A 64,179-nucleotide genomic window follows, 5' to 3' on the forward strand; every position below is an offset into this window, starting at 1 on the left:
ACATGTTACATCAAACATAAACTTGTATTTTAAGTGAAATAACTGTAAATCGTTTTTACTTGAATTTGCAGTTTTCTCGTCTCTACCCGTACGGAAATATCACCTTGCTAACAGCAAGCTCAACAAAATTCACCCGAATGAAATGGTTAATTTTTGTAATATAACTCAAACGATCTAGTGAAATACCCCTTACAACTAGTGTCAGATCTAAGCAAATACCACGTTAATGTCTAAATAGGCACATGAATACAGGCATTTAAACGAATTTGCTATTTTTTCATTGCATATACAGGGTGATCCGAGTCCGTTTTAAATATAAAAATAAAGAGTCAAATATCTGCTTAAATACAATACTAGGACTATTTTGAACAGTTTTTAATAACTATCAGCACAATATAGACAAGGATGGTAAAAGATTTTTGGACTTACCGATTTCACACAACTACATTAATTAATGGACAATTAATGGCGTCGGTTGAAGCGGTCACCGGAAGTTCCTGTCTTCTGAGCATGCGCAGAAGTAGTAGTTGACTCAGCTCAATTCCTTTTTGTAGTTTCAGAAAAAATTAGTTGAGCTCATTTAATTTCCCCTGGAATTAGTTTAGATTGATTTGAAATAACTGTGTATATCCCTTAAACTGATTCATTTTATTTGTTTCAATATACTTTATTTATTTTAATCAAACAACACACAGATTTCATTAGTTCAAACCCATGCCCACTTGGCCTATAAAAATTCTATGCAGGACCCATATGTGCATTCCCAGTTCAAACCCATGCCCACTTGGCCCATAAATATGTCATGCAAGACCCATATTTGTGTTCCCAGTTCAAACCCATGCCCACTTGGCCTATAAAAATTCTATGCAGGACCCATATGTGCATTCCCAGTTCAAACCCATGCCCACTTGGCCCATAAATATGTCATGCAAGACCCATATTTGTGTTCCCAGTTCAAACCCATGCCCACTTGGCCCATAAATATGTCATGCAAGACCCATATTTGTGTTCCCAGTTCAAACCCATGCCCACTTGGCCTATAAAAATTCTATGCAGGACCCATATGTGCATTCCCAGTTCAAACCCATGCCCACTTGGCCCATAAATATGTCATGCAAGACCCATATTTGTGTTCCCAGTTCAAACCCATGCCCACTTGGCCCATAAATATGTCATGCAAGACCCATATATGTGTTCCCAGATCAAACCCATGCCCACTTGGCCCATGCCTGTCCCTTATGGGGCCCATGTAATCAGCTCATATGGGCTTCCTATGTTGGACTCATACTACAAAACCTACATGGGACCCGCTGATTTCACCCAGCCAAAGCCCATGCCCACACAGTTCCCATGGAACCCGTAGTTAACCCATCTGGGCCCCACATGTCATTGCTGGCTGGGTGTGCTGTCACTGTTGTTTTTATCACGTTTTTTGTACTATTTGACAACAAAGAGAACAAAAAACACCTGCTTGTCATGTTTATTTACTTGTTTGTTTTTATATTTAAGAGAATAAAAACACTACTGTCACATTTTTGTTCATAAATATATAACCATACAGTATATAAATATAAAACATAAACAAATAAATAAAAAATATAAAAAATATATAAAAACACAATTTTCAACAAGATCCTACACAAGTATATAAACAAACTGATCACAGAGAGTGGAGCTGAAACAAATTAACAGCTGTGTCCCAGTTCACCCCTACTTGTATTGCCCTAAAAGTTGGCATATTTTTTTCAGGGTTTTTTTTTTTTTTTTTTAAGAAAAAATACAGTTGCTCTCTGTCCTCATGGAATGGTTATCCCACACATCCCTGAAAGCTTCAAAGCTGGTTTGTATGTGAGGTAAAAAAAAAACAAAAAAAACATAAGAAGTCCACAGTCCTCAAGACAATGTAAGATGTCATAGTACACTGCTGAGATTGAATGTGTGTCACCACAGAGGTGTTCGACCCTGATGAAACAGAGCCCATAATAATGACTAATACGGTGAAAAATTCACATGCTCAGTTAAAATGATGCTGAGTTTAACTATCACCCCAGTAAATCATGGCAAGTAAGGATGTTATCGTTTTACCTCTGATTGCACACTCTTGCCAGCAATGAAGCTTGCATTCTCTGTTCCTCATTCTGGAAAACACTTTTTTGAAAATAAATAAATAAATAAAAGAACAAAAGCATGCCAAGACATTTTTTATACAGTGACTGATATCCACCTAAAAGCAGGTTTAAATGCTGTACCTTTCTTGAATATCCATCCATACCCCCAAAGATGATGATGCTGTATCTAGGAGAAATTATCAAAGCGAAGGCATGTTGCATGACAAAAGGATAACAAAATGACTGAAACACTTGTCATCGTATTAGTTTTCCCTTTAAACTTAAAATGCATAGACAACCATAAAACCCACAAAGTGTATGTGTAAAAACTGTGACATTTTTTGGTAACTAAATGTAAATAATAATTGCACATACATAGATTTGACACAAAAATTCAGAAAAATTAAATTTACCTTATGAGCTTATGGTTTGTATCTATATGTACACAATACTTGGGTTATGGTACAGAGTAAGTTTGCTGAGCAACACAACCAAGCTGGGACATCCGTGAGAGAACACAGAGACCATCAATGCATCGATGCATTGATGCACGATTTCTGTCTCACTGTACTCTATGTCTTTTGGTAATGAGGGCTCTTGATGTCGGACACCAAAGAATAAATTTCTTTATCTGTGCAGCTATTTTAAAGGGATGTGACTGACAAATTACATACTCTCATTCATCGATGGAGAGTTGCACGAGAGACACCTAAAATTTTACTGATAGTTTCCTATGGTAATTAAAGCTTCAGAAAATAGATTAGTCTGGTTTCTGATATTTGTGTTCTTGGATGTCCACATTCATCTGGTCTTTCAATCTCTACTACAGTTGCCACCAGCTGGCCTTCCTTGTGCTGCTGAATAAGAGAATCCAAATCCATCCAACCTCTGACCAAGTCCTGTGAAATCCCAATGTTTGCTGACAAAGCAGTAATCAAAGTAATTTCTTAACGGCAAACAAACTGCAAGTATTCAATGTCAAGAGGCGGGTGTTCCAGAGCATCAGAGCTTCACTCTGGAAGGTAGTCTTTGGAGAACTTGTTGCCTCACTGTGTCCTATAATCCAATACCACATAAACACAGGATATTTAGTCAGTGCAATAAAATATTATTTTATTCTTATTCTCATCACAAACCAAGCATTTGGACACCGTCTCTTCAAATTGGGTCGACATATTTGGCCAATACATAATGTCTCTTCCTCTTGCTTTACACTTCACAATTCTGAGGTGAGACTCATGTATTTTGCTAACAGTTATTGTCTGAGCTGCTGTGCAACAATCAGCTTGTTGGCCTCTCTGAACATCCAGTAGGGTTGAATTGATCTTGATCTCTCTTTTGACCAAACATCTCTGACAGCATTCTTTAGTGTTTGCATCTCAGCACCATCTGCTGTGGCTTTCTTAAAAAGTTCCAGCTTTTCCTTTTGAACTGGGAAGTTGTGATGTCACCCAATTCACCTCTACTGTTCTCCCAATAGATCCTCTTTCTCCTCTTTCAGATAGGCATGGCTCAGAGCATCATCAATGTTATTCTTTACTAGGTATGTACATCACATTTAGATTGTATGCAAGCAGTGTTTTATATGCAAACATAATTTTAGCTTGCATATTTCTCTATTTAACACATTAATGATGCAAAGGAAAAACAGTATAATGTTAAATAACGATTTATTGAATGATTTGATAACTTTGCAATTTATTTTGCTTCCTCTGCTGAAAGCATAACTGAAAAAATATAATTGCATTAGTTATGATTATATTATTAATCAATATTACTGGGAAACTGGTCAAATGTTTCAAAGCATCAAATTAATTTTTTTTTAAGTGATTTGTGTACAGATCTTATATTCATAATATTTAAAAAAAAAAAGCTTGTGTACACTGGATAACAATTTTTTAGAGATATGAAAACAAAACAAAAAAAAAGCCTAATAAAAGCTAAATCTTAAGCAGTTTGTTCAATAGCAGGGGTTATGAGAAGAGCTCTTTTAATGGGACAGTTATTAATAACTTGATAATGAAGGTTCAAAACTGTAAGTTGTTTTTTTTTCAAAGATTTTCATACTTATTTGGAAAGTCACATATGTCCAAATCCAGCTGTCAGTCAATGATTTCAAAAAGACCATACAGTAAAAGTTATGTCAGTGCAGTAAGAACCATGAAATATTATAAAAATAGTGATAGCGTGCACTTACAACAATTGCTGAAACAGAGTTAATTCAACTAAAATTAATGGCTGTCACACGCACCGGATCACGTGAGGTCACGAGGTCCCGGAAGTAATCTCCGTGGCTATATAAACAGAAAGTAAAGGTTGGTTTGGCACCAGACATTGAGTTCATGTGGGACTCTTTTGAAGGTCGTCTCCTCACCCATCGTCTCTACTCACGTGAGTACCGCTCTCCGGAGCTTTTGTGTGTTTGTCTGTGTGCGTGTGAGAACGCGGATTTCCTGGTGGGAATCTCAACTCCTTTTTCGGAGCGTTCTCAGATAAACTGCGTGGTTAACCTGCTTGTTCGTGTACATCCGCGTTCGAGCTCTCCGCCACGCTACACAAGGACCTTTCCTCGATCTTTCATTTCCTGTCTTGCCTTCGTGACAGAATGTCTGGTCCCGAGATGGTCCCGGCGGATTTGGAACAGCTGGTGGGAGTGATCCGGCACAGCCTACTATGAGGGACTCTCCATCCGTCTCAAAGACGAATTGGCTGTGCGGGAGCTCCCTGACACCCTGGAGGGCATGATCCAGCTGGCCCTCCATGTGGATCAGCGGATGAGTCACTCCACTAAATCTGTTTTCCGTTCTTTTACAGGACCCCCCGGTTACCAGAGGACTCCAGAGCCATCTACCTCCCACGCTGTCGCTGCGTCTCCACCACCTCCACCAGTCGCCTTAGAGGCCCACTCGACCGGAGCCGGGGAACCCATGCAAATAGGGCACACCTCCCTGTCAGCGGCAGAGAGGGCCAGACGCTACCGCGAGGGCCTGTGTGCCTATTGCGCCTCCCCGGACCATCACCGAGCGATCTGCCCTCTTCGTCCGGGAAACGGACAGACCAGGTGAAGAGGGGGAGGTCTTCATCTGGTCCCACCACTGCGAAAACCTACCCTAAGTCCTTCATTTCCCGGTTGCTGCTATCAGGCTTATGCTGCCCAGTTTGGGGATTGTAAATGAGGCGTTATCCCAACCTTTGAATGTCACCGCCCTCGACGGTCGCCCCCTCAGCTTTAGCCCCATCACTCATCGCACTCAGGAATTAACACTGGTCATCGGCTCACACTCCGAGAACATTCACTTCTACGTCACCAAGCTTCCCGCACCACCGATCATCCTTGGACACCCCTGGCTCATCACTCACGACGCTCTCATTTCCTGGACTTCCAACTGGATCATTCACTGGGGTGCGACCCGTCAGGAACTCTGTCTCCGGGCCAAGGTTGGGACGTGTTCGGGGGGAGTCCGAGGCCCCCGATGTCGACCTCGAAGCTATCCCCGTCCAGTACCGCGACCTGGCCGAGGTCTTCAGCAAGCGTAGCGCGGCTCGGCTGCCTCCTCATCGCCCCTACGATCTTGCTATCGATCTCGTGCCGGGCGCGGTACCGCCCCCGCAGCCACCTGTACTCCCTGTCGGCCCAAGAACAACTGGTGATGGAGGAGTACGTGGCGGAGGGTCTTCGCTCAGGTACCATCTGATAGGGATGTGACGAAATCTCATGGGACGAGATCTCGCGAGATCTGATGTGTCTCGCGAGACCAGTTGGATCTCGCGAGATCTCGTGACAATATCTTTGCAAAACATTTTGCAGTGTTTACATTAGAGCTGCACTATTAATCCTTAAAATATGGAGGTGTCGATTCAAACACCCACGTAATCTTATTCCTGAATGACAACGATTTAGCTATGTCTATTAGGACTGTTTCACATCGCGAGTGTCAGTGGAGCGTGAGAAGCAGGTTTTGTGGCTGCCCATGTTAATGAATCAGAGGGTCGGGGTAAATGTGAACATAGAAAGAGTCTTTTTAACCACATTAGAATCATTATTTCTGTGTTACAGACATTTAAATAACAGAAGTACAGGGATAAAAGTTTATAGTTTGGGTATAAACACTTATTGTCTACAGTAGCGAAACGAAAGTATTTTAACACGTATATGCATTGTAGTGCTTCTCCTCTTCCGCCAGGAGGTGGCGACAACTGCCCGTTTAAAACATGTCATTGAATCATTCATTCAGGAGATTTTAATAGTCAAACAAGTCTTAGTGAAGTGAGACACTGACTCCTTCATTTAATGTTTTTTTTATTATTTTATTTTATTTAAATGAATATATGTTTTTAGCAAAGACTTAGCCGATGAACAATTTGTCAGAACCACTAGTAAATTACGTTATTTTGTTTAGTTTTCTAATCCTTTTTCTCCTGAATCGTGAAGCTCTTGTTTAAATGTTGTTTATTACTGCATATTATTCATTAAAATTGAAGTTTAATTTCATAAAGTTCAAAATGCACCTTCATTTTTTTGCATTTTGTCTTTTTCAGTTGAATAAAAGACTATTTTCCCTATATATTTCATCATTGAGGAAAAAAAAAAGCTTAAAAAAAGTTTAAAAATCTCATCTCGTCTCGTCTCGTTCTCGTGAACCCAGTCTCGTGTCTCGTCTCGTCTCGTGGGATAAGGGTCTCGTCACACCCCTACCATCCGACCCTCCAGCTCACCCGCGGCCGCGGGGTTCTTCTTCGTCAAAAAGAAGGACGGGGGTCTCCAACCGTGCGTTGACTATCGGGGGCTCAACCAGATCACCGTGAAGAACCGTCATCCACTCCCTCTTACCAACACTGCCCTGGACGCCCTCTCTGGTGCCCACTTCTTTACGAAGTTGGATTTACGGAGCGCTTACAACCTGGTACGCATCAGGGAGGGCGACGAGTGGAAGACGGCATTCATAACCCCCACCGGTCACTACGAGACCCTCGTCATGCCCTTTGGCCTCTGCAATAGTCCAGCTGCTTTTCAACACTTCATTAACGACGTTCTCCGGGACATGCTGGGTAGATGGTGTTATGCCTATTTGGATGATATCCTGATCTACTCCAAGACCCAAGAGGAGCACACCCAGCATGTCCGAGCAGTGCTACAGAGGTTGCTGGCCCACCAGTTGTTCTGTAAGTTGGAGAAATGTGCTTTCCACCAGCACACTACCACATTCCTTGGTTTTGTCATCTCAGCCCAGGGTGTGGCCATGGATCCCCAGAAGCTGGAGGCTGTGCGTGCGTGGCCCCTACCCACGTCACTTAAACAGCTACAGCGGTTTCTGGGGTTCGCCAATTTCTACAGGCGATTCATCCGGGGCTTCAGTTCCACTGCAGCGCCTCTCACTGCTCTTACTAAACCATCTCGCGGAGACTTTCACCTCACCCCGGAAGCCACCCAGGCATTCAAGTCACTCTGCCATCAGTTTACCACTGCACCTGTCCTCATTCATCCAGAACCGACCAAACACTTCGTTGTTGAGGTGGACGCTTCCGATGTGGGCGTAGGAGCTGTTCTCTCACAACGAGGTCCAGACGAGAAGCTACATCCCTGTAGCTTCTTCTCCAGAAAATTTAATCCCACTCAGCAGCGTTACGGGGTAGGGGATCGTGAGCTGTTGGCCATCAAGTGGGCTCTGGAGGAATGGCGTCACTGGCTCCAGGGCGGCAGTGACCCATTCACCATCTGGACGGATCATCAGAACCTCACCGTCATTCGCCAGACAAAGCAGCTGAACCCGAGTCAGGCGCGGTGGGCACTTTTCTTTGAGCACTTCAACTTCCACCTCTCATACCGTCCCGGATCCAAGAACACTAAAGCCGACGCACTCTCCCGTCAACACCAACGTGACACCATCACCTCCAAACCCGCGCCTGTCTTACCCCCCCAGATCATCATGGCTCCCCTCCGGTGGGGGTTAGAGGAGAGAGTACGCCAGGTGCACGGCCAACACCCACCACCACCGGACACGCCCGCTGGATGCCTCTTCGTCCCCAACATCCTTCGACAGGAGGTGCTCCAGTGGGGACACGACTCCACGTTGGCCGGACACCAGGGAGTCCAGAGAACCATCAATTTCATCGGCCGGGCCTTCTGGTGGAGTAGGTCCAGGCCTGCAACATCTGTGCCCGTTCTAAGAACTCCAACGCGCCCTCTACCGGGGAGTTGCAGCCCCTCCCTGTACCCAAACGCCCTTGGACCCACATCTCCCTCGATTTCGTCTCTGGACTCCCCGAATCCCAAGGAAAGAACACCATCCTCACCATCGTGCTAAAACCACCGCAGAATTAATCCTTGAACACGTAGTCCGCCTGCATGGGTTCCCCAAGGACATCGTCTCGGACAGAGGGCCCCAGTTCACGGCCAAGTTCTGGCAGGCCTTCTGCCGTCTGGTCGGTACCACCTCCAGTCTCTCGTCAGGTTTCCACCCTCAGACTAACGGCCAGACGGAGTGGGCCAACCAACAACTGGAGCGCTTCCTCCGATGTTTTGCCAGTGAACACCAGCGCTCCTGGGCCAGCTACCTTGTCTGGACCGAACTGTCTAACAACCTCCACACCTCCACCTCCACCGGCCTAAGCCCATTCGAGGTATGCTACGGGTTTCAACCTCCCATATTCGAACATCAGGAACCGGAGGTTGAAGTCCCGTCGGCCCAACAGTTGGTCCGCCGGTGTCGGCGGCTTTGGAACCACGCTCGGGCTGCCATCCTTAAGACCAACCGTCTCTACATCACGCAGCACCGCCGCCGACACCCTCCGGGACGATTGTTCCATGTAGGTGACAGGGTCTACCTCTCCACCCGGAACATCAACCTTCGCATGGACTCCAAAAAACTCACCTCTCGCTACATTAGCCCCTTCAAGATCACCCACCGTCTGAACCCTGTCACCTTCCGGCTCCAGCTGCCTGCTTCCCTCCGGATCCATCCCGTATTTCACCAATCCCAACTAAAACCTGTTTTCTTTTCTCCACTATCTCCCCAGGTCCCTGCTCCCCCCCCACCCCGGATCATTGACGGTGGTCCTGCTTACACCGTCCGGAGAATCCTCGACTCGCGACCCCGGGGCCGTGGCACCCAGTACCTGGTGGACTAGGAGGGCTACGGTCCGGAAGAGCGGTCTTGGGTCCCCGGGCGGTTCATCTTGGATCCAGCCCTCATCCAGGACTACCATCGTCGGGTATCCTCCTCCCCGGGTCCGTCTGGTGCCGGCCCTGGAGGGGGGGGTACTGTCACACGCACCGGATCACGTGAGGTCACGAGGTCCCGGAAGTAATCTCCGTGGCTATATAAACAGGAAGTAAAGGTTGGTTTGGCACCAGACATTGAGTTCATGTGGGACTCTTTTGAAGGTCGTCTCCTCACCCATCGTCTCTATTCACGTGAGTACCGCCCTCCTTTGTCGGAGCGTTCTCAGATAAACTGCGTGGTTAACCTGCTTGTTCGTGTACATCCGCGTTTGAGCTCTCCGCCACGCTACACAGGGACCTTTCCTCGATCTTTCATTTCCTGTCTTGCCTCCGTGACAATGGCCAAGTCCCCATCTAAAGGGAACACTAATCACCATAATGGTAAACCTTTGTACAGCAAACCTTTGTATATGTACTTTATAAAAAAAATAAAGCCAAACTGATTTGCAATAAGTGAATATGTTCATTCTGTTTTTGCAGTTGTTTAATCACCCAATGGTGAGATATTGATTTCATCTATGGCTGTGTAGCTGTAAGTAGTTGATAAGCAGTGTTTCTATTCACCTTTTCACTTTTTGTGTTCTTGCTGTTCATCTTTTCCTCAGCTGTTAATTGTAGGTGTCATCACTAATGCTCAGTCATCACTTGTAGAGTGAATCGACCTTATTTCACTAACTACAACACTGCACTTAAATGTGATATGTAAAACAACAAGTTTTGTTGTAGTGTTGCTGGGATCATACCAGCACCTAAGAGACAACATATGCCGCTCCACCAGCACACCTGCTTACTGTGCTGTGGACCAGCAACCAGCATCCCATATTGGTGGAATTTCTCGCTGCCATATACTATGGACAGGAGCTCTTTTCCTATTTGTGCATACAATATGTCCCCTATGAACTGCATATGTGAATATTATTTAGATCTGTTATTTAAATCAAATTTATGCTTTAAAAGTAAAGTAATCATAGCAGATTTCATCCATTATTCTGTCTGTTTAAACATCTCTGTTTATCCTAAAATCGTGACATCCAAAGGCACAATACATTTTTCTCTTTTCGATGGATTTTACCCATTTCTCTCCACTTGTTTCTAGTGTTTTTCTGCCACCACAATGTGTGCGCAGCTGCAAGTGACATAACTGTGACGTCTATCCCAAATTGGTCTATAGAAAGGGGGAAAGGAAGAACCATTTATTAACTGCTTTTTACAGATTAGACAATCAAGACTTCACAATGGTTATTTCAATAGCATGAAAAACAAAATGGTCGTTCAAACTGGAAAATGATCAAATAAAGAAAGCGAGCAAAGAATACCGAAGCTGCTCTTGTCTTCAATCTAATGTGATTCAATCACAAATGGGGCATAGCTCATTTTTTGTGCTGGTTTGGTGTTTGATATTAAACAATATTTTTTTGACCGTGTGAGGTCACTTTTCATGCCACGTTGCCCAAATCACTCCAAAACGGTGCAGTTTGTTTGTGCTCGATTTGTGCCCGTTTGTGCCATTGAAACAAACACTTTATCTGTTTTCCTTCCTTACATATAACCAAAATAGGGACTGTGACGTCACTCCACCTCAGTTCGTTTACATAACACAAAACTGGTGTCATTCGTTTGTGCTCGGTTTGTGCCGTTGAAATGAATGTCAAATATATTTCCCCTTCTTAGAAATAACAAAAACAATTCGGGGTAGTGACGTGATTCTCAACCCCATGCCTTCCAAATCTTTCCAAACCGGTGCCATTCATTTGTGCTCAATTTGTGCCCGTTTGTTATGGGATGATATTAGACTCAAAATGATTAATAGATGCACGCACAATTATCCATGTACTGCATAAAGTTTATGCATGTATCTTACAATCCACAAACGCCCCCGGCCAGAGGTACCTCTGGAGCCACTGGAGCTGCCCAAGGAATGGGCTGGACCCTCCCGTGGGGTACCACTCGTATCCTTTGGAGCTCCCCCCCGACAACGGATGTCAATCGCTGCATCGGAGGGTAAGCCAGACCTCTCCAGGGAAGACGATCCAGCTGCGCTGCTGCCCTGTGGACGGTCAGCAATCCCTAGTCATTCTGCGTTTGGGTCTTTTTCTAGTAGACTGCTGTGACAAAACCCTGACACCCAAAGCTTATCAGTCATTATTACCTCTTCATGGGTCGACATTTTATTCCTTAACGTCACACAGTTTTACATATCTATGATTTTGATGCTGTATTATGTCTGACGATTGTGTTAGATTACATGTGGAAGCATTTCGTTTTCTTCACTTGTGTTTTGGAAATTCTGTACAGAAGATATGCAATAGCATCCCTAGCGTATAACAATGAAAACACGGATTCTCAGAGCACAACACAGCGCAAATATGCTTAGACTTTTTCTAAGCATAAATCAAGTATACTTAAATGTAATGTTAAGCATATTTCTGAGAAGTACATGAAAAGTATACTGAAAGTATACTTTCCTATTTTAGTTTAAAAGAAGCATACTAATAGCATACTTGAATAAACTGCTTTTTCGTAAGGGGAGCTACTTTATAGAACACAGATATTTGGTCATTTCAATGAAACATAGGGATGATTATCGCTGATTATATAATTATTGCTTATTAGTCAGGTGGATAGATGTTTTCACACATTTCAGTTTGAAATTGTTCCTCCTTCACACTATTGTGAATCCATGAGTCTGTTCTGCCATGTTGATGTTGTTTACAAATAGTTTTTAATCAGTTTCAACATTGAAAAACTTAATGGTAAAATATTAAAGCGACAAATTTGTGAGAATATGTGATTTATAATATATCAAATCATTATTTATAATGACATTATGAACATTTAATTATTTACAAAAAACATTTTCAGATGACTTAAAACATTTATGGCATGCTAATCATTATCAAAACACAAAAATTACATAGAACTGACTTTTATGAATATATATAATATATTATATTAATATATAATATATAATATTTGTTCAAAACAGCATTTAGTCACTCAAGACCAAACTTGATAAGTTGTTTTTCTCCCTCCAAACAGGTTTGGCAAGCCTGGTGACAAAGTTAAAGTGAAAGCAGATTGTTTTATGTGCAGTGTTTACACCTGGTCATATTTTTTGTTGTTGTTTTCGTTTTGTTTTTTTCTGTTTTGAAAAAAACTGCAATTCTTATATCGTAATGTGGAAATTGATATGTACATAATGGCAGACCAAGGATATTTTAAGAACTTGTAACCAAAGTAGCCAAAGATTTTGATCAAAGCAAGTCTTCAGGTGTGGAGCACAAGGCACTTCCTAATTAATGTAAGTAAGCAGTAAATACTAACTCAATCATGACACACAAGAAACATGATTAAATATGGACATATAAGGATTACAAGATTGTAACATGTTTCACTGTAATGTTCTATAAACATTTTTTTCAAACCTTTATTATTAAAAACTGATATAACGATCAGTGTGAATGAAAGTAGTCTACTGTTGTTATAAATCTACCCCATAGTTTTTAAAGGTTATAAAAAGGTTGTGTTTTACTGTGAAAGTAGTATAAAATGAAATAAATGTATTTCAGTCATAGATATTATTCATGCATTGACTTATGTAAGGACAATATCTTAGCTTTATGTTCTTTGTGTAATCTTGAGCCAGAATCTCTTGATATCGTATATTTTACTGTTTTAGATTGTAACATTTTCTGTTGTTGACGACACTAAAGAATTGTTCATTTTCTAAGAAAATTTTAATTAGCAAAAAAACTAAAAAATAAAAAAGAAATTATATATTTAAAAATGTGTTTATGACTTGGTGATCAAAATGCCATGTAACATGAAGTGAGGACTATATCTCTTCTACTAAAAGACTTTAATATGGCAGTGTTATAGTTATGGTGTTGCCAATAGACAAGCACCAGGGGCTTCATAAAATATATATAAAGTAAATAAAATTACATGTCTACAAAGTTTTGCATAGATTTCATCCTTAAATTGTGTCTGTGCAGAACATGCAGATCGGCTTAAAGGGGTCATTGGATGCTAAGTTCACTTTTTCATGTTGTTTGAACATTAATATGTGTCGGCAGTGTATTTACAAATCTACCCTATAATGATAAAAAATCCATGCAGTGGTTTTTAATTAATCTGTAAAAATAATATCCCCTTTTTCAAATTGAGCCGTTCTCAGATGCCTGTTGGTGTGCCGCCACACCGACCGAGGCCGCTCCCACCATAGTTGACTGACATGAGCTCTTACCTTAGACCAGCTGTCACAGTCCAGTAACTTTCCATGTTTTGATGCCAGAGCAGGGATGTAAGTTAGACAAGAATATCTCAGATTGAGCGATTGAGGTGTTGTGTTGCTGGATGTAATAATAGACATAGTGGTCGTCGTTTACTCCTGACATCTGAGCCGCTGAAGATGCAGTAGATTACGTTTGTTTGTGAAGGGAATGCGCCTCCCGATCTACATGTATCCGTCTATCTTCGCGCGAATCATTCATGTTCCAGCTTCACTTACAGCAGAAGTGAGTATAAGCATTTTTTTATGAATCTTTGCGATCGCCTTTTCCTTACAACGTGGTAGATAGGAAGTTTAGCGGTTAAACGTGGCTAAATGTGGCTAATGTAAACAAGACCGTCTTTCCACATAGAGAAGAGAGCGGCGGGTTGAGCAGAGCTCATTTGCATTTAAAGGAACAACCCCTTAGAATGAGATGATTTTTGCAGAGCTCATTTTGACAAGGTAAAAAGGGTGTTGTTTTACAAAACCATAGAGAATTTTTAATCAAAGTATATTAGAGACTTTTCATTAAGACCTTAAAGAATCATATCAACTTGTGGAAAATGGGCATCCGATGACCCCTTTAAAAAATCCTGCAGAAGATTGGGTACATTCACCAACACCGCATCTCCTCCCAAAATAACCAGATATGGAGGTTACAACACCTAGTTTACTATGCACAACCTCGTTTGAATACAACTGCCATATGCATTTTTCCATCTGATACTTTAATGGTACAAGAAAATATGGGACACAAACTGTAAATTACATTGCATTTGCTAAAATCATTTAGTATCCTTGTGACTAGAATGGTATAAAAGTGAATGTAAATGTACAGAGTTGATGTTTAGCCATTTTAAACTGTCAGAATCAATTATTTACAGTACAGAATATATTTAAAGGTTGGAATGGAATTATTTACAACAGGCTGTTTAATTACTGTAGTTTTTGTGATTGCTTGTCACTTGTTTATCAGACTTGTTTATCAGTGGTGGAGATCAAACTGTTCAGATCCATCATGGATGAAACACAAACACCTGAAGAAGGTTTTTTTCCAGGATGCAGGTACTTTAAGTGAACACATTACATAACCTTTTATATAAAAAAGACAGAAAGAAAGAAAGAAAGTCAAGTCAAGTCAAGTCACCTTTATTTATATACCGCCTTTAACAATACAGAATTGTGACAAGGTGGCTGTACAGTATTAAATGAGGCCTTGAGACGAAGAACCATACAAGTCCATATTTTCAAATTTTGAGTAATAAGATTTTTTTCATTTGGATTGGGAACATTATATTATATATTTTTATTTTACTTGAAAATAGACAACAAAAGCTTCTCAATTCTAAGGAGATAACATTTTTCAGTGTCAGTATTAAAAATCAAAAGTTATTGTGATTTATATTTCTGAAATGTGGAAGAACGGTATATGTCCAGTTAGTGAGGAATAACAGTATAACTCCAGTTCATCATATCACTTTAAACCACTAAAGATCTGATTCCTTATCTTAGTTTTAATACAGTAACAGAAACTTCAGGTTAATATTAAGCATTTCTTTCTAGTTTATTATTATTATTATTATTATTATTATTATTATTATTATTTAAAAACAGAAAATACAGTATGAACAATGTATAATACATAGACATTCTTACAGTACAGGCAATAACAATGAATTATTAACAAAAAACAATAAATAAATAAATAAATAAAAACAATAAATACAATGCAGACATACATCATAGCTAAATATTATTCAACATATCATAAGGTATACAAGATATATCATAATTTTCTCAACTTTCATTTCAACCTATTCATGACTGATCTATAGTAGACGCCCAGTAGGCTAGGCTACACGCAAATATAACTGTAACAAGTTAGTCAGATATCAGGATATCTTTGATCACTTCTTGTATGTTTAGATAGCTCCAATAGTGCACCTTGTCGTTTATTTAGAAAAGCTGGCGCAGCGCACCTCCGCCATCTCACGATATAAATAAATATATAAACAAATAAACTCTGCTTGCCGTACTTTACACAGGACTGGCGGGAAATATGAAAGAATACAGCTTTATTATATATGGTATGTGGTTTATTTTGATAGGTTAACTGTTTATGCGGTGTTTAGCGCGTTCAGAGAGAGAGAGAGAGAGAGAGAGAGATCACATCACATATACGGTTCTTCCACTCAGCAGTTTGGGTGGATTTTTCCCTGGTTTTTGTTCTCCTCTTCGAGTCAAATATGGTTTTCCAGCATCCCTCAAAGCCTTCCTTACTCTGTCCTTCCATTTGGTCATGTCGGCTCTCTTTTTGCCGAGGTTTTGCCTTTTAATGTCCGAAGCGGACATGACAGCAAGCGGCATCTCCATGCTTTTTTGTGGACATAAACGGTTTTTCCGCGTGACGCTATTTTAATGTTTAAAATGCGGACTCTTGGTCGCGCGAAAATATCCCCAAACTGCTTCTGTATACAAAGTTCACACATACAATTAATGTCACATGGTTATCTCATTTTTTGTTTTTTTGGACTTATACGGTTGTTCGTCGCACACACTCAAATAGGAAACAGTACATCAACAATGCCAAAGGCAACATTAAACACTCACATTATAGGTAAAGGTAGTTAATCAAAAACAATAAAATAAAATGCAATATTGTGTTAAGAGAAAGTGTCCCCAACTAAGCAAGCCAGAGGCGACAGCGGCAAGGAACCAAAACTCCATCGGTGACAAATGGAGAAAAAAACCTTGGGAGAAACCAGACTCAGTCGGGGGGCCAGTTCTCCTCTGGCCAAAGTTCCCGTGGTCTTGTGCCGACAGCCGTCTAGGTGATGTGGTCTTTAATGTGGATCCGTCTCTGGGGCTCATCTAGTTGATGTGGACTCCGCTGACATTCAGGGCTGTAGAGGTCGTCTCTAGGTGCTGATCCACCATCTGGGCTGGGTACGGACTGGATCCGGGGGACTGCAGTGACCATCTGATCTGGATACGGACTGGATCTGGTGGTTAATGTGACCTCGGAATAAGAGAGAAACAGACTAATATTAGCGTAGATGCCATTCTTCTGACGATGCACCGAGTACATCGGGTGTTATGGGAAGTGTTCCCGGTTCCGGTTGACCTAATTAGTGCAGCCTAACAATCCTTTAACGGATTTGAATTATAAGAATGTGGATTTGTTATGTGTAAGCAAGGTTAAAGAGATGGGTCTTTAATCTAGATTTAAACTGACAGAGTGTGTCTGCGTCCCGAACATTGTAGGGTAGATTGTTCCAGAGTTTGGGTGCTAAATAAGAAAAAGATCTGCCACCCGCAGTTGATTTTGATATTCTAGGTATTATCAAATTGCCAGAGTTTTGAGAACGCAGCGGGCGTGAGGGACTATAATGCGATAAGAGCTCACTCAGGTACTGGGGAGCTAAACCATTCAGGGCTTTATAAGTAATTAGCAGGATTTTAAAATCTATACGATGTTTAATAGGGAGCCAGTGCAGTGTAGACAGAACCAGACTAATATGATCATACTTTTTGGTTCTAGTAAGAACTCTAGCTGCTGCATTTTGGACCAGCTGGAGTTTGTTTATTAAGCGAGCAGAACAACCACCCAATAAAGCATTACAATAATCTAACAGTGAGGTCATAAACGCATGAATTAATGTTTCAGCATTTCTTTCAGAAAGAAAGAAAGAATACAATAAGACCATGAAGGCTCCAAAAGTCCTTAAATAAAAAATACCTTTAGAAGTATATTAAGATGATTGTATAATTAAATTAAGATTCTCATAATTAACAGTTTAATCTGTTGTTTTAGTCCAGTTCATCAGAAGAGATCAGAGCCAGAGCCCAGCTGTGTGTCTATGAAGAGTGAAATGTCCATGCATCGGCCAATAAACTTTACCATTGGAGATTCACAGTCTGGTCTCAGGTATAACATTTTGTATAAAAATATGATTATAGCAAAGTTTTATAGTATCACGTATTTTCACAGTTCAGTTAGCTATTTTTGTATAAACCGTGTATGATATTATTATAAAGTGCTCTTTACATACAATAATGAACTTTAATCTCTCTTTGTTTTAGTTCAGTTCTTCAGAAGAAATCAGAAGCAGAGCCCAGCTGTGTGTCTATGATGAGTGAAGTGTCTATGGTGTGTCAAGTACAATTCAAGTGTGGAGATACACAGCCTGGTCTCAGGTATAATATTACTGTAAGATATATGATCTAAATATATGATACAGAATACAAAGAAGTGCTTTTTAACTCACATAGTAATGTGGAATTCTTATTTTACAGCCATGAAGTCCTCAAAACATTTAGATCAAATCTGATGAAGAAGTTTGAGTGTCTGTATGAAGGAACAGTGATGCAGGAAAACCCAACACCGCTGAATGAAATCTACACAGAGCTCTACATCACAGAGAGTGAGAGTGGAGAGATCAGTAATGAGCATGAGGTGAGACAGATTGAGACACAATCCAGGAGAGCAGCAACAGAGGACACAGCGATCAAATGCAATGACATCTTTAGACCTTTACCTGGACAAGACAAACCCATCAGAACTGTGCTGACAAAGGGAGTCGCTGGCATTGGAAAAACAGTCTCTGTGCAGAAGTTCATCCTGGACTGGGCTGAAAGGAAAGAGAATCAAGACATCCAGCTCATATTTCCACTTCCTTTCAGAGAGCTCAATTTGATGAAGGACAAAAAATGCAGTCTTTCAGGTCTTCTTAATTTCTTTTTCCCCGAAACAAAACAAATTGACATATCCATGAAGGAATATAAAGTATTGTTCATCTTTGATGGTCTGGATGAGTGTCGTCTGTCTCTGGACTTTAAGCACAAAGTAAAACTGTGTAACATATCTAAATCAGCCTCAGTGGATGTGCTGCTGATGAACCTCATTGTGGGGAATCTGCTTCCCTCCGCTCTCATCTGGATCACCTCCAGACCAGCAGCAGCTGATCTCATTCCCTCTGAGTGTGTCCATCGAGTGACAGAGGTACAAGGCTTCAATGAGCCACAGAAGGAGGAATACTTCAGGAAGAGGATCAGTGATCAGAGTCTGGCCAACAGGATCATCTCACACCTGAAGTCATCAAGGAGCCTCTTCATCATGTGTCACATCCCAGTGTTCTGCTGGATTTCAGCCGCTGTTCTAGAGAAGATGTTGAGTCAAGCAGAGAGTGGAGAGATTCCCAGGACTCTCACTCAAATGTACACACACTTCCTGATTCTTCAGACCAACATCAAACATGAGAAGGACTATGAGAAGAATGTGACAGATGAAGACATGATCCTCAAACTGGGGAAACTGGCTTTTCAGCAGCTTGTGAAAGGCAACCTGATCTTCTATGATGAAGACCTGAGAGAGTGTGACATTGATGTGACAGAAGCATCAGTGTACTCAGGATTGTGCACTCAGATCTTCAGAGAGGAGTTGGGCTTGTATCAGGGGAAAGTCTTCTGCTTTGTTCATCTGAGCCTTCAGGAACATCTAGCAGCTCTATATGTGCACCTCTCATTTACAAACAAAAAGGTAAATGTGTATGACAAAACCAAACGAAGTTCTTTCTCTAACGTTTTAAAGAGGATGAAGTCATTATCTGATCTGCATCAAAGCGCTGTGAATGAGGCTTTACAGAGTGGACATCTGGAACTTTTCCTGCGGTTCCTTCTGGGTCTCTCAGTAGAGTCCAATCAGACTCTCTTACAAAAACTACTGACACAGACAGTAAGCTACTCCTACAAAAAAAAGGAAACAGTTCAGTATATCAAAGAGAAGATCAGGAATAATCGCTCTCTAGAGAAATCCATCAATCTGTTTCACTGTCTGAATGAACTGGGTGATGATTCACTGATGCAGGAGATCCAAGATTATCTGAAATCTGGAAAAATAAGAGAGACCAAACTCTCGTCTTCACAGTGGTCAGCTCTGGTTTATGTGTTGCTGACATCAGAGCAGAAGATGGATGTTTTTGTTCTAAAACAGTTTATTGGTGCACAACATACAACAGATGAAGTTCTTCAGTATTTGTTACCTGTGGTTAAAGAATCCAGATCAGTTCAGTAAGTAACACTGAAACAATCACTACACTTTAAAGGGGCACCTATTATGCCCTTTTACAAGATGTAATATTGATCTTGGGTGTTCCCAGAAAATCAAGATAGCACTCAAAAAATCAGCATAGAACTCAAATAAGATTAAATTATTGTCTGAAGAAATACATTCACCATAGTTGTATGACCAAATATAGTCAGCTGTTTTACTTTTAACAAGTGTTTCGGTATTGAATAGTGTTTCGGTCTTTTGCACAAAATATAAATGAACCAAACACGGTCTTTATATAATACATAACACCTCCAGTTTATAGGACAAAAAACAGCCGAGAGCAGTCGGGGGCGGAGTTGAAAACGGAGGCGTCAAGTCAGACACTTTTAGTTCTCGCGGTGTTTGCATGCTCTGTCACAGAAGAAGTGAATTAAATGCAATATTTATCAAATACACAGACTTTTCAAAAGCGTTTTCATGAGCAACAGAAACACGTTTTATATAATACAGCACCATCTGAACAAGAATAATGATAAACAAATATATGCTATTTAAATACTAATAAAGTGGGGTTATATATGCTTTTATCACTGTTTTATGATAGATCTGACTCAATATAACATTGCGACTACAGTAAAAACACTTTTATTGTTCTAAAAATTCAAATCTACAGATTTGTCTGCATTATCGGACTTGAGGATGTTAGAATAAACCCAAAACACATGTGATCATTGTCATGTGGTGAATCTGGCCAATCGTAAAACAGCCATGTGGTCATCAGAGCTCCTGCAGCCGCTCTGAAGAAACTGCGCCGGCTGAGTCAGTCGCTACTCTCGAATCGCTATCGCCGTACTTTGATGCCACATGTGACAGTCACGGGGCGTCGGCACCGCCTCAAGTCGGACAAAATTTCTAAACGGCATGCACTGCTTCAAGTCAGAATTTGATCGAGCTGCACAGTGCTGTGTTAAGTCAAACACACCTTTCATCTGTAACAAGAAATGTCTAAAGCATAATCTGATCACGTTGATCACATGGTGGTTTGACGCAAAGTACAAAGTATTGCTGTAAATTTTAAATCTACAGAGGCACAGAGGCGGAATTTTCTTCAACGGTCGACATTCGGGAGCAGCAATAAGTACGATTCACAACTGCGGTAAGTGATTTATTTCACTTTTAATTTTTGCATGCTTGGTAACTGCAGTAGTGTATTAAGGTGTCTACATTCGCGGTAACTGGAGATTAACGAATCCTCCGTCCGCGGGGCGCGAGGGAGACTGTTGCCGGGTTTAAGGTGCGCCGTTGCGTGAGGATTTCACACATTCCCCGGCCTCATAGCGACTATAGGCGGAAAATCTCTGGGTTCCTACGGTAATAATTACACTCTTCATTGACAACAGTTGTGATTCACGGGAACGCCGTGTTGTTCAGCACACTTTCTCATGATTATTTTATGATGTAAATCAAATTTGCACAAGCAGTCATCTGTTAACCCCGAAATGAAATGCGTGACGTTACTTAAGTCTCGCAACTCGTGGTCATCCCGCTCACGGAGGATGTAAACTGTCACATAAACTCTGAACGGTGCTGTTAAAGCGGTTAACGTAATCAGCGAGATGTGCGAGAACATTTGATAACTTGCTAATTCGCTTATTGTTTGATTGTAATGCTTTTTACTAACTTTGGTTTAAAGAATGAGTTAATCCAGCCCATCTTTCTGTCTGGCCTTTTCGCAGCATATATTCACTGCGGAGTAACCTTACCAGGAGGAGACAGACGGTGATTTGGAGTAATGCAAAGGTAATCTAAGAATATGAATACCTGTATTTTACATGTAGATATGTTAGAAGATGTTTCTCTACTCCAGAAAAGAGACGATTTTTAAGGGAGAATGATTCCGGTATCTCAAAAGCTAAAAATAATTACATATTGTCTGTTTCCTGACTGATTTGTAGGTAGAGGAACAAATAAGTTGAAAGGAAAAGTGCCATCTATAACAACAGGGCAAATGGTACAGAAGAAACTGGTTAAAGTGAACCCAAGTTGCCAATCTTCTTTGCAAAGTGAAGGATTTTCAGCGGAATTTCTGAAATGTAAGACATACACACATACCACGATCTCCTTTTTTCTTTTATTATATTCTTTTATTATCTACACTGCCGTTCAATAGTTTGGGACTAGTATGTTTTTTTCTGTTAATCAAAGCTGTGTTTTAAATGTTGTGAAATATTATTGCAATTTAATATATATATATATATATATATATATATATATATATATATATATATATATATATATATATATATATATATATATTATTATTATTATTATTATTATTATTATTATTATTATTATTATTATTTTATTTATTTATTTTTTTTGTCTATTTTAATATACTTTACAATGTAATTTATTTCTGAATGTTCAGCATCATTACTCTAGTCTTTTCATTACTCCAGTGTCACATGATCCTTTATAAATCATTGTAATATGCTGATTTATTATAAATTTTAGGATAGAACCGGTTGTGCTGCTTAATACATATATATTTTTGGAACCTATGATACTGTTTCCAGGATTCTTTCATGGATAAAAAGTTTTTTTGTTGTTGTTTTTTTTTTTGTTGCACTTTTGTCCAACAAGTATGTGTTTAACTGAAATTGATAGTAAAGACTTCTATTGTTAGATAAGATTTCTATTTTATGTTTTCTATTTGTTGAGAGATAATCTAATTTTTCTTTTCATTCAAGCATGTGCTATATGTAACCACTTGGTCTGCCCACGACAAAAATTTTCTAGTAGTCATTTATTTTTTTATTCAACTAGTAGTCATTTATTTTTAAGAGATTAGTCAACTAATTACTTATTAATAATCTATATAATTCATAATAATGAACCTCTAATTGCCTATAGCCCATCAGCACTTAAGCGCACACAAAGCTTGCCACAGAACACTGGCAGAAGTAATGATTATGAATGTGTCAGGTAAAGAAAACAGCAAAGAAGACTGTATTAACATTATAATAATTCATTAATAAGTGTTTTCTGTATTTTCGGCTGCAGTGATAAAGTCGATAACACTTGTCATCTCTACAGTGGATGTGCTCATTTAATTGAATGGATTACAAGATCTGAAAATATTTGTTTTCCATGTTAACTGGCTTATTTAAAAGTAGACATTTTGTTTTCTATAGATACATTTTTCATGTCTGTGAAGCAAGCATGGAGTTTCTGGTTTTTTTTTGTTGTTGTTGTTGTTGTTTTTTGACACCCTCAAGTTCACAGAGACCTAGGGCCAGAATTCCATCATCGATTTCACCACTTCCTGTGGATTTTTTTTTCTATGATTAGGCATGTAATGAAATTTTGATAGACTAATGATTAATTGATGATCAGAACTCAGGAGGCAGCCATTTTAACCATAGTCAATTTAGCTAAAAAACAGCTAAAAAATGTTCATGCTAAGATATTCTTATTCATATTCATCCATGTATACTCATTTATCAATAAAATAGCAACATTAATTAAACACCTACAGAAATATCCAAATTTAAGTGTATATATATATATATATATATATATATATATAGAGAGAGAGAGAGAGAGAGAGAGAGAGAGAGAGAGAGAGAGTTCACATGCAAGGAGTTCAGATGCAAAACCAGCTAAAAGCCATCTCGGTCAAAAATTAGATAATGATACTAAGTGAATGCTCCTGACACTTAGTACACGTCCATCAAATGTCTGGAAAAAAAGGAAAACGTGCAACAAAGACATGACACAATAGTTTGTTTTTTTTTTTAAGTACTTTTACTTGTTGAAAATTCACACATTAATAATCTAAATTATTTCTTTTTAAGTCTGTTTCAATGACTGGCGGAAACAAAAGGAGCCTGAAAGAAGAGAGAGAAGAGGGAGAAACAAGTGGGGCATTACATATCCCAAAAAAAAAAGATATAATGAAAAAGAAAAGAAAAATGAAAATGCATAGTTTTGAATTCTGTTATTGTTCATCTTCAACATTATATAGTTATATAACATTATATAATGTTAATATAGTTTTAGGATTGTAATCATTCCAATTATTATGAAAATATTTTGTAAATATTTGTTAGAATGTCATTTTGTTAAAGGGGCTGTAAGATCAAATAAAAATTGTTTTAATGGTTCCTTGTGGTCCTGCAGATTATTAAAATTAAAATTATTACTTATTTGTCGCATTATTTGTCGTAACACCCCTTAACAGGAAAATTGGGGCAGACACTATGTAATCAATCAATCGATCGATCAAACAAACAATTTGACCAGCTAAGACCAGCCTGGCTGACTTGCTAAAACCAGCTAAGACCAGCCTGGCTGACCAGCTAAAACCAGATAAGACCAGCCTGGCTGACCAGCTAAAACCAGTTAAGACCTACTGGGACGTGAACGCTTTTTACAAGTTGGAATCTCGTAATTACAGGAATTCCAAAATGGTGTGAACGCACCTTTATATTAGGCATACTAGAAACTTCCTGGCAGGTGTGTTGAGGCAAGTTGGAGCTAAACTCTACAGAACATTGGCCCTCCAGGATAGAGTTTGGGCACCCCTGTGTTAATCTCTTTTGGAATTTACCAGACCACAAGCTATTTATAAATTTTAGAGCATGCCAGCAATGCATTAACCCTTAAATGCATGAATGTTTCACCAATCATTATTACATATTCGGGTCTTTAGCAACCCAGACCTATATATCCAGCACAGATGGATCTCTAACTGCTGCAGTATCAAAAAGTGAAATTTATATTTCATTGCGTACAGTAATTGCTCTGCAGTATAGCCATTCAAACCAGTACAATTCTTGTTTTATGCCTGTGGTAATTATGAATGAAACATCATGTCATCATTGTGTATCAAACTGTGCCACCTTGAGGAATAAAGATGCATTGCAGGTAATGAGTCATCAGATATGTAAAGTGCGCAAAAAGTGTGCAGGAAAAATATACTTGCACATTTACAGACCTCGGGTCTCTAGCGACCCTATACACTTTTTACAAAAAAAAAAAAAAAATTAATCAGAAAATATTTTTTATATTTTATTTTATTTGCTCTTATATCGTTTATAATGAATTGATTGAGAAATACTATGAAAGTTGATGTCTAAACAATGAAGTAGGGAGAGTGTAGTGAATGATGTCCTGGGTATGCATTTAAGGGTTAATAATGCAAACAATGCATAAATTCAAAAACAATTAATTATTTAAAATTACATATACAGCTTGAATATTCATATTCATATTGTGAACAAAACACCCCTTCTGCTGATTGCTCAGCCGAAGATCAAAACATAGTCCTCCGCTGCTGCAGTTGCACGGATTTCTGTGGTGTTTATTGCAACTAGATTTCATTTTTTTTCTTACAATTTTCTTATCAAACAATCAGACTAATGAAAACAGCACAGACAGGGCTTTCTTCTGTGTAGGCACAGGGCTCTCAAGTTTTAGAAAAAGTTGAGCTGAGATTATATCTGTTAGGGGAAGAGCCATATTTGCAGCAGCAGCTCCTCGACCCCACAAAATTCTCTCCAGTTTTTGCTAGAAGTTAAATTTTATTTATTGTTCATAATTGACCAGCACAAAATGGAAACTATAACAACTGGTCAATTTGATTAAAGTCAAACTCATAAAAATGAAATGAAATGTTTTTTATTTTTCAAAAATACAAATGTGCCAAAAATTTGGACTCTGGAGTGGCAGCTATGACTCTACTTGACTCAGAAAACACAGCCGCAAACTTGACTCGACTTGGAAACTTGACTTGACTCGGGAAACGCAGCTGCAACTTGACTTGACTCAGAAACTTGACTTAACTCAGAAGACACAGCTGCAACTTGACTGGGCTCAGAAACTTGACTCAGGGAATGCAGCTGCAACTTGACTTGACTCAGGAAACACAGCTGCAACTTGACTTGACTTGGAAACTTGACTTGACTCAGGAAACGCAGCTGCAACTTCATATGGCTCTGGCATGGCAGCTGTGACGTGACGGAGCTCTGTTTTCGCTGCCATTTTGTAAACGGGCTCCGCCGTCACCGCCATCTTGTGAGCGCGCACCGGCGCAGCTGCCATCTTGCAAACGGGCACCGCTGTCGTCGCCATTGCGTGAACCATACCTGATGAATGTTGGGGTGAAAAGCTGCTGGATCCTTTTGTGGTGGAGTATTCTGTAACAGTAGGAGCGAGGCGAGACGTGAGCGGATCCATCTGCAAGCTTTTATTTACAACATGAGGCAGTGACATAGTCGAAAACAGGCAGGGTCGGCACAATAGCAAACAGGTATGACACAGGCGAGACGTAGAGAGAGTCCGTAAGCTGGCGTGGGTCAAACAGTGGCGAACGTAATCCGTAAAGGGCTAGACGAGAGAGATAAATCTGTGAAAACAAGCGAGGGTCAAAAAGGCAGGCGGCGAGACGAACGAGACGAGATGGCCAGGCAGAACGCTAAACACAGGAACAAGGGACTAGGAACTAGGAGAAACAGGATTACAACACAATGAAAACTACACAACTCAATACTCTACAACTCTAACTCAACTCTACACATGCCAACTGAATGAAAGTCCGGGCCTTTCATAGCGCTACTGATTGGTCGCAGGTGTAGACCAATCATCGTGCTGCATGATGGGGAATGTAGTCCAAGGTGTAGTGCAAGAGTCTGTGTGTGTGGATAAGGTGAGAGTGACATCTGGTGGTGAGCGGTCCGCAGCTCACCGACCAGATCCGTAACATACACAAACGTGAACAAATCAGGCTTCAGTACAGAGTAAAACAGGAGTTTTCCACATATGCGGACCGTTCGAAAGGGAACTATTGTTTTTTTTTTCAGTGAATAATCAGAACTAAACTGTTGAATCATACAACGATCGTTCATGGAACTGTGATAGTGAACTTTCCTGAAAAAGGAATTCATAGACTCTTTTCAGTGTACATTCGTGAACTTTTGGATACCAGAGCATGTGAATGGACAGAGTATAACTTTTTCCTTCATTTTTCTGTATATTGTCATTTTGTTGTTTGAGAACTGAAACTGACACAAATTTGTTAATTTTGTATTTTTTTTTTTTTACATTTTCTCCTCTTTATTTTATTCAGTTGACTGAGCTTGAAAGTGATTTTTCTGTTTCTGTAAAAGAACACAACAAAGCCCATTGACATTAATTTAGTACATAACACTTTTATTAGTTAAGTTTGTTGTTTTGAGTCACTTACACTAAGGAGTAGGGGAGTCTTACCTGTCCTGTTAGAGCTGGGGAGGGCGGGTCTTTGCATTCATAAACAATAAAGCCAGAGTATTTATTTATTTATGCATGCATACAATATGAAAATTATTAGTTTTATTAGTAATTACTAGCAAGTTATTATCAGTAGTTTTTAAAGGTAGGGTAAATGATTTATGGTAGCCAACGTTAATTTTTGAAATCACCAAAACAAACACGCACCTACTCCAAAAGGGTCTCCCCCCACGCAGACGTATGCAATCAAGGCAACGGTTATGGTGGAATCTTCTGTGCCAGCCACCGATTGCAGATAAACAAACAAGTGAACATGACATAAGAGAATATTTAAGCAAAAGCCAGCATATATTAGTTCTGTAAAACAAAGCAAAAACCAAAGTTACTCCCTTATAAATGAAACAAAGCAACCTCGGCGTCCGATCACAGGCCTTCCTGCTCCTTTAGTTCTCTCCAGCACTGGAAAGCTGATCTGATATTTACACGGGTCCTACTTTTTGTCTTATCGCAGTGATTCTCAATCCCAGTCCCCGCGAAGGTATATGTTCCATTTAAAGGTCATTAAAGCATGCGAGACATGAATTTAAAATGTATTTATTTACAGATGCATTTATTTCACAGTACAAATTCATGAATGAATGTTTCAAAGTAAATTAAATTTCGATGGATTTCCCCTGCTCAGGGAGAAGGGAGCAATGAACACTGTAGGGACAAGGTCAATCGGAACACAGTTCATGCACAGGGGTGTTAACTAAGAGACATGCAAAATCTGCAGAGTGAGGGGGCGCGAGGACTGGAATTGAGAACTGATGCCTTATCGTAAGCCTACTTTTGTTCCACAGACATTGTCCTCTTTTGTTTTTAATTTGTCATCCCTATCTTTCTGTCGTCGCTCTCTGCTAATGTCCTGTGCACTGAGCGCTCTCTCCTTCCCATCATGAGTAGACACACCCCTTACTGCTGATTTGTTTTGGTAAATGGCTGACATGGTTTTCTAAAGCGTTTTTCAAAAAATACATACCCTACCTTTAAATATGTATTGCTGTAAGAGATTTTTTACTTATTTCATTTTTATTAAATATGTTATCTTTAATGTTAAATGTTTAAATTATGTTATTTTACATAAATATGACACTAAAGGCTGTTAATATATCAGTATCAGCCAAAGCCATCTTTGCACAGGTGGATTTATGGGTTAATGTTGCCCAGAAGGCATGCATTTACACACCACAATTGCATAAGGTAATTTGATTATGTTTTAAACATAACATTTTGAATACATAAACTATAAATGAATTACAGAATGAAATGATACTTGGAATATAAAAGAATTATCACCAGTAGGTGGTGTCATCATGTTTATGAACAAGTCATCTTACCGATTTGTTCAAAACGCTAAATTATACTATTGGGTCATTATAAATCACTCACTCAACCGATGCCTTCAAAAAAGTCTTATTCATTCAGGAATGAAACACCATTTTGTGCATTGTGCTGGGAGTCAGTTGCGGTTCTGTGTTTTTACATAAGATGTTTATTTGGCAGAAAAATAAAACACCATTTTCAGAGACATAAATTAATACTGAATATTACTTAAATAAACTCAGCGTATTGTTTAAAACAAAAGGTATGACTGTTGCTTAATTACACTTAATCGATAGTGGTCTGCACTGTAGTGAAGAGCAGACCACTATCGATTAAGTGTAATTAATCAACAGTAAAAATGCAAAAGGCCCCCCTGGGTATGGGCTATTCATTATCTATTTGTTAGTCTGGTTGTTTGATGAGAAAGTGATGAAATAAAATTGCAATAAACTCATTAAGAATTTATGGAACTGTATTTTACAACTGACTGTTCTCTGCTGTGTGAAACTGTGGAATAACTAATGACTTAATGTTTAGCTGACCAATCAGCGGAAAAAGGTGTTTTATTCCCACTAACATGCAAAGATCAAAAATTCAAGTCGTTTATTTATTTTCTAGCCCTGAAAGTAAAAACTGAAAATTAATTACAAATTCTTGTTTGTTCGTTCTTTTGAAAAGTTAAAAAACAAAAAAAGGAACCGTTTTCTTATTTTTCTGTTTTTAATATTAATTTGAAAAAATGAATGAATGGAAGATACCCTGATTCAAATGATACATATAATAATATTACATTTATTACATTACATAAATTAGACACACCTGAACAGCTAATCAAGCTCTTACTAAGCATGCTAGAAACTTCCAAGCAGGTATGTTGAGGCAAGTTGAAGCTAAACTCTGCAGGACATCGTCCCTCCAGGACCGAGTTTGGGCATCTATTCTAGACAGAATAAAGCAAAAACAGAGATCACATCCCTTACAAAAAATATACGTCCTGGTGAGGTCAGGGTTGATCGATCTGCCCCGAGTTCACAGGTTGGATATCCAACTTCAAATGATGTTCCAGATGTTATTTTCAAGTAGGAGGTGGGAAAAATCAGAATTTTGAGTTGTCTGGAATGCAGCATTATACTCATGGTGAATGGTGGTAATGATGTCATAGGCTGTCTTCAACCAATAGAAATGTTGTGTTTGCGCACATGCTTCAGACACTAGTAATGCTAATGATGTTCCCCATAGTGTCAATCCCAAATGTGTTGTCTTGTTCCTCTCCACAGGGAACCATCATTACAGTCATAACCTGAGACATTCTGTGTCTCTTCAAATGACTTCTGCATTGTGATCATTTTACCTTTTGTTCTTTACGTTCCTTGTAATATGTGGTTTCATTTAGAGGACTGGTAATTTGAAATTGGGAATGTGAATCATTGACTGAATCTGAAGTATGAATCACTGTGAATCACTGAATGATTCTGATCCACGTTAAACCTTTTAAACAACCATGATCTGTAAGGTTAAGACAATATGTGCTCTAAGCAGTGGTAATTTAAAACCAGGGCTTTTGCATTGTTGTACTCAAATTTTAACCAGTTTATTATTCTTTTGAACATTTTCTTTGCTAATTTAAATAAATACAAACTTCCTGCACTTGGAACTACTCTTCCTTCCCTGCATTGCCATATTAGGTGTTTTATGTAGAATTGAATTACTGAAACATACATTGAAAATCTGAAGGAAGGCCATTTACTTTTGTTTTCAGTATAGATGTTTGTTTTGTTTTATACACAGGCTATGTGGATGTAATCTCACTACTCAATCCTGTGAAAGTTTGTCTTCGGCTCTACAATACTCAAACTCAAACATCCTGAGAGAACTGGACCTGAGTAACAATGACCTACAGGATTCTGGAGTGAAGTTTCTTTCTGATGGACTGAGGAGTCCAAACTGTCAGCTAGAGATTCTCAGGTAAATGGTTTTAATAAAATGAATAAAATGTGTTTATTAAATTGTAAAGCTTGCAATGTAATTTTATATAATTATCTAATTATATTTTATATAATTACACAGTGCAACACTGTTAAATTTACACGCAAAAAGCTCATGCAGTGTTTTCAGCGTCTTTCTGGATTTGAAAATGCAATATGCATCAAACATCTGCCCTTTTAATTGATTGGTCATCCTAATCACCAGTTGACCTTGACATGTACTGTTAGACAGCTGAGGCAGACCTGCTTTAAAAAAAAAGAGACATTTGAAATGTTTTGTTATCCAAAACAAATAGTTAATAGGTGCATAATGGAGTGCAGCAGAGCAGCATGAAGAATATCAAATATTAACATAAAATCAGGGTGTTACACCTACTTTTCTTGTTAGCAGCACAGTCCAAAAATTCAGGAGCATCTTCTGATCAGTATTACCAGGTAATATTGACTCCTTTAAGTGATTAACAGATTTTTTGTTATACCTTTGTGTAGCCATTTGTTCTAACTTTATTAAAATGGTCATCTTTTATGTCAAATTCAAAGTTTTATAAGCTTTATAAAAAATTCTATTTAAAACAACAGAATAAGAAAAATAAGTTACCAGATCAAATGAAATCAGTATTAACAAAATGAATTTGCACTACAGAGGTGGCAAAGAGGAACACAAAAATGGTATGTAGGTGTGTTTACAGATGTTTAAAGAGGCTCAGAGGTGACATGAGTGCATGCTGAATGTTTTAAATGTAAAATTTTGAATATAGCAAAATAAATTTTTTACAAATATGATTTCTATAAGAAATATTAAATTATGAAACTTTAAAAATGAAATTAATACTGCTAGTAGGTGGCGGCAAGTCACTAATGATATCACTGAATCATGTTATCACTGAGATCAAGGAATGAGATACCTAAAAACGTGCTGTAAGTAGTAACCTTTGAAGCTCCCCCGGAGCGCAAACACCAACATGCTGATTGAGTCAGTCGCACTGGTGCTCCTAAATATTTTTACATAGTCACACACAGTAGAAAATGTAGAAAATGACATTAAATAGATGAAAACAGAAAGTGATGTTAAATGTTTTTAAGTGATGTTTTTCCCAGTATCACCAGTGACACAACTCAACTGGATAGCATTTCCATCATATAATTTATAATATGTACATGTCATTTTAGATTTTTTTTCCCATATATATTTATTTTTAACACTGACCTTAAGACATGACCATATAAGAATAATTCATGGCTGAAATGGATATAAATGTGTGAAAGAGATTTGTCTGATTGTCACATGACTATTGTTTTCAGATTGTCTGGCTGTATGGTGACAGAGAAAGGCTGTCATTATGTGTTTTCAGCTCTGAGTTCAAACCCCTCACACCTGAGAGAGCTGGATCTGAGCTACAATCACCCAGGAGATTCAGGAGTCAAACTACTCACTGAAAAACTGCTGGATTCAACCTGCTCATTGGACAAACTCAAGTATGTCTAGCAGGAAGATTTTGCATTTTTCAATTTTAACACACACACATATGTTTGTTTTTGTGAATTGTAGGGACTTTCCATAGACTTCTATAGTTTTTATACTGACCAAATAATACTGTTTATCCCCTCACCCAACCTTAACCCTAAACCTACCCCTTACAGAAAACCTGTTTGCATTGTTACATTTTTAGATAAACATAATTTACTAGTTTTAATAAATTTTTTTTTACATTGTGAGGACCGCAGGCCGTGCAATTGGAGAGGTTTGCCATGCGTCTAGTACCACCATGGAGGTACTAGAAGGTGCTAAATACCCTCAAACGATCAGGCCAATCAGAAAACGTTTTAGTTTGTCAAAATTCACTCACATCTGAAAGCAACGGATTGTTTTTATTTCAAGTGCAGTTTTGCGCTTGTGAATCATCTCATGACTAACTAAGCGCAGAAGCGATGTAAATAAGAGATTCATTGTGTAGTTTAGAGAGCTTAATTGATTATAACAGAACTTGTGAGATCACGATGAACTGAGATAAGATGAGTGACGCTTTTACATGATAATAAAGTGAACGAGCTTTGTGCACTTTCTAGGCTATAATCCATTAAGAAATTTTATAAACCTTTCGTTTTATACGGTGCAATGTTTCAATATTTATGCTGGATTATATCCTGAAAGTGGCCAGCGGAAGACTGATCATAATCTGTTTGATCAATTTTGCCTTCTCAAATCATCACGACTTGCCTAAAATAAAATATCTATAGATATATAACAGTTCAAGTATAAAACAATGTTAGTTTAAATGTTAAACCTAGATAAATGTGTGCTATTAGGCGCATATCCAATCATTTGTGCAGAGAGTGGAAGCTAAAGCCGCTTTGCAGTACATGGAGGCGCCAGCACAATCACTTGCTTTTTTTTTCAGTGGAAACCATTTTAAATATTTTGTCATTTTTGTTGATAAAAGTAAGAATAATACATCATTCTAAACTGTAAAGGGTCTACTTTTATTTGTGTGCACTCACAATATCAATAAAATGTTGCAAACGGTGCTTCTATAAAATAAATAAAACAAACGAGTGCTTTCTGTCGTCTCAACAGGAGCACTTCACAAAAATGAACCGAAACTCAGTGAATACATACCTCATAGACATGAAAGCTTTAAATTATAACTTAATGAAATAAAGCAAATTGAAAACAAAAAAACTCTTTCATTATCTACTCTGTAAAGATGCATTTCTCTCTAAAGGTGCATCCAAAGAGGAGATGGCGAGTCAGGATCGGCAACTTCATCTTTGCGACACTGACTCAGAAAACACTACTTTATTAATAATTAATTAAAAAATATCCTTACTATTTACCCCGACACATTCATGGTAATAACTTTTGCTGGTGCTTTGTGGCAAGCTTTAACCTATTGCGTGCACTTGAATGTGGAACATTCAGCTGTGCTGAAGGTGTGCTTGCTGCTGCTGACGGAGACATTAAACGCCTTCCAAGCCAGTCTCGAAAGTGATAGCAAAAATGAAGTCTCGTGTTGTTTCCACCAGCACTGATTTTTTTTCATCACCATATTTGGTGGATGTCTAAAATACAAAAATAAGAAGAAGCCTAAAACAGGCACGAAGCCCGTCCCACTTCTGAATTATGACGTGAAATTTGACCCGAAGCCCAGCCCTAGGGGCATAAAAAAAAAAAAAATTGAGGCCCGTCAGAATGCAATGCAGGGCTCTACCGGGACATAACCAGAAGCGTAATTTCGTTGGCAGTAATGGACAGTAAAGTTCAGAAATGAATAGTATGCGATTTATGACAAAATAGTCATAAACTGATTGTTCATTTTTTTTCCTAACGTGTTTCACCTTTAGTAACAATGAAACAAAACGGATACATTTCAAGTGATGGGGAAAAAGATGGAAAATAAGAAAAGTAGCGTGCACATTTGGTTAAAAATGAAAGGCTGTCAACTGACACTTAAATTGGGAAGCATCGCCAGATTCAAAAGTCAAAACTCGTCCACAGTCTTAGGCCACTAGTATTTTCACCAGCTAAAAAAATCGTTTAATGTGTTAAATTGTCTGCCGTAGTGTCAGTAGAAAATAATTTACATTTCCAAACATTCATTTTGCCATTAATTGTAATAATTCAGTGAGTTTTGTTTGCACAAGGAGTCTGACAACAGCCAGTGCTCCACACAGAGATATGATCTCATTATCATCTGGAATGACATAAAAAAACATAACAAATTGAGACAATCCAGAAGAACTGTGGCAACGCCTCAAAGATGCTTCAGGAGACCTACCTGCAAAGCTACCTGAAAAACTATGTGCAAGTGCATCTAGGGCAAAAGTTGCATTAAACAAAAGGATAGTCACACCAAATGTTTAATTTAGTTAAAAGAAGTTAAGTTCAGCTTCAGTAAAACAATAGTGAACTGCGGTCAGATGAGATGTTGTAAGGTCATATGTCAGTAAAAATGAATTCTGACATATGTTCTGTCAGCTGTTATACTGTGCTGGTAGTGTGTGCTCTTCAATTGCACGCACAAATGTGGTGACGCGGCTGTGTCATTTCATATCAAAGCACAAAAGAAACTACGAGCATGCAGTATAATAGGTTTAGGTGAAGATTATTTTAAGTTAACTTAATTAAAAAATTGCTAATCAGAATCCATTATTCTGACAGACCATGGAATAATTAGAAAAATAATGCACACCTGCATTACTGTGCATTATTTTTCTAATAATTCAGTGGACCAAAGTTAATTATTCCACTTAAACAGTTACCACACCTTAAGACATACAGTACATCAGAAGATATATTTAAAGGCTTTTGTTTGGTTTTTGTACTTAAAATATTATTGTGAGTAGGATTAACTTCATACACGTCTAATCCATTGCCTCCGTTGCTAATTCCAAAACCTTATTTTAGATCTAGTCACAAAGCTTATTGAGCTGTTGAAAGCAGACTTATGCAGCTAATAAGCTATCAGAGAAAGAGCGAGAGAGAGAAAGAGATTAAGTGCTGTACAGCTCTGTTGCCACTTTGCTTGTGAAAAAACGTCATGTAGCTTTTAAGTTGCTAAACTTTACTGATAAAGTCCATGTTTCTGTGTGTGCATCTGTGTGTAGTCTGTAAGGGAGAGAGAGCAGGAGAAATAGAGTGTGCTTTCCGTACATAATGTTAAATGGCTATAGTCGATGCTTAAATATTAATGGAAAAAAAAGCAATTTCCTAGAGACATCAGTAGTATTTGTATTAGTGATACTAGCCTTTTCTTTAAAACAAACAAACAAAAATAGATGCCATTAAACATATTAAAAATATACAATATGTTGTTTGCTCATTCATTTGAAGATTAAATGTGAAATGACTGCAATATTAAAGTATATTTAAAAACTTTAATGCTGGGTCAGATTAATAATCATGATTAATTTTAGAAAAAAAATGTTTGATTTAGTTAGTTTTTTTTTTTATTGATTGACAACACTAGTATATATATGAGCAATATCATGTATCCATATCGGCACGACTGTGATTTAGCCATAGGCACTTTATACACTTCCAAAAGTGTAATTCATCAAGTGCTCATTTATGAGAGAGAGAGGGGGAGAGAGAAACTGTTTATGTATGAATTACCACAGTTTTTGCCGTATTTTTCTGTTAATAGTACAGATGTGGCTTTAATTGCTTAAAAACAATAACGTTAAACTACATAGCAACAGTTTGTTGACTGACTGAATGTGTGTGTGTGTGTGTGTTTTCTAGTGTGGATCATGGAGGAGAATTCAGGATTACAGCAGGATTGAAGAAATGTACGTCTACAAACACACACACACACACACACACACACACACATATTTGTTTTTGTGAATTGTGGGGACTTTCCATAGTTTTTTATACTGACTAAACGATATTGTCTATCCCCTAACCCAACCCTAACCCTAAACCCTAAACCTGCCCCTTACAGGAAACATGTTTGCATTGTTACACTTTCAGATAAACACCATTTACTATTTTTAATAATTATTTAACAGCAGGCCAGTCCCCACAATGTCAAAAATGTCAGGTTTTACTATCCTTGTGGGGACATTTGGCCCCCACAACGTAGCAAAAACAAGTACACACACACACAGCTGTAGTGATTGTTGTTGTGTTATAAATGTGTCTGTTTTTGTGTTCAGATGCCTGTTTTGTCACACTGGATCCAAACACAGCACACAAACAACTCATTCTGTCTGAGGAGAACAGAAAGGTGACATTTGGGTATCGGTCGTATCCTGATCATCCAGATAGATTTGATGAGTGGTATCAGGTGTTGTGTAGAGAGAGTGTGTGTGGACGCTGTTACTGGGAGATTGAGTGGAGTGGAGATGATTATGTGTCTATATCAGTGTCATATAAGAGCATCAGCAGAAAGGGACAGGGTGGTGAGTGTGTGTTTGGATCTAATGATCAGTCCTGGAGTTTGATCTGCTCTCACTCCAGATACTTATTCAGACACAATAAGATAGAGACTGTTCTCCCTGTGAAGCCCATCAGCAGTAGAATAGGAGTGTATGTGGATGTGAGTGCAGGAACTCTGTCCTTCTACAGCGTCTCTGACACAATGAGGCTCATCCACACAGAACAGACCACATTCACTCAGCCGCTCTATCCTGGGTTTACGGTTTATTATAGATCATCAGTGAAACTGTGTTGATGAATCAGAATAGACTGATGAGAGATTCTACCCATAATGCTTTGAGCTGCATGATAAATCAGTAACAGTGAGATGTTATTGAGTCTCTTCATGACATTAATACTGCAGCTCAACTTCTGTAACAGAATAAATGTGTCAAAAATCCTCATATAGACAGTAACATCAGTGTGTTCTGTATGTTTTTGTCAAAATGTAAAAATGTCATAATCATGATTTATTAAGAACATGTAATTTATCGCTCTTGTTTTTGTATAGAAATAATCAAACACAATGAAAAATCTATTTGAAATCCGATTTTAATTGGTTTGTATCATGAATATAATCGATTCCTCAAGACTGAAATGAGCTTCTGACATTATAGAATATGACATTAATCACACAGTAAAAAAAAACAAAACAAAAACAAAAATTAGACATCCGACAGACAAGTAAATGTGATTTCTGACTTTCTAGCATATTTACTCGAATAAATAAAGTACTTGAGGCAAATTTTTAAAAAATCATGTAAAATTTACATCATCTTGAAGAGAGAAATCTGCGCATGCGTGGAAAGAAATCCTGTGATGATCGAAGACTTATACATCTCAATCTCCAACAGTTCTCCAACGGGTAAGTATTATGTAATACTGCATTATATTACATTATACTTTTTAGATTTAATTTATTCAAGAAATGTTGTTTCATTAGATGATTGTGTTGTCATCACTTAATACTGTACCTTTGAAAAGTTTAGCATGCTCTTGAGCTAGCTTTGTAAAACGAGCGCTGTATAAGCTAACATTACAGTCTACCTTGCAAAAGTTTAAACGTATTTAAGTTTAACATAAATACGGGTAAAAACCGATAATGTTATTTAACTTGTATGAATTTTGTTATATATTTGTTATTTTGTATGGCTGTGCATTGTTCTTCAGAAAAATATGTCGTGGCCATAAATTAACAAAACATGAACACATTTTCATCCCCTCATTTAATATAAATCGTGCACAATATAAATCTATCCCCCATTCTCTAATTCTAAATTGTGCATTGTTTTTTTTATAATTGTGCTTTGCTTATCAATAAAAATTTTATTAGTCAGTTAATTGCAGAAAAAAATGATCTGTGTCCATAAGGGACAGATCAGTCCTTGAGGTAATAACAGTATTTCAGGCAGGAAATCTAAACATCAAAAATCATTTATCAACCTGTTGGAAACTCAGAAGTGAAGACCAGGAGACTCTTAGGCTCTTCAGCAGAGTTCTTTATTGAGAATCCACTGTGTGGTGCTGCAGTCATCAAAACTCTAACTAAGGCAGCGATATATAGGTTTACAGGCATTCAGTGGGCAGTCCTTAAAAGTGTGTACCTTACACAGCCTAAGACGTGACTATTTCTAAAGACAATACAGTAGATCAACCCCCGACAGTGAGTTTCAGCAAACTTACTCCCTAAAGATAACACTACCCAAATGGTATAAGCTGCACCTGGCCATGAGAACTAAAGACGTGTAAAAAAAAAAAAAAAAAAAAAAAAAAAAAAAAAAAAAAAAAAAAACACACTCAAAACTATATTGAATCTAATCAATAAACAGATGCCATTATGTTTACATGATCTGCCAACACAATCTAGATCACCTTAGGTTTTTATGATGTTACATCAGGATGTAGGATCTGCAGATATTAAGCAAATTCTTACATTTGTAATCCCACAACCTCAAATATGGTTTATCTGTAATAAATGTGCATTTCTGTACTGTGGAGATGGTGAGTCAGCATTTTCAACTTCATCTTTGCTGTTTTTTAACAAACACCAAGGTTGAGTGGTTATTTAATTGCCGTCTGAATCCACATCTCTGAGTTTACTAGTGTCACGGATTGGCCAGGTTCTGCAGCCACTCACACGCAGTGTTCACAGTCTCCAGAGTACTAATCACTGTCACCTGCATTCAATCAGCCACGCACGCTTATAAGCACACACCACTCACCACTCATTGTCCGGGCTCGTTAATCTGAAGCGGACTCTCCGAGATCACAAATACCTACTTACCTGATTATACTTACCTTTGTCTCTGTTTCATTCCAGTCTGTCAAGTCAAGCCGCATCCATTCAGTGGTGTGTGTGCCGTAAGTCTGTCAACTGTCAGCAAACTCTGTGTGTGCTTCATCAGCTCTGAAGTTCATCTCCCGTCGTTCCTGGAAAGAAAACAATCATCATTTGTCTCGTAGATATCCATTCAAGAACTTTGAAAATCCAAACTGTTCTACTTACCTTTTCTGCACGTCATCCTTTATCTACTGCTCTGCTTTTAATAAACACCTTTGTCTTCACTTACCTCAGTTGTCCGTCTGCTTCCATAACAGTAAGCCCGGACCTTAAAGAAGTGCAACAGCATGAGCAATTCCGATCCGTTCCAGGAACTGGTAGACTCTCTACGGAAGGTGTTGTTACGATCTCCAGCCACCGTACCATCTTCTCCACCTTCCGATGCACCGCCAGCACCGAGCACTTCCTCGGCTACCGTTCCATCCAGTCCCATGGCCCGGCCGGCGCCCTACGCTGGCGGGGCGGAGGAGTGCAACGGATTTCTATTACAATGTTCACTGGTATTTACGATCCAACCTGCTCTGTATCACACAGATCAGTCTCAAATCGCCTTCATCACGTCACTGCTTACCGGACCAGCCCTCCGATGGGCTGAAACCATCTGGCACCAAGGTGGTCCGGCAGCTCATTCCATCCGTGCTTTCATTGGTCACTTCAAGGAAGTTTTCGGATGATCGGATGGAGAAGTATCCGCTGGTGAGCAACTATATCATCTTAAACAAGGAACAATGTCTACCCAGTAATATTCTCTTCATTTTCGTACTCTAGCTGCTGCGAGCGGATGGAATGAGCGATCCCACCTGACCACCTATCGGTTGGGTTTGGAACCTAAGCTCCGGTTACAATTGGCGGTGCTAGATGACAACATGGGATTAGAGAAATTTATTCAGCGATCTCTCCACTGTTCTGAACGTATGCAGTCTTACCAGTTCAACCAAGAACCAGTATCTAATGCACTCCTCCATCCATCTGAGCCAGTCCACCCTTCAGAACCAGAACCAATGATCCTGGAATCCGGAAAACTTACCTCCGCTGAGCGACAGAGGAGGCTGACCCGGGGTCTGTGCATGTACTGTGGAGCTAGCGGGCATGTTCGTTTGAACTCCCCGCTCCATCCAGTTCGCACCGCGGTGCGTGGTATTCGTGCAGACCTCGAAAAATTCACCCTCTTACCACCAATGTTCATATAACCACTCTGTCTTCCTCTGTTGCAGTCACCGGTCTCATCGACTCAGCAGGAAACTGTATTCATCGCAAGTGTGAACCCATCAACTTCCGGATTGGCATACTTCATCAGGAAAAGATTCAACTTCTGGTTCTGGAGGGTGCTAATGTGGATATCATCTTAGGGCGCCCGTGGCTGGTGGAGCATGATCCCATCCTCTCTTGGGGCACCGGGGAGATAATCAAATGGGGAAAAAGATGTACTACAGATTGTTTCCCAGAGATCCCTCGACCGGTTCAGAAACCTCTGCCAGTCTTTACCACGTCTGTTGAAAGCCCCATCGAAAGGCAATCTGTCAAAATTCCTGAGATCTACGCCTCCTATAAGGACGTCTTCTGCCATATATATATATATATATATATATATATATATATATATATATATATATATATATATATATATATATATATATATATATATATATATATATATATATTATAATATACACATACATACATATATACACTGCAAAAAATTGCAACTTTTAAAGTTATCACAACTTGCAGTTTCTGAATTTGTTAAATTAACTTAACATTTTAAGGCACATTTTTACACTTTCATTTGTTTTTATTCAAGCACACATGACAAGAACACAGATCATACAATATCCTTCTTAAGATGTCAGTATTAATCCATGAAATGCTTATACAATTAATACAATATATGTTTCTCATGGAGCACTCACTCACCACAGCCATTCACTCTCTCAGCTCATCTAAATGACCCACTGGAACCAGTTCATTATACGTCAAGATCTGGGTGGGGAGTGCAGGTAGAGTGTGATTAAAGGGCCATACACAAAAATAAGTTTAGTAAGTGGAAGCACATTTTAACCTGTTACACAAGCACTGACCATGTCCTTCTCTGACTCAGCACCAGCCAAAGCACGAAAGCATATTTGTATTTAGCAGTTAATCACATGACAAACTGAACGCTCTAATCACACCAGTGTGATTGTTCATGTTAAAGAGCTACTTTACGTTCGAAACTCTGATCACATAAAAACGGCTTCTCTCCAGTGTGAATCTTGTGAATGTGTTTTCCAAGGTTTCTTTTTTCAGTGAAACTCTTTCCACATTGTTGGCAGGTGAAAGGTTTATTTCCTGTATGGATTCTTATGTGGGCATCAAGGTTATGTTTAAAACTCCTTGGACACTGAGAACATATGAAAGGTTTCTCTACACTGTGAATTTTCATGTGGTTTTTAAGGTTTGCTTTTCGAATGAAGCCGTTTTCACACAGATTGCAGGTGTAAGGCTTTTCTCCAGAATGAATTCTCATGTGTTCATCCAGATGTTGTTTGTGTGTAAAACTTCTTTCACATTGAGAGCAGGTGTAAGGTTTCTCTCCAGTATGAATTCTGATGTGTTTTTTAAGGCTTGCTTTTTGAATGAAACTCTTTCCACACTGTTGGCAGGTGAAAGGGTTTTCTCCAGTGTGAATTCTCATGTGAATATTAAGGTTTCCTTTTTCAGTAAATCTCTTTCCACACTGTTGACAGGTGTACGGCTTTTCTCCAGTGTGAATTCTCATGTGGACTTCAAGGTATCCCTTTCTATTGAAACTTTTTCCACACAAAAAAAAGAGAAATAACTTATATTTGTTGTCTTTTGAGTGCTTTTTTGTCTTCTCACTATGTGAGCAACTAAATGATTTTTCTCCAGTCATGAAATCAAATTTCTTATGTTGAACATTATCTTCTTTCTCACTGAGTTCTTGATTCTCCTCTTTCGATGTCATCAGGTCTAATGCAAAAAGAACAAATGCAAATTAACCCCATTTTAATGGTTTAAAAAACAATCATCAACACCAACACGTTTAATCTAATATCAAAACCTCTTCCCATTATTTGAAGTGATGATAAAAAAAAGATACATTGTATAATCTTAGCTGCATATGTTTTAATGCTAAATTGTAATGAGTCATGTGATCTCAACATGTCTGTCCACATGAGTTGACCTGCTCCATGTCAAATAAAACCACTTTAATTACAACAATCATATGAGATTCTTCAAAAATATCATTCCTTTCTGTAGTGTTGGACATTTTATTAAAGATCAAATGATGAGTGAGTTTATCTTTGAGAATGAAAACTAACCTGTTTGTTCCTCAGTTTCTTCATACTTGACTGAATGTTTCTTCAATCTTCATGTCTTCACTCTCCTCTTTAATAAACACCATCTTTGTTTGTTCCTCAGTATCTTCAGGTTTGACGCTATTTTTTCTTTGATCTTCATGTCTTTACTCTCCTCTTTAATAATCTGCATCTTTATAATAGTGTTACGTGGATCTGTAAAAGATGAATCAAAGATTCCTAAAGTGATCAATAACACAGATCTTCAGTCTTATAAGCAAGTGTGAAGTTCTCTCAATTCACTACAAAGCATTTGTGATATTTCCAGTTAAGAAATGTGACCGCATACTGAGGTTTTACTACTCTTCTATCATTGTTAGGAGCGATTGATGCTCAGTTTCTAAATATAAGAGCAGTTTACTAGAAACACTTAAACTGTAGAAGTATATCCTTCACAGGGTACTAAAAAAGTACAGTATTACACTGAAAAAAATGGCAACGGGGGGTTGTTGAATTTGCAAAAATGCATTTAGCATTTTCAACATGATTAATTTATGTTTCCCATCTAAACATGTTTTAGTCTTGTGCTATTCATTTAATGTTGAAAGATGTTCATTTTTTTAGAATTAATCATGTCGAAATGTAAGAAATTAGTTATGTTTTCTTTGGAAACTCCGCCCCCTGGAAACGTGCAAGGAAAACCAATTAACTGCTGGTCAGTCCGCCATTTTCTCTCTTGCTTTGGAGCTGGAGGTTGATGAATCGCGGTGGATCTCAACAGTGTGAAAAGGTAATTAAAACTTTGAACTGAAATGCCTTTTGAGAAACAGTTAATAGTCCCGATTAAAAGTTTTTTCACTGAGGTAACATTTTTATATACTGATTTTATCGAGAAACCCGATGGAAAGGCAAAGTTAGTGCTAATATTTAAGGTGGTTAACCATAACATAATTACTGTTTAAACCATGACGTGTATTCATGTTTTTTTTTTTTATTGTGTACAATCATTCAGGCATGTTTTACATATATTTTTCTGTGACGACTAATAAATTAGGCGTCGGGGAGTGGTTTGTGGCGCCAACTAATTTGTGGTGGGGGAGGGGATGTTGCCTACAAAACGTTAAAATGCCTTTTGGCTGAGCCTGGTATCTTTTCAACTGTATGTAGAGAAAAACCTCATTATTCTGTAGACTGCTTTTTTTTGTTGTTGCAAATTATCTTTTAATTTAAATTATTTCACTGGACGACCTTAATTGCAAGGAATGGGGAAATCCTGTCAGGGACTATGGCGCCAACAAATTTGAGGTGGGGGAGGGAATGTAGCTTACAAAACCTTAAAACACCCTCTGACGCAGCTGGATATATTTTAAGTTTTAACGTAATAAAAAAAAAATACTCGTTATTCTTTTATTGCAAGTTCTCTTTCAATGTAAGTTATTTTACTTGATGGCCTTAATTGCAACGAATGGGGAAATGCTGTCAGGGAGTGACTGGTTGCGCCAACGTATTTGAGGTGGGGGAGGGTACCTTACAGATCATTCAGATCTCACAAAATGCTTTCAGGGCTGAACGTTTCTACTAACGAGCTGACGACGAGTAGTGATTTAAATTTCGATTCTTTCAAGAGATTCGTTCAATTTCAGTTCGTTCACCAAAATGATTTTAGATTCGTTCACTGATTCGTGCAGTGACCATTTCTTCATTTTACATAAGTACGCCAGCAGGTGGCGAAAAAGAATGTCCTGTGTGTTATATGTCTTAACTCAACGAACGTGTCTACTTATTAATTAAATAAAATGTAATTTAATTATTAATTTAAACATTTAAATTTAATAAAGAAAATATTTATTATTCTGTAGACTGCCTAACGTTAAGTCATTTCAGTCGCCGGCCTTAATTGCAACGAATAGGAAAATCCTGTCAGAGTGACTGGTGGCGCCAACTTATTTGAGTTGAGAGAGGGTACCCAGACAGCACACGTATGTCTGCAAGATGTCTTTTAAAGATCTCTTGATCTGGAAAGCATCCGCTGTGTACAAACGTCTGGCAGACATCTGTAAGATGTCAGTTTTACATACATTCTAAATCATAAACATCTTAAAGACATCTAATAGATGTCTATTTGACATCTAATAGGAAACGTCCAATAGACGTATTGCAGATGAGCAAACTACGTCTTGCAGATGTCTTACAGATGTAAATGCAGACGTCAAATAGACGTCTCTGAGATGTACGTGTGCTATCAGGGTATGTTACAAATAAATCTTATAAAAATCTTATAAAATGCTTACCACACTCCAATTTTAATAACGCACTTTAATTCTGTACCAACATCTTAACACGATTTCTTTTGATGTGGTGTCTTATGCTGAAATTGCACTAAGCTTCAGGTCAGTTGACCTTTTTATTTAGAAGGTGGACATATTCTGCCTTTTTCATTCATAGTGTTATTAGTCTTGGTCTACAGTCATTTTTACTTTTGAAATACATGGTAGCTGGCTAATTTTAAATGTCTATTCTTTTATTACCTCCAGTCAAGCAAAAGTTGTATTTGTAAACGTTAATGCACTTCGAACTAACAAACAATTACTTTTCTTTTTTTCTTTTTTTTTAGCTTAATAATAAATACTGTTACAAATGTTTTATACATTTTTAGTTCATGTTAGTTGATCCACTATTCCAATACTGTTTACCAATGAAAACATTCTGAAGTGTTACTGAAAAGGTTTTATCAGTTTAATTTTAAAGTGAAGAAGGACATATGCTTAATTCTAGGGAGCCTTAACTACCGCTGGGAAAATGTTTTTGCTTTTAAACTAATGCATTTTATTTAATATTTTACAGATATCTGGTGCTCATCTATTCATGTGCAATTTGATTTGCAAAGGCACAATAGTAGTGGTAAGTATTTCTATCTTTAATGCAATTATATTTAATCGCTATAGATATATATATACTTTATTACTTTAAATATTCCTCTATGATTTTTTTTTTTCTGTCTCCCTCTCTAGTGAATGTGGCAGTGTAAAGGGTGTTCAGTAGCAGTTTCCAGTAGATTGGCACTACTAAACCATTACAAAGTCAAGCATCCTCATTTTGGACGTACAAGCCGTTATCCATGTACGTATTTAGAATGCCCGTGCACATTTAAGACGTGGAATGCTTTAGTAGTACATCACAGCAGAGTGCACTCTACACAGGCTAATCAGAAACTAAAAGAATTATCTATTTTTAGCTGCCACTTATGTTCATGTAAAAACTTGGCAAATGAAAAGGAGTACTTTGTTCATATTTATTCTCATCTGAAGAAAAGCGAAAATGTTAGTTGTATGTTTGCTGGTTGTGGTTTTCACACTTGTATTTATGGAACCTTTAAAGCTCACAGGAGTCGGAAACATACACCTCACACTTTAGCTGATTTTAAACCAGGAATAGTCAAAACTACCACAGTAGCATCTCTGTCATTAGATTGTTCACTTCCTGATGGTCTGGATGAGGAGTGTATAGAGGAGGACTCTGGTACATCCCTGGATTGGAATAATGAGGACAAGGCACTCTCTAGTGATATTGAGCAGCTGCTTGCAGCAGCCTTACTGAAGTTAGAATATTTGGTTCATGTGCCAGGGACGGCTATTGATGAATTCTTACAGGAAGTTTACCACTTGCTAAGTTCTGCATCAGTCCCAGTATCTAAAGGTTTTGTGACTGACATCTTAAAGAGTCATAACCTCCAAATTGACGATTCTGTAGTTGAAGAAATCGCCACTGTAATTTGTTCTTCGAACCCTGTTCCGAGAGCTATTGAAAAAGGTGGGCCTCTTGCCACGTCATATCAACGCAAACAATATTACAAAGAAAAATTTGGTGTTGTGGAACCAATTACCTACATACTTGATCATAAAACAAAACGGTCGTTTCAGTATGTTCCGCTGTTAAAATCAATACAGCAAATTTTGAATAGAAAAGTCATTCTTGACAAGGTAATTGAAAATCATAGAGGAAAGGAAGACATTAATTTTGACCCATCTTATGAATACAGGTCCCCTAAAGATGGTTGGCATTTTAAGAAGAACTGCTTCTTGAATGATGATGAGTTACGAATATCACTTTGTCTGTATGTTGATGATTTCGAGACTTGTAATCCCTTAGGCACTTCTAAGAAAAAACACAAGCTTTGTGGTGTGTATTGGATATTAGGAAACCTTCCACCAGGCTCTCACTCATCTTTATCATCTATTTATCTTGCTGTGCTTTGCAAAAGTGATGAAAAACGTATGGTTTTGACAAAGTTTTGGAACCTCTTCTGAATGATCTTAAAACTCTGGAGGACTATGGGGTGTATGTCCCTTTGTTAGGTACATCTCTTAAAGGTACAGTGCACAGTGTTGTGGCAGATAACTTAGGAGTGCACAGTATTGCTGGCTTCACTGAGAGCTTTTCTGGGGATTACACATGTCGGTTTTGCACAGCAAAAAGTTGTGATATTAGGTCTCACTGTGTTGCATCTGTTTTTTTTAGCCCAAGAACTAAAGAGGTCCATGCAGAGCATGTTAAAATAGCTAATGAGAACAGCACACAGTGTTTTGGAGGTAAACGAGAGTGTGTTTTTACCAAAAATCTGACTCATTTTCATGTTGCCACTGGCTTTCCTCCTGACATTGCTCATGACCTGTTTGAGGGCATTGTGCCGGTTGAGTTGGCTTACTGCTTGGCATTATTGATATCAAAGAAATTGTTTACACTTGATGACCTAAATAGAGCTATATTGTCATTCCCCTATAAATGGTCAGACAAAACGAATAAGCCACACATTGTACCAAAGAGTTTCTTGGCTCGGAAGAGCATTGGAGGCAATGCTCATGAAAATTGGTGCTTGCTGAGGTTGCTCCCATTTTTGATTGGACAATATGTGCCAGAAAATGAACCAGCATGGCTTGTACTGATGCTTTTAAAAGATATTGTTGAGCTAGTGGTTGCCCCTGTGCAAAATGATGAATCCATCTCATACCTTGAAAGTAAAATTGTTGAACACAGACAGAGGTACCTAGAACTGTTTCCTGATGTCAGACTTCTACCGAAGCACCACTACCTTAAACATTACCCTCAGATGTTAAGGTATTTTGGCCCTCTAACGGCTGTCTGGACAATGCGATTCGAAGCCAAGCATGGTTTCTTTAAGAAGATTGTGAAACACACTAGCTGCTTTAAGAATGTACCTTTGACTTTGGCTTCGAAACATCAGCTGATGATTGCTTTCCACATCAACTCGCCATCCTATGGTAAATCTAGCCTAGATGTACCTAATGTGTCCACAGTCCCAGTTGATGTACTGAAAGAGGAAGTAGCTTGGGCTATTAGGTCTAAATACCCAAACACATGTGAAGTGTATCTTGCCAAGAATGCAACAATTAGTGGCATAACCTACAGCAAAGGTATGATTGTTGCACATGGATCAGCAGGTTGCTTAGCGGAGTTTGCCGAAATTATTCAAATGTGTATTATCAGTGAGAACTTGTTCTTCATTGTGAAAGTGCTCTTGGGGTGGTACAATGAACACTATAGAGCCTTTGAACTGAACTCGTCACCTTCCAGAGAAGTCAAGTTCTTGGCACTCAGTGAACTCACTGACACCTATCCACTGGCCGATTACATGGTGGGATCAACCCGCATGGTTACCCTGAAAAGGCATATCCTTGTTAAAGGTTGGTTAATGAACTGAGTAGCAATTTATTATTTTTCCTTTTTTATGTCTGTGCAATATTTTGGTTACGTTTGGCCTTGAAGAAATATAAAGTTAAGGTATTGTGCATGCTAACATAACTACTTTCGAGAGCTGTCTTATTCTGTCATTCACTTGCTTGACTTTCTATGAGCATGCCACTTTACATTCTCAGTATTATTGTTGCATGTAGATTTAGAGTTATTTATCTAACATCAATTTAAGTTTACTAACTTCCTTGCAGGGCATGTTTCTGTCTTGCATTTTTCAGCCACAAAATTTTCAGGTTGAATTTTAAATGATTTAGAGCTAAAACAGCTGATCAGCTGTAGGGTTGTCAAAAATACCGACTTCATTACCAGTCGAAATATGACAATACTATATTCTTAAACACCCCTGATTGTCTATTGTTCACATGCTCAACGGATATGTCTGTGATTGGCTATAATAATCATCTCTTCACCTTCTTCAGTGAGTGCTTGCGCCTGCATGCACACATGCAGGAGCACTTGAAAGCTGCGTCAATAAGCGGATATGTCAGCAGATTCCTAATAAATTTGCTCATAGACAGATCCGCTGATAGACTTGGCTTTCAAGCACTCCCTTGTGTGTCTGTGTAGATGTATATTAGGGATGCACCGAATATTCGGCCACCGAAAATTTTCGGCCGAAAATGGCCCAAAAGTGCATTTTCGGTTTTCGTCCGAAAGATTTTTATCCCCGAAACAACACGGCCGAAACAGTATGTTGTGATGACGCAAACAGAAACCGCGGCTTGCACGTGCTTGTCTGAAGCAACATGTCTGCGGTGTGAGGTTGAGACGGACCACGGAGTAAAAACAATGAAAAGTACGCTGTAGGGGCCATTCACATATCGCGCCTAAAAATGCGTATAAAACGCTAGACGCCGATTTCTCCTTCTTTCCAAAGCGTCTGTAGCTTGCGCTCCCGTGGCGTCTGCCTTTGCTAAGCAACCATGACCCGCACTCACAGTGAAGACGCGGAAGTTTCATCAGAGGACAAACAGATTTCCACCACTAAAAATCACTTGCTGTAGCTCTGCTGCTAAATTTGTTTAAAAATGTACAGCTATGATCAGCTGTTTCTCCGTCTTTGCTGAGCTTTCAATGTTGTTACGGGAAAGGATGAAGCTAATTGGTTGCATCTTGTCACGTGATCCGTGGTGCGCTTGCAGCATTCTGATGTTTTCATCTCGATGCGGCGTGGACGCGTCTGAAAAAAAACAAGCGCGTCGCGACCGCATCGCTTCTGTTATGAGCGCGGCTGCCACGCATCTACATCTGTAAAACTCGAGCGCGCAAAAGACGCGATATGTGAACGGCCCCTTAGGCTACTATATATGTGACTATCAGATTGTAGCCATATTTCTGCTAGATATTTTTTAAATTTGCCAAAAAAATAATAATTTATGCACTGGCCCTATTTAAATACACTCTCTCAAATCTTTCTCAAATGTCAGGCAGAGGACAAGCTCAACCTTAACGGTTTATTCTTTAAAACTTTAATATTAATTTATGCAATTGCAATGCCTCCATTTTAGTAAGGTTAGTGCACAGTCATAGCCACAAATGCAATGGTACTAATAATTGGCGTAATTTGTTTCGGTGTTTCGGTTTTCGGTTTTCGGCCTTGGTTTCCTCGTTTTCGGTTTCGGCCAAGAATTTTCATTTCGGTGCATCCCTAATGTATATCTCATTGTAGCCAATAGGGATGCACCGAAATGAAAATTCTTGGCCGAAACCGAAAACCGAATAAGAGGAAACCAAGGCCGAAAACCGAATACCGAAACACCGAAACAAATTAAGCCAATTATTAGTACCATTGCATTTGTGGCTATGACTGTGCACTAACCTTACTAAAATGGAGGCATTGCAATTGCATAAATTAATATTAAAGTTTTAAAGAATAAACCGTTAAGGTTGAGCTTGTCCTCTGCCTGACATTTGAGAAAGATTTGAGAGAGTGTATTTAAATAGGGCCAGTGCATAAATTATTATTTTTTTGTCAAATTTAAAATAATATCTAGCAGAAATATGGCTACAATCTGATAGTCACATATATAGTAGCCTAATGGGCCGTTCACATATCGTGTCTTTTGCGCGCTCAAGTTCATTATTACAGATGTAGACGCGCGGCAGCCGCGCTCATAACAGAAGCGACGCAGTCGCGGCGCGCTCGTTTTTTTCAGACGCGTCCGCGCCGCATCGAGATGAAAACATCAGAATGCTGCAAGCGCACCGCGGGTCACGTGACAACATTTAACCAATTAGCTTAATCCTTTCCCGTAACAACATTGAAAGCTTAGCAAAGATGGAGAAACAGCTGATCATAGCTGTACATTTTTAAACAAATTTAGCAGCAGAGCTACAGCAAGTGATTTTTAGTGCTGGAAATCTGTTTGTCCTCTGATGAAACTTCCGCGTCTTCATTGAGAGTGCGGGTCATGGTTGCTTAGCAACGGCAGACGCCACAGGAGCGCAAGCTACAGAGGCTTTGGAAAGGAGGAGAAATCGGCGTCTAGCGTTTTACACGCGTTTTTAGGCGCGATATGTGAACGGGCCCCTTGAGTGTAACCTTACTTTTCATTGTTTTCACTCCGTGGTCCATCTCAACCTCACACCGCAGACATGTTGCTTCAGACAAGCACGTGCAGGCCGCGGTTTCTGTTTGCGTCATCACAACATACTGTTTCGGCCGTGTTGTTTCGGTGATCAAAATCTTTCGGCCGAAAACCGAAAATGCACTTTTGGGCCATTTTCGGCCGAACATTTTCGGTGGCCGAATATTCGGTGCATCCCTAGTAGCCAATCAGACATACCTGTTGAGTGCGTGAACACAATGGACATTCAGAGTTGTTTAGGAGTCTGCTCAACAGCGTTCAAAATGCTAGTGAGAAATGCAGGTATTGTTGCATTTTTTTTATTTTATTTTTATTTTTTTTATTTTAGTGCCGACTGTAACCAAAGTGATTATAGTGTAATGAACTACTTTTGATTAATTCATTCAAAATTTGACTGTGTTATAGAGTAAAATCGTTTTTGATGACTGGATTCTACGTTTCCTTCCCAAGCTTGTAAACAATCATGTAACTTCACATTTACCTCAGCATATTCAGTGACCATAAATTCATTAGTCAAATTCATTATAAAATTCATTAAAAGTTTATATTAAAAAAATAAAAAAATAAATAAAAATAACTGAAGTAATTGTATCTTCATTGTTATAAAAATGTAATCGTGTAATTTAAGCAGTTGTATAGCACAAATCGGTCAATTTTAACCCTCAATATTATAATATAGTACCAACTGACTCTTATGTATGTTTTACAGCATTAGTTGAATTTGGCATGTACTGTACCTGATATATATCAGAAAATAATCTAACGAAATTGGTAATTGAATCAAATTGCAAGATTGTGAATGAGAATTGAATTAAATCATGAAATTTGTCAAAACCCAGCCCTACTAATCATCAGTTTAACTTGAAGTAAAATTATTACTAATGTCTGATTTCCCATTCTGTGTTGCTTATTTATTTAAATTGTCAAAGCTAATGTATTTCTACATTCATCTTACATTACAAGAAAAAATGTAGATTAAAATAAATCAATATGCAACAGTTTTTGAAAAATTATCTTTTTTTCCATCTTCACAGATTAAGACGAACAATGACGCATGCTCCAGCTATTCTTAAAGTGATCCTGGGAGACAACAGCAGTCAAAGACTAAACTTTAAAAATGGACTTCCGGATTCTCTAAGTGAACTTGTAACCGAGGTTTAAAGACAGTGTAGCATTAACTGTAACTTCAGGCTTCAGTTTATGGATGCGTTACTTGGAAATGAGTTCATGAACCTCACTTCAGTTGATGAAGTACAAGACAGAGGAACAATCAGAGTGATCCCCATAACAGAGGCCTCAGCTCCACAGTGCTCTGATATCATTTCAACTTCAGAGACTGCGTTATGCCGTCCCTCTGTGGATGAACCCTTATCCATGTCCAGTGTGTGTGATGACACTGACACACTCTCCATAACAGAGTCCGAGACATCCAGCTCCAGACAATTTTGGCCCACCTTCTTCCATGTCCCTCAGTTTTCCTTTGATGCAGAGCTGAAACTTGAGCAAGGCAATGCAGCATACAAAGAGAAGGGTACATGTCTTATTCCAGATCATAAACTGAAGTCAAACATTCTAGAAGGCCTGATTCAAGAAATTGTCAAATGGGTCATTGACGGATAAGACTTTTGAATAGGCCAATTTTAAAATACCAAAAATATGGATATGTTTGGCCATTTTCCAAACATTTGGAATGTAGTGTACACATGCCTTTAAAAAGAAAAGTAAAAAATTTGACATTTTAGTGTTTTTACACTTGAGTTAATGATACATAGCCTTAAAAAAAGTCATCTGGGGCGACCGTAATATATCTCAAAATTCACATTTTTATGTATCATTAAGACTAGTTGAACACATATCAGTAAGTAGATAAACTGATGAAGAAAGACAAACTTTAGTGCCCTTTCATTTTATGAAAACCATTATTTCACAAATTTATTCTATAATATCAGAGTCTCCCTCGTAATCCAGTTACAACACTGATTTTTACTTCAAAAGCAAAAAAACTGAATTAGCATTTATACAGATATTACACATTCAGCAATAACATACCACTGATTAATATTTGAGGCTAAATTGATGGATATTTGGTTATGAATTTAGTGTAATTATTGCCATTTGTTGGTTACCCCACATGACATATGGTCGCCCCAAATGATAAGAAAACCACAGGTATAAAAATTTTAGTTAAAATGTACACAAAAGAGTTCAAGACGAAAGAAAATGTAACTTTTTATTCAAATAACATTTCAACATTTAAATATAACAAATCAGAAGGACATTAACATTTAATAATTTTTATTGCAACACACATTAAATGCTTCAAGAACTTAAGAAGCTGAGTAAAGAATCTCTTTTTTGGAACCTTTTTGATTCATTGGACAGGGATGAACACTACTTGCATCTCACTTAACCTTTCAACATTCAAATATCACAAATAATAACTTTCTTTTTCTGGACCTATTTAGCCACATAAGGCGGTGATGAACACGACTTGCATTTCTCTAAGCTGAGGTATTTCTGAACTTCACCCAATCTTGGAGAGTCAGCTTTGAGAAGCGTGATGTTGCTGGCTCAGGCTCTGAGATCACAGCATGCACATCTTTTCTGTAGTAGAAAATTAAATCTACAGTTTGTGGCCACACGAACAGGTTTTTGTCACCAGATTGTAGCATACAATTGACCTGCACTTCTTCTCCCACATCCTCAAGCACTTGGCCAACATAAGGCTTTTCATCATAAATGACAATAACAAACTTGCCACAAAGATCTAGATTTTCTTGTTCCCTAGGTTGTTGAGGAGGAGAGCTTGGTGGATTCTCAGTGTTGCACACAGTGCGTTTCACTCTCAAGTCTACTGTTACAGGCTTGTAACAAGGGCATGGACTCCTCTCTGTTTTCCTACAGAAGCATGACACAGTCCTGTGAGTGATCTGTGAAGGCTGGGAAGACCAAACCTGGTGTATTTTAAAGGTGCCCTTCACAGCCTCCAAGTTGTCAGGAATTAGCTCATCATACTTTTCAATGCTTTCTCTGTTTACCCAATAGTGTGTGATGCTTGAGCCTAATCTTGTGTTCAGCATCTCATAGAGTTGCTGGGGTGCCTGAAGTTCACCACCTCGTTGGACAAAGCGATCTGCTTCTCTTTTTATTGCCCCACCAATCCCATCTGGGGCCCCTTTCCCATGAGACTTTTCTGAAAAATTCCAGGTCACCTTAGTGAACCCAGAAAGGAAAGGGACAGTACTGAGGAGGTAAAAGTTGTTTTTATTCCGGTACTGTGTAACCGGTCCATCACTCTGAATGTGGAGGGTTGTGATCTGTGGGAAGGTTTCACGAAGCTCTCCTAAGATGGGCTCTAGATGTGCCCACACCGCCCGCTCATCATGGCGCAGGCTGTCAGAGAGTGTTGCATAGGACTTTGTTCCATGCACAGTGTACAGGACTGCTGTGTGGATAGTCGCTTGCTGTCTGCTACCTCCAAAGTGAAATGCCTGAACCTCTGTGCTCAGCTTACATGCATAATTCTCTGAGAAGTCAACATGCAGAACAGCTTCACACTCTGTGATGTTTTGTTTAAGGTAGCGGAACTGCTCTGCCTGGTGTAGCCAGTTAAACTGATGTATCGCCAAGGACTCTAACTTCTGAGAGAAAAGCTCCATCAATTCCTTGATGGTTCCATTATAGATCTGTTTCACCATGTTGCCAAACATTCTCTCTCCATTTGTGGAAGTTACCCTCTTCCACTGCTCCCAGGTGACTTCTGAGCTGCTCTCTGTCTCAGGGAATTCTACCTCCTCAAAGCAGCACTTGGCACAAACACGGTCCATACAGTCCTTATTTTTGGATCACACACTATCATAACCAGCAGCTCAGAAATGCTTTTTGTTTTCAACAGCCCTCTGCTGTAGAGCTTGTTGGCGAGCTGGTGGACATTTTCGTGGTCCATGCATGCACATGTGTCCCGATCCTTGGCTTTTGGCTCAGTGACATAGAAGGGGCGTCTTCTAGCAAACTGCCTATAAGATAGGTGGAGGCTCTTCTTCATTTCACTATTGTACAGCACATGGAGCTCTGTGAGTGGCTTTGTGAGAATTCTTCGCTGTTCTTTTATTTTGTTTTTTGTGATGGTATCTTTTTTCCCTGGTAAAAGTCGACTATTCTCATCTCTAGTCAGAAAACTAACAACAGCCAGCTTTCTCTCTTTTGCCAGTTTTTTCCCCCCTTTTGGCTTGACCCTCTCAATGTGTCTTAACCGTTCTTTTGCCCTCATCTCACTTTTTCTGGCCCTTTCCTTTTCTTTTCTCATCTTTGCAAGTTGTTTCCTCAGGTGTATGTTCAGCTTTCTTAATTCATGCTTCTCTGCCTGCAGTCGTTTAAAACGTTTCTCAGCTTTCTTTTCTCTATCTTCTCTCTCTGGTGTGGAGGACATTTGTGGATGGAAGTCCTCATTTTGAGGTGGAGCATCCACCACCACACCACCCCCTGGACTCTCTTGCTGCCCCTCCACTGCTTCTACACCTGCTGGATCTGGCTATTCTCTATGGATTGAGGTGTCAGATCCAACATTGCCTTCTCCATCTTTTTTCTCTCCCTGTATCCTCTGGATGCAGCCTTCCACTTGTTTCTCAGATTATTCCTCTCCCTCTCTGATAACTCATCTGACTTCACATATGTAATCTTCCCCTCATGCTTTCTTCTTCGGTAGCTAAAACAATAGTGTACAGAGTTGTTCATCAATAACAAGATAAACATTCTACACCTATGCTCTTTCCTCCTTATCCTGAACCTACTCTCTTTAGAGAACAGCTGTTTCGGTGAACAATGTTTAATAGCTCATTGTAGCATACAGTCTAAACTGTTTATTTGATCTACCCTGGTCTCCTACTTTCTGTAGCTCAAGTGACTCTAGCTCACTGCTACAGAAGCTCTTTTTTCTTTACCTCTCTCTTTTCCTGGCAAGATACTCTGCTCTTGCTGCAGGGTCGGAGTTGACTTTCTGTCTATAACGAGCAGTCTTCTCTTTGCTTGTTATTCGTGCCATCTAGGAAATAGGTAAAATAGGTTAAAACTTGTTTAAAATGACTAATACATGTATGTGTCACATAAATGGAATGTCATTCTTTTTCTACATTTTTCCTGTAGGATTGTGTTAATTATGTTTATCCCCATAAAAGGAATGGAAAATGGCTGAATTTAGAAAAAAAGATAAAATATACAAATAATTATGCTTAAACAATTAACTCTATATATATAATTGGTGTATAGAATATGAAAACTACAAATACAGGACATATATCTATCATTTAAAACACTCAGCAGTGGTCGCCCCACATGATACTCGGTCGCCCCATATGATGTTTTCAAGTTCACTCAAGTATAACAGGCTAACAGTTAGCCTCAGAAACCAAACTAGCTTCTTCTAGTGACATGCCACTATCAAATTTATCATCAAAATATAGATTTGTGGGAAAAAAATTATAATTCACAGTTTTGGGGTGGTCGCCCCACATGATGACCAAAAGTGACTACGACATTACAGCAGTTAAAAAACTGCTTTTTCTTACTATTTGAGAGAGATTGATTTACCTTACAGTTGTTTCCAGGGGGTCCTCACTTGTGTCTGGCTGATGCAATATCCCATCCTTGAGATGTTTTTCAAAATAAAAGTCCCAAAATTGTGGTTTGTTGATGGTCGCCCCGGATGATATGGATAGAATCAACAAAATTCGGACAACATTCGTTTGAATATCATGATAGAAATATATGTGCAAATGCTTTATAGTTTTGTCAATGGATGTAAAACATGTTTGAAATTATGCCAAATAGGGAAAGGGATATATTTAAGTTGATTTAAAGTGTTTTTAAACCAGTTGTCCTAACAAAAGTCAAGGCTGGACGGTCGCCCCATATGATGTTTTGGCACTTCGGATAGCAGAAAAATGATGAAAAACTTAAAAATTTGGAGAAGTTAGAGTGGTTTAGTAGGTGAAGAAGGTATAACAAGTAGATGAGAAATTTTTATGTATTTTTTAGTTTTTTCTGCAAAATAAAATTACCCCGGACAGAAAAAGGGGGCGTCACGTCATTGACCCAAATACAAAGTTTATGCCACTGATAAAGAGTTCAACGTAGTTGGGGAGGCCCTTATATCTAAACATCCTTGTCTCACAGAGAAAGGCTCCCTGACAGGATATGCTGGTTGGAAAGCCAGCTTAAAGAATAAACTTGCAGTTTACCGCACTCACTTGAGAAAACTGGGATGCCCTGAGGTACTTGTAAATTCTGTGAGGCACAAACCAGCAGACAAAGCAAATGCTGCTGCCGCCATCAAAAAACCGTGACGTTCTGAAGTAAACTACTGCCCCCCTCATCCCACGGGAGAATCTGATGAGAGCCTTGAGAATCTGAGAGTGGCACTTCTTTCAGAAGTGAAGAAAACCAACAACAGGGAGGTAATTAGGATGAAAATGGAGAAGACATTTTTAATATAGAAGATTTGAAGTGGTTCGTGACACACCCATGATCCAAGACTTCAAGGCAAGATGGCCAGCTCTCTTTGATATAAGCGAGGTAGGTCATTAATGAAGTTTTTGTGGGGGTTGGGATATATATATATATATATGCACAATCTGTCATGCCCACTGGAGTCTTGTTAGTAGATCACGCATGTGCTAATAGCTCTGATGTTCAATAAACCTTAAAAACAGAACCTACTCTGGAGCAGGTAATGCTCGGAGAGTAAGTTGCTTTGGCTTACTTACCATAAAAGCTACCTGTTGTATGTGTATCACTGGTCAACAGATACAGTTTGATTTTAATGTGTTCGTACATGTTGAAATAAACATTAAGATTAATAAATGATAAAGTTTTGTTAATTGTTCATGTTAACGAAATGTAAAGTGTTAACTAGCTCTCTGAGCAAAACAAAAATAGAGTTGGGTTAATTATTTTAAAAACTTGGACAATCACAAGAAGAGTTGTATGATAAACAATTCTTGTTTATTTTTGAAGTTACTAATGCAATGATAGTAGTTTTAACTTTCTCAAGGTATGGCTTCATGAATTGCAGTACTTCATTTTTACAAGTATTTACACGTTTTTTTGTTTTGTGTTTCTTTTTTTTTTCAGATAAATGCTGAGTTTAAGCGTATTACCACCATGTCTCTACAGTCCAGATTTTTGTCACAGATAGATATGCTGTCTGACAAACTTCTAAAGGTATTTCAGAAGCGAGGAGGGCAAATAGGAAGAAGACCGCAGACCATCATGGAACCCATGGCTGAAGTATGTTACAGATTTTGTCTTTGGATGTAAATGTTTTATTGGGGAAAACACTGATCTTTATTAGAACTGGGGGCAGTTGCATCATCTGGACTAGGGATGCTCATTTTTACCGGTTATCCAATGAAGAATTTTGAGCAATTAATGCAATCATTTCAGTGGTTTAAAGGTAATTTAAAAAAAAAATGCTGGATGGTTAAAATAAAATGAAATTGCAAATTTGAGAGAGAGAAAAAGATAAATCACGTAGACCTATAATGTTAAGTCCCATTTTATTATTACATTCAGAAATAGACATGATGCGATGACTTTACCATAGGGGTGCTCATTTTACCTGGTTAACCATTAATTGAAGGAAATAATTTTGACTGATTAATACAATCAGTTAAATTGTTAAAAAGGTCATTCTTTTTTCCAGTAATTCATCAAAATTCTTTAAAATGTTTGCTGGATGATTAAAATTCTTTAATTTAACAATATTCAGGAAAGAACAAGGATGTAAAATATAAGAAGCTTTGCTATATAAACGACAAGCCAAAATAAATTCATTAAGGCTAATGTGAAACTGAAACTAATGTCAGGTCTCTCATTTGACACAAATCCAAATGTTACATATTTGAGATGTATTTGAATGCCAAAATATTATTTATTACATAAACCTGGTTTTGTACTTCACTTGCATTCCAGTATCCACATAAAACATGGTTTGGCATGATATTACTTCAGTATGTTGATAACGATTAAGCAGTGTGGGTTTTTTTTTTTTTCTCTCCATATGTTTGGCTGACTGTATATTATTATGATAATGGAAAGGCTTTTTCCTTCTAACAGTGGAAACGATGACTTCTAGTCATACAGATAATCAAAACTGTAAACTGTTTGCTTTTGTTTGTGTACATTCATAATAAAAACAAATCTTTGTGCTTTTGGAAAATAAAGATCAAAATAGGTTTTCCTTTCGTGCAGCACAAAAATGAACAAAAAACTCTGCATACTATAGCTACTTGTTACAGTTTTTTTCTTTCGTTTTGTTTAGTAAAAATATTTATTGTATAGGCCTATTCATTCATTATAGATATAGCCTAGCTTTATGATGTTTTTCTCCGCTGGCAGAAGCACTGCAAGTGCGTGATGTGATGAGTCCATGCGATTCCTCATGTTTTGTTGTTTGCTGCTTTTTGCACGTGTAAACTTAATCACTGGAAAACAAATTTTGGTATTTTTAACGAGTCACAGACACTTATCCTTTCTAAAATAATTAAATTCTATTTTAAAATAATCTTGTCGGTTAACGGATAATAATCGGTTAACGAGCATCGGCTGTCAGTTAGGAAAAATAACCGAAATGAACATCCCTATTTACCAATCAGCAATAGGCTGTTTTATTCAGAAGGCTGAACTATTCCAACATATTGCACAGTGCAGTTTCTCCCATTCATAAGTATTATGCGTGAACTGTCTTTCTATATCAGTAGTCTTTGCATTAAGTCAGTTGGGAATAGTAATAATGGCCACTGGAACACTTCTAGTTTGGAATTCCATGAGCAGTCCAGTCACTTATTTAGATCTGGGGGTAGAAATGTAGTATTTAAAAAAAAATAAATAATAAAAAACCTGCTTTTGTCACCCTTGGACAGGATGATGATGTCGATGTTGGGCGAGAGTGTATTATCAAGGGGCTCTGTGTATACCTCAATGAGAACCCAGACAATTTGGTGAAAGAGTATATGGTGAGTACAGTTATAAAGGTTCATTAATTTAGATATTTCTTTCATTAAAAAATTGCTCTTTAACAAGCCAACCCACTAGGATAACCGAACAGTCCCCTCCAGGATTTTGTGGGGCTTTTTTTTCCTGATTTTTGCTGCCTTAAATAACTGCAGCAGCTTTTTCTCAATTTGTGGCATTTCTTGTTTTGCAGTAACAATTCACTGTTAAGAAAAAACGTTTACTAAATAAAGTGTGCTAATATGGAGGATGAGAAATTACTTAAATATAAATAAATAAATGAATAAATAAACACATATATGTAGAAATACAGAAATAAATAAATGAAGAAACAAATGTTGAAATACATAAATTAATGAATACATATTTGATGTATCACACTTTTAAATATCAGATTCACCAATTCTGAAAAGAAAACTGATGTGATATTAAGCTGTCTCATAAAGGCAGACTTGCTCATTATGTGATTCTGGTATTCATGTAAATATTACAAATTATTGGTATGATCACCCGTGAATGCGAACACAACTCGTTTACAACGAAGTAACAAGTAACAATGAAAACAATGTGGAAATAATGTTAAGTTGTTAAATTAATCAAATGAGACATCTGCTAGTTGCTGAAAAAAATTTACTGTAGTAAATAGTTAGCGATAGCGCTTGGGAGTAAAACTATAATAGCCTTAAGTTTACCATTGTCTGAGACACCATTAAATGTAGTTTAACATCACAAACTGTAAAATGTAAAATACATTTTACCTTAATGACACCATGGTTGATTTTCATACCAAATAACAACCAGGTCACAAGTTAATCCAGGCACATTTCCTTGATTCAGCCAGCTGCATAATATGATGCAGAGAGTAAAATCCTGACTTCAATCCAAAAATTGGCGGCAGAATCTGTGCGGTTTGATAGGTCAGTGCGTTCATTACTGGCATTTCACAGTGCAGCTATGATAGCATGTGTTCAAAACCTGTGCCAAACAGACTTTTTTTGTTTATTTTCCGTGCTTCAGCTGCTACGGGCGATCATACCAATAATTTTTAATCTTTACAAGAATACCAAAATCATGTAATGAGTAAGTTTGCCTATATTGGAAAGCTTAATATCACATCAGTTTTGCTTTCAGAATCTGCGAATCTGATGAGGTCGCTCACCAGATAACATTACCACCAGTTAAACCATAACTGTTAGATCAAGGTCTAAATACATATCAACCAGAGCTGAACTAAATCGACTACACGTTCCAAATGAAACCGAAGGTAGTCGCTTGGTGCAAGATCTATATGTATTGCTATTAAATGCAACTAGTATTATCCACAGTAGTACAGCCGTAAATGGCGATCCTGTTTAACCAATCCTGCATTGAGAGAGGTTAGGACCGCCTGCTTTTTTTAACATACAGACAAAGAAAAACTGAAAAAAATATATGCATAATGTAAAAATGTAAAACTACATAAATGTAGATATAAATGTAGTATAACACAAATGGTGCAACCATAGCACAATTAAAAAATGACAATTTTGACTATTTATTCATTCATTTATGCATATATACATTTATTCTTCAGAACCATACAGATCTAAATAGAACTGTTACTATGCTTAAAGAACCGTTTTTATTTTTAATTTATTTTTTATAGTGTATAGACATTTTGAGGTAATCATTTCTCATTGTCTCATACTCAAGTTGCTACAAACTAACTTTTGCTAAAGCTCAGATCAAGCAATCAATTCCATGATTATCCTCTGCATACCATAAAGTTGCAGACCACTGCACAATTGTATGTCTTGGCTCTAAAATTGTAGGACTAACATTTACAATCCTAGAACTGAGGTCTAACAACAATCTGTAATCAGCCATCTGTCTTTTTTGGACTGTCCTTGACTTGGTTCTCATTATATAGAATTTTATATTTTTCATTATTAAGTGATTTTTAATTATTAAATTATTGAAATCACATTTGTTGTTATATTCCCAGAGCTGTGCCCAGTGTTCTGTTGAATCTAATTTGGTCTGTGCATTCTGCAGGCTGCTGATGATGCCTTCACCTCCATTGAAGAGACCACAGTGGGAATCTACATTCTCAAATCTCAGGACAGATCTGAGGACTTTGGGATTGTCCTTGAAGGCCAGAAAGTCCTGCAAGGCTTGGACAATATATGATGCTTTTTGGGCTGATGTATGCTCTAAATCTGAACTACCCACCTGAACTGAAACATACCTTTGAGGTACTGCAGAAGATAGTCATGGAGCTGGAAGGCTGCACTCTATCAAAGAAAGCTCAAGTTCTCAGAAACAGACTCTATGAGTGAGGTGTTTCCACAGACAGAGACACAAGGTAGTTTCATGCCTCTTGGAATAAGGACCATTGTTTCTTTTTCATTTTACACATTCACAGAGAGAACCTAGATCACACATACAGTGCAAACCATTTAATAATGTAGGTTGGCCACGGTTTGTTTTGTGGTTTGGATGTTGTTGTTTTTTTTTTTTTTTTTTTTTTTTTTTTTTTTTTGGCAAATTCAATGGAGGGACCTCCACCAAGAACTAAAAAAAAATTATTGAACCTAAACATACAGTGATTTGACTCCTCTTAACTGCTTTTAAACTGAAAACTAAATCGTCAAATGAAGCTTTTGACTACTTCATGCTCTTCTTTACAGTTCACCTTTTCCACTACACCTGTTTGATGGTGTCTCATCTTTTACGTAATGACAGAAGTTATGTTGTTGTTCATGATTATTCATTCATTGAATTTAAGCTATTATCTTCACACAGAGAAAGCTTATTTTTTTGTAGCCCATACTCTGTATTAAAAAAAAAAAAGAATCTTCTATTTAAAATAATACAGTGCTTTGACTTTCTATACTGCTAAAGCTTTGGCTTACTCGTTACCCATTACTGTTCATCTTTTTTACTGTACCTGTTTTTACTGAATCGTCACTTATTGTTTTTGTTGCAATTTACTGTATCTGATGTGGTCTAATCATAGGAAATGTTGTTATAGTTCAGTTATCCATTCATGCCATACTCTGAAAAATTAATTGTAACTTTACACAGAGAAAGCTTTTTTTTTTCTTCTTTTTTGTAGTCCATACTCACAATTAAAAAAAATTAATTGTACTGTTAAAAATAATACAGTGCCTTATTGCTGTAAAGCAAGGCAAGCTTTGGCCTACTTATTACTCATTACTGTTCATCTTTTTCACTACACATGTTTGATGGTGAATTGTCTTTTAATTAATGTTTGTTTTGTTGCATTTTACTGTATCTGATGTGGTCTAATGACAAAATGTTTTAGTTTATAGTCATCCATGCCATACTCTGAAAAATGAATTGTACTTTTAAAGTTATATAGTGCTTTATCTTGTCTTACTGCTTTTAAAAGTGAAAAACAAAATCACCAAGGGATGCTTTGGACTGCTTCATGCTCTTCGTTACTGTTAATTTTTTCCACTACTCGGTGTCTCATCTTGTACTTAATGACAGTGTATATGTTGCTATTGTTCATAGTCACTTGTTCATGGAATTTATGCTGTTTTGAACTTAACGCTGCGAACGCTTTATTTCCCATACTCTGAAAAAGTAATTGTACTGTTAAAAATATAGTTATTTAATTCATGAAATGTTTTTTCTTGTCTTATTGCTTTTTAAAGTGTACAGTAGTAATGTTGTTAATGTTGTAGCTAAGACAAGTACATGTACAAATTATATTTGAGGAAAGTCAGCCTATGATATAAAAATTTGAATTTAGAAAATTAGTATTATAGAAATTTAGTTTTGAAACGCCACTGCATATATGAATATTATAATTATGTAACCTTAACATGTATAGATCATGTTCATTAAACATACATAAATTATGTAGCTTGAACATATATAAATCATGTTCCTTTAACAAGTATAAATTATGTAGCTTGAGCATATATGAATCATGTTCCTTTAACAAGTATAAATTATGTAGCTTGAGCATATATAAATCATGTTCATTTAACATATGTAAATTATGTAGCTTGTATATATAAAAATCATATTCATTTAACATGTATAAATCATGTTGAGTAAACATAACTTTTATACGTGCAACCGATGTACATATATTTTTTATGTAAATCCAAGAAGTTTTTTTTTTCAGTGTAGCAAAGTTATAGTTTTTAGACAAAATACCTACAATATCCAGTTACACCGGTAGGAAACTCAGAAGTGAAGATCAGGAGACTGAGTGAATCTTCAGCAGATTCTTGATCGAGATGTACTGTGTGATGATGCAGTGATCAAGACTAAAGCAGTGAATCACTGTAGTTTTATACAGATTTCAGGAGGCCGTCATCAGAAGATTAAGTATGCAAAGGATGTAAGCAGTTACATTAATTTGCTCAGATCAAATCAGCATAACTATAACAGTCATTATCACAGAGATCAGGGAAAGTCACACCTACAGGCATTACATTCACACTTAACCCAGGTACTGATTAATACAAACAATGACGATCAATTAAAGTAATGGGACAGAAGCAGCAAGAGGCAATAAAGACAAAAGGTGACAGACTCACTTAACCATGATTTTAGATTTGTATTCACACACACCGCAAAACAAAAGAGGTGTCATTAACTTTCTAATGTTGAGTTCACACTGCACGATTAAATGAAACAAACTATGTTTGAACCATTCATCCTAAAATCATTACAGTAACATTAAGGTAAAAATGTTTTGGACTTGCGGTCTTAAAAATAAAAGGTTCTTCATTGACATCAGTGGTTCCATGGAACAGTTCCATTGTTCTTTATCATAAACCCCTGCTCTTTAGACTTTTAAAATGTACAAGTACAATTTTAAATTATTGTTTCCTAAAATGTTCGGGGACCCAAGTATTGTTCTACAATAACAGTATTGGTATAACCCACTTTCAGAACCTTTATTTGTATGTTGCACTGTATCTTGAAGGAACATTTCAGTTAAACTAAAGTTT

At 38.0% G+C, this 64,179-nt stretch overlaps 1 protein-coding gene across 1 annotated transcript; it reads left to right on the forward strand.

Moving 5' to 3' along the window:
- The first annotated feature begins 14,609 nt into the window (after positions 1 to 14,609).
- LOC127157818 (NLR family CARD domain-containing protein 3) lies at positions 14,610 to 36,567 on the forward strand. Its single transcript, XM_051101029.1, has 6 exons — positions 14,610 to 14,668; positions 17,900 to 19,672; positions 30,078 to 30,254; positions 31,577 to 31,750; positions 35,517 to 35,563; positions 35,933 to 36,567. The coding sequence occupies exons 1-6, from the start codon at positions 14,622 to 14,624 to the stop codon at positions 36,448 to 36,450; spliced, it is 2,736 nt and encodes a 911-aa protein (XP_050956986.1). The 5' UTR covers positions 14,610 to 14,621; the 3' UTR covers positions 36,451 to 36,567.
- Positions 36,568 to 64,179: the final 27,612 nt, after the last annotated feature.

The sequence above is a fragment of the Labeo rohita genome, unplaced genomic scaffold (assembly GCF_022985175.1).
Source record: "Labeo rohita strain BAU-BD-2019 unplaced genomic scaffold, IGBB_LRoh.1.0 scaffold_121, whole genome shotgun sequence".
NCBI lineage: Eukaryota > Metazoa > Chordata > Actinopteri > Cypriniformes > Cyprinidae > Labeo > Labeo rohita.

What these genes read in the sequence shown, in the direction of transcription:
- LOC127157818 (XM_051101029.1), top strand. Translation starts at nt 14,622, where the DNA reads ATGGATGAAACACAAACACCTGAAGAAGGTTTTTTTCCAGGATGCAG. An exon ending in AAAGAATCCAGATCAGTTCA is followed by an intron (nt 19,673 to 30,077) that starts GTAAGTAACACT and finishes TTTTATACACAG; the next exon opens with GCTATGTGGATGTAATCTCA. An exon ending in TACAGCAGGATTGAAGAAAT is followed by an intron (nt 35,564 to 35,932) that starts GTACGTCTACAA and finishes TTTTGTGTTCAG; the next exon opens with ATGCCTGTTTTGTCACACTG.